The sequence below is a fragment of the Pantherophis guttatus genome, chromosome 3 (genome assembly GCF_059756535.1).
Source record: "Pantherophis guttatus breed Tessera chromosome 3, ASM5975653v1, whole genome shotgun sequence".
Lineage (NCBI taxonomy): Eukaryota > Metazoa > Chordata > Lepidosauria > Squamata > Colubridae > Pantherophis > Pantherophis guttatus.
Genome location: NC_142065.1, coordinates 5,631,897 through 5,702,337, shown reverse-complemented (window position 1 = coordinate 5,702,337; position 70,441 = coordinate 5,631,897). Strand labels below are relative to the sequence as shown.

General features: G+C 46.2%; 3 protein-coding genes across 4 annotated transcripts in view; 1 reads left to right on the top strand and 2 right to left on the bottom strand.

Annotated features, from left to right (window-relative positions):
• The window catches only part of ARFRP1 (ARF related protein 1), a 21,722-nt gene extending 17,966 nt beyond the window's left edge, over window positions 1–3,756 (top strand). The window contains exons 7-8 of the mRNA XM_060684331.2: window positions 1,710–1,810; window positions 2,817–3,756. Coding sequence (XP_060540314.1) covers window positions 1,710–1,810; window positions 2,817–2,904 — 189 coding nt within the window. The 3' untranslated portion in view covers window positions 2,905–3,756. The remainder of the gene's footprint in view (window positions 1–1,709; window positions 1,811–2,816) is intronic.
• Window positions 3,757–24,190: 20,434 nt separating this feature from the next.
• On the bottom strand, window positions 24,191–31,557 carry LOC117655985 (tumor necrosis factor receptor superfamily member 6B). Its single transcript, XM_060684549.2, has 4 exons — window positions 31,437–31,557; window positions 28,883–29,267; window positions 26,809–27,003; window positions 24,191–24,872 (listed from the first exon to the last, which is right to left on the bottom strand). Exons 1-4 carry the CDS (start codon window positions 31,452–31,454, stop codon window positions 24,592–24,594), a joined length of 879 nt encoding a protein of 292 aa, XP_060540532.2. The 5' UTR covers window positions 31,455–31,557; the 3' UTR covers window positions 24,191–24,591.
• On the bottom strand, window positions 31,437–61,365 carry TNFRSF6B (TNF receptor superfamily member 6b). Of its 2 annotated transcripts, XM_087890985.1 has the most exons (7): window positions 58,809–61,365; window positions 56,359–56,476; window positions 51,543–51,663; window positions 50,075–50,450; window positions 48,607–48,801; window positions 46,290–46,561; window positions 31,437–31,557 (listed from the first exon to the last, which is right to left on the bottom strand). In XM_087890985.1, the coding sequence occupies exons 3-7, from the start codon at window positions 51,558–51,560 to the stop codon at window positions 31,471–31,473; spliced, it is 948 nt and encodes a 315-aa protein (XP_087747111.1). In that variant the 5' UTR covers window positions 51,561–51,663; window positions 56,359–56,476; window positions 58,809–61,365; the 3' UTR covers window positions 31,437–31,470. The 2 variants fall into 2 exon arrangements, with proteins under 2 accessions (XP_087747111.1, XP_087747112.1); XM_087890986.1 differs by lacking the exon at window positions 31,437–31,557 and having other exon boundaries at window positions 41,413–46,561.
• Window positions 61,366–70,441: the final 9,076 nt, after the last annotated feature.

The following is a 70,441-nucleotide window of genomic DNA, read 5'->3' as shown; positions in this document are numbered from 1 at the left end:
AGAGAGAGGACTAACGACCAGATGACTGCAAGGAATATAAATCCATCCATCCTTCACCATTCAGTCAGAACTGAAAATGCTCCTTGGATGAGAAGCGAACTGTCACCAAAGAAAAACGAAGTCCAGTTGCCTCTTGAAAAAGCACCTTTGGGACAACAAAGCTCAGAGAATACCAAGGACTCCATAATCCTCCTCCTTCTCCTCTCCACAAACCCCACTCCCTTCTAGCACTGACAATGTCACCTAGTTGGGTAATAAAACATCAGTAAGAGAACAACCAAGCTCAGAGAGACTAAGGACACTAAGTTTCCGAAAGATGCCCTAATTAATTCATGAGCCATGAGCCAAACTTCAAAAGAAATATAGTCATTTATTAGGAGCACCATTTCAGCAATATTCGGATTATTCGGCAATACTCGGATGCAGTTAGAACTAATCCCACGTAGATTTACATTCCCCTATGACCCTGTCTCTCCTCTCCTCTCTGGCCATGTCATAAATCACATTCTCCAATTAACCACTTTGGCTGGCTGTGAAACCCAACACCCTCCTACTGATTGCGGTAAGAAAGCATCTATGGAATGCAGCTTCAGTTATGGAAATCAATCAGCTCTATCAGTTCTCCCTCCCTCCTGCTCATGGCAACTTGAAAGCTTTACAAGTTGACAGTTCAACCCTGAATTACAAAGTCGTCCTCCTCTTCCTTTTCCTCCTCTCCACCAACCCCACACCCTTCTAGCACTGATGATGTTACCTAGTTGGGTCATGAAACATCTGTAAGAAAACCACCAGGCTCAGAGAGCACCAAGAATCCCTCATTTCAACCTTTTGCTACAAATATTCCCCTTTATCGAAGTAAATGTGTAACCAAAAGCTCACAGGCCATATTCTCTGATACTATATGATATTAACCTGGCTAGTGCAGGGGGAAAAAAGGGTGAAACAAAACAGCTTTCTCTTGGAAATGTTTTTATTTAAACTGGCAAAACGGTCCACCTCAAGGAAAATGGCCCCAGGACTTCCCCGATCCTGGAGGCACTCCTTGCTCTGCACATTCATTTAACGACTACATTCAGGAAGAGCAGGAGTGCGGGCATCATTAAATAAGGTTGTCTCACCCAACAGCCATCCCCACTTGGGACTGTACAGGTAGTCTTCGACATTTCGATCACACACTTGAGCCCTGCATTTCGAAACGTTTCTTAAGTGAGTTCTGCCCCATTTTATGACTTTTCTTGCCATCGTTAAGTGAATCACTGAAATTGTTAAGCTACTCACACAGTTGTTAAGTGAATTTGGCTTCCCCACAGACTTTGTTTGTCAGAAGGTCACAAAAGTTGATTACGTGACCCTCCCAGGACACTGCAACCATCATAAAGATGAGTCAGTCGCCAAGCGTCCGAATTTTGATCATATGATTATGCTGCAAAGACCGTAACTGTGAAAAGCATCACAAGTCACTTTTTTCAATCCTGTTGCCACTTCGAAGAGTCGCTGAATGAACTGTTGTAATTCGAGGAGTACCTGCAATGGGTAGGTTCCATTGCAATTGTAGGTCCAGGCCTACCTGATTCCACCCTCCATGTTTCCCAACAGGGAGCAGAGTGTCGGAGGTCTTCCAGGCTACCCATGCTTGAGCTATTCGTTCAGAGATATTTGTTGAATAGATTTGCCAAAACGTGTCTCTTCCATTTCTCTTCTTCCTCCAGAACTGCCTCTCGATCCCTGATATCAAGACGGCGTTCAGCGACTGCATCAACAAAATTGGAAAGAGGGACTGCTTGACCCAAAGTTGCTCGGCCCTCACTGGGTAGGTAGGGAGCCTGTCGGGGAAGGAGAACTGGAAAGGCCTGGTCAAAAGACGGTCAACTCACTCTTAGGACCCCTACTTAAATAGTATTGGCCTGGATTCTGGCGGAACCTAGAATCCAAGAATGCAAGTGTCAGGGCTCCGACGAATGCCCTAATTAACTCATGAGCCTCGAGCCAAGTTTCAAAAGAAATCCAGTTATTTATTAGGAGCAACATGTTGGCAGCTTCCCAAGTGTAATCAACTCTGCTGCATGTAATTTACAGCTCAACTATGACCCTGTTCCCCCCCCCTCCCCTCAGGCTGTGTCATAAATCACATTCTCCAACGAGGCACTTTCCCAGGCTGTGGAAACCACGCCTCACAAACTGGATCACAAATCTGAGATCCAACTTTTGAGGAAGGTATGTTTTGAGATAACTTTTGAGGAAGAATGTGGCTGCTGAATTGCTCCGTCAGTTCTCCCGCTTTTTCTACCCATGGCAACTCGAGCCTGGATAGCTCAGCAGACTAATGCGTTGTAATTTAACTCCAGCTGTCTGCAATTAGTAAGTTCGAATCTCTCCAAGGCTCAAGGTTGACTCAACCTTCCATCCTTTCTAAGGTAAGTTAAATGAGGACCCAGATTGTGGGGGCAATAAGCTGACTTTGTAAAAATATACAAAAGGATGAAGGCTATTGCTTAACGCACTGTAAGCTGCCCTGAGTCTCCGGAGAAGGGCGGCATATAAATCAAATTTAAAAAAAAGAAAAAAGAAAGAAATTGGGGGCTCAATTGTATTTGTAAGCAGAGGACTATCTAAAGTAACTCTGGGCAGCTGACCGGTAATTTGAATGTAGATATATGAAAACTGGACAGTCCCGTCAGGGAAGGCCAAATATCTAGAACCCCCTAAAAAAGGGTATTTTTATGGCGCAGGCCTCTCTTTTAAAAGAACAGGACCATCCCACACATGGTTTGGAAGTCATGCTGGACCCTTCTGTGTCTCTCTCCCCCTTTCCACAGGAAAGGCGTCAACGAAGGCATTGAGTGGATGGTCAGGTCGGTGGTGAGGAACATCCATCGTCCCCCGAGGCAGAAGGACATCACATAGGAGGGACCACCAAGCGATCGCCACGCCGGACACTTTGGCCCCTCCGCAGAGACTCTTGTCCTCCTTCCTCTTCGCCTTCCTTTCTCCTCCCCTCTCTCTGTCCCTCAAGGAGCTTCCTAGGACCCCCCTCCCCTCCCCGAATCAAAGATACGTTTGTCCCCCTCTCGTGGCATCTTGCAAGAGATCTCAACCCCGAGAAGAACTGAGACGGGACTTCCTTTCCTTCCTGCTCTGCTGTCCCTCCTCGTGAGCATGGAGTGGGACGGGGTGATCGATATTCCAAATATGCATAGGATGCATGTCCCCTTCTCTCCTTTTTTTTTCTTTTTTTTTTTTTCTTTTGCAAAGCTACAAATCTGTCGGGAATTGGAAGACTTCTGGGGCTACTTGATCAAACGGGGCCACGGAGCAGAGGGGGAAAACCCCGTTTTCCAGGGATCTTCTGGGCCGTCCCATAAATCTGATTTTGCACTTGTGTGGAAAAGGAGCGATCGGCAGTGAGGGGGCGGACTCTTTTTTTATAGCAAATGTACACCTCACAAATGCTGCAGAGAGAGAGAAAGAGAAAAAAAAAGAGAGAAATCACTGCCGGAGCTCTCTGTCCTTTTTTCATCTCGGTTCCTATATTTGTGCACAGGATTAAAACTGATTTCTAGTCCTTTTCCGCTCCGTTGCTTTTCTCTACGGTGTGAGTAGAAAAAAAAAAATCAAGTGTTCGTGCTAGAGAAGGACTCATTGAGGAAATGTTCCGGCTCTGGTTGCGGAATGAGACAACTCGCTTCGGCCAACTGACCTCCGGACAGTTCAGCGATCCCATTGAATTGTTGAAAATAATTTAAACGACGATTGTAATTGTTGTCACTCCCGTTTCATTTTGGCATTCCTTCGTTTCATGATTCTATCCCCGCCGTTTCTTCGGGATCGGTGTAACTTTTGTCCCGCAGCGAGTTGGCCGGCGATGTGTTAGCAGTGGCCAGTTGGGCCATGGTGAGTCATCCAAGACCTCTCTGGTCTTGCCAGAGTCCAATATCTGAAGAGATTGTAAAAAGATTACGGTCCAGTAAAACGTCATTATCCTTTGGTCCAACATTGACCTGAACAGGGTTTGTGGCTCTCTTCCATTCTGTGCAGTGGAGATGGTCAGCCTGGCATAACGTCCACTGGAAAACGAGGTCATCTTCACAAAACCACATCATCAGTTTTAGAGGGGAGGGGAGTTTGCGGAGTGGAGGAGAAGAAGAAGGGGAGAAGGAAGTGAAGGGGAGGAGGAGAAGAGGGAGGAGAGGAGAGGAGCAGAGGAAGGAGGAGAACTGTGGGGTCCTTGGTTCTCTTTGACACTTGGTTATTTTCTTGCAGACGTTTCATTACCCAGCTAGGTAACATCATCAGTTTTAGGAGGGAGGGGGGTTTGCAGAGAGTAGGAGAAGAAGGGGAGAAGGAGATGGAGGAAGAGAAGAAGAGAGGAGGAGGGGAGGGGCAGAGGGAGGAGGAGGAAGACTGCGGGGTCTTCAGGGCTCTCTAAGCTTGGTTTCCTTGAAGTCATTTCATGACCCAACTAGGTAACATCATCAATGCTAGAGTAGGGAGGAGGACTGTGGGGTCTCTGAACTTGGTGATTTTTTTGCAGACCTTTCATTACCCAACTAGGTAACGTCATCAGTTTTAGAAGGGTCTGAAGTTTGCAGAGTGGAGGAGAAGGAGGTGAAGAGGAGCAGCACCGGGTGGGACCTCGGTACTCTCTGAGCTAAACGAATGGTTATAAATTGAGGACTACTGTACATACAAAGTCAGATTGATTACACCTTGTTTATATGACAGCTTTGTACATTTTTTAAAAAAAATCTCGGGGCCTAATTTTCAGTTTGCCTCTATCTCGCTCAATTACTCTTGAAGGACGGAGGTTCACGGGCCCTTTCCCGTTTCAAAGTTTTACAAGATGAGAGCCAGTCGGGCACCAACAGTAGAGGGCAGGGGTGTTAAACTCAAGGCCTACGGGCCGAATCCGGCCTGCAGGGTGGCCTATGGGGCCACGCCAGATGCAGCGAAGGACTAGCTTGCGGTGCCTCTTCCACTGAAAACAGCTAGGGGGCCATGCCCACCCCCCAAATCTCTATTTTTACTGGCAAAGGGCAAGCAAAACAAACTGAACACAAAACCAAAGGAGAAATGTTTCCCTTTTTGCATTTGAGCATGCAAGAAGGGACAGGAAAGGAGAAAGGGAAAGAGGAAAGACAAAGAAAAAGGGGAGATGGGAAGAGAGCAAGTACAGGTAGCTCTCATCTTAAAACAGTTTCTTTAGTGACCATTCAAAGTTACTACGGCACTGAAAAACAGTGAGTTAAGACGTGTTCACATTTATGACCATCGCAGCATCCGCATGGTCACCAGATCAAAATTTGGACGCTTGGCAACTGCCTCATATTTATGATGGTCGCAGTTTCCCGGGGTCACATGATCCCCTTTTGCGACATTCAGGCAAGCGAAGTCAACGGGGGGAAACCAGATTCACTTAACAACCGTGTTACTAACTTAACCCCTGCTGTGATTCACTGTGACAGGAAAGATAGCAAAATGGGGCAAAACCGACTTCACAGAGGTCTTGCTTAGCAACAGAAAATTGGCGCTCAGTGGTGGTCGTACGTCGGGGACCCCCTGTGGTCCTCACTTAATGACCATTCATTCAGCGTCTGTTCCAAGTTGCGACGGTGCTGAATGCAGGGCAGTTACAGCCAGTCCTCAAAGTTACGGCTGTTTGAGGAAAAAAAAACCCAGTCACGTGTTCATAATTCAGGCTCTTTGCAGCCCACCAGCATTTATGACCAAATTTTGTAAGGTCATCCAGAATCTTTTGGGGCTGATGAGGTGATTTAGAAATGTTGGTCTCACACACGCATGTACATACAGTACATAATGTTATAAAGCAGTGGTTTTCTTCTTTTTTTTTTGAAAAAAGTTTTTTAGTTTTATTTTTCATCAACATGTTTAAATGTACAGTCTTTTATCCATCCTTATACATTGTTCGCTCATCTTCTTCTTTAACTCCCATTAGGCCATTAATTAATTATTTGTTCGGGTCTGCTCTTTTACCATTTTTTTCTTTTGTTTTACTACAACCTTTCCTTTTTCCCCTTCCCTTCTTTCTCCTCCTTTCTTCTTTCCTCATTCCTCCTCTCCTCTCCTTTCCTACTTCCTTTCCTCTTTCCCCTTCTCCTCTCTTCTTCCTCCCCTTCTTACCCTCTCTCCTGCTCTTCTTTCCCCTTCCTTCTTCCTCTCCTTTTCCCATTCTTCTTTTCTCTTCTTCTCACTTCCCAACTCCCCTACTTTCCCCTTTTCCACTCCTCCCCTCTTTTCCATTCCTTTGTTCTTTCCTTTTTTGATTCAATCTGAGATGGTATTCGAGCCGACCTGATTTCTATTTACATACGTCTCCATTTCCAATTTCATTTTTTACTTTACTATTATTCCTCTAGTATTCCTGTACGTTTTTTAATCAATCCATGTATCATCTGGGTATAACATTTGTGCTATCATCTTCAAAGCAGTGGTTTTTCAAGGTTGGAAGAGCAGCGTTCTAAATCTTGATGGGAGCCAGTGGAATTGACATGCGATTTAAAAAGATAAACAGATTTACAGAATTGGAAGAGACCTTAAAGGGTCATCTAGTCCAACCCCCTGCCCCAGCAGGGGACCCTACACCATTTCCGACAAATGGCAGTCCAATCTCTTCATGTCTCCTCTAGTCCTTCTCTTCACTAGACTGGCCATGCCCAGTTCCTGCAACCATTCTTCGTATGTTTTAGCCTCCAGTCCCCTCATCATCTTGGTTGCTCTTCTCTGCACTTTTTCTAGAGTCTCAACATCTTTTTTTATAGTGTGGGGACCAAAACTGGATGCAGGATTCTAGGTGTGGTCTTACTAAGGCTTTATAGGGTGGTATTAGTACCTCCCTTGATCTTGATTGAATCCCTCTGTTAATGCATTTTAGGATTGCATTGGCTTTTTTTGGCTGCCGCTGCACACAGTTAGCTCCTATTTAACTGGTTGTCCACTAAGACTCCAAGATCCCTCTCACAGTCACTGCTATTAAGCCTGGTTTCACCCAGTGGACTTTTGGTTTTTCTTGCCAGTGTCAGAGGTGGTATTCAGCCAGTTCACACCAGTTCGGGCGAACTGATAGCGGCGAATAGTTAATGCCACAAATTCATTGCATATTTTATACATACAAAGGAAGAAAAAGACCATTTTTTTCAGGTAATCACTCAATGTAAAATTCTGTGTTCCAGATTCCAGAGAAGCTCAGTGATGTAGTTCCCAAAAAAAATTCCAAGAGGTTCTGGTAGCTGTTGAGCTAAGGACTTCAGCAGGGCCATAAAAGGAAAATTATTTACGAAGCACATTGGTGCTCTCGTTTACTCCAAATTAGGTTTTTTTCTGATGCTGGATTTTTATTATATTCCGGGAAAATGTACAGCTTCAGAGCAGGCCAAATGACCAACGCAATTATCTCCGGCTGCAGGCTATTCTGCAGTTTTCCAGATGAGTGTTTTCCACCAGATCATAATTACGTATTAATCATGATGTTAGTCATTGTTATTGTATTGCCGCAGGTAATTTAATCCGTGCTTCAATAGGCTTTGTAGAAATAGGCAATTGGAAAAATGTGGCTGTTTCCTGCAAATGTTTTGTGCTCAGGCTAGGGAAGAGTCCAATCCCCCCCCACACACACACTCAAGCAGGAGACCTTATACCCGTGATGGCGAACCTATGGCACGCATGCTCAAAGTGGCATGAGAAGCCATGTCGCCAGGTACATGTGGCCTTGCCTGTTTGTCTTCTGGGTTTCTGGCACGCATGCGCGCGTGACGATCAGCTATCCTTCGTGCGCGCGGCAGTGTTGAAAACTGGCCTGCACATGTGCGCCAGCCAGCTGATCGTTGGGCGCGCATGTGTGCTTGAACCCGGAAATTCGGCTTTTCTGAAGCGCGGCCCTGACAAGCGTGTGCGCCTTTCCGTGCGACCCTTTCGGCACTTGGTGCCGAAAAGGTTCACCATCACTGCCCTATACCATTTCAGAAAAAGCACTGACCAGTCTCCTCTTAAAAACCTGAAGTGGGACTGGAAGTTGGCAAATGGGCCATTTTCAATCTCCGGAGGGCCTCCAAGGTGTGGGGGGGAGGCTGTTTTCGTCCTCCCCAGACTCCTAGAGAGGCGCTGGAGCCTGGGGACAGCAAAAAACAGGCCTTCCGGTCCTACTGGAAGTTGGCAAATGGACACTGGAAATGGAAACAGCAAAAGTTGGCTGTTTCTGGCCTCCGGAGGGCCTCTGGGGGGTGGGGAAGGCTGTTTTCGCCCTCCCCAGACTCCTAGAAAGGCTCTGGGGCCTGGTGAGAGAAAAACGGGCCTACCAGGCCATCACGTGCCAGGAGTGGGGGGAGCAGGGGTAGTCATGCGCGCATGCATGGGGATGGGGCACATAGAATTATTATATTTATATATTATATTAATATTATTATATTATTATATATTATTATAGATTTATATATTATTATAGATTTATTATGTACCACCAAGTCATTTTCAAGTTGTGGCAACCACATAGGGATAATCGTCCATGACTTACGACCACAATTGAGCCCAACATTTCTGTTGTTAAGTGAATTTTGCTCCATTTTGCCACCTTTCTTGCCACAGTGGTTAAGTGAACTACTGAAGTTGTTAAGTTAGTAAAGCGGCTCTTAAGCGAATCTGCCTTCCCCATTGACTTTGCTCATCAGACGGTCGCAAAAAGGGACCCCATGACCCCGGGGACACTGTGACCGTCATAAATACGAGTCAGTTGCAAGCGACTGAGTTTTGATCACTTGACCATGGGGATGCTGCAACGGTCCCAAGATGCCTGTGGCAAGAAAGATCGTAAAACGGGAAAAATTCACTAAACGGTGTCGCTTAGTAACAGACATTTTGGGCTTGGTTGTGGTCATAAGTCGAGGACTACTATAGAAATAAAGCCAGTTAAATTCTTCTCTTTGATGAAACAGGTTTTGCCATCTGTAACTCCTTTACTTTCGATGACTAAACTTTGCATCTACTCTGACTCTTACCCCTAATGTGATTTGTGGTTTGACTGAAAACTTACCATGGATATTATTCACATGTTTTTGATTAATCGTAAGGGGATTTCCCCCCTCTCCCCGTTTTGACCTTGGCTCTCTGTGTTTCAGTGCAAAATTTAGCAATTGCTTATTTGATGAAGTCTGAGTTTACATCAAATAACTGTATAAGCAGCCTCCTTTGCTAGGTGCTCAACGAGCTGTCACGTGACCGGAAAGGGAAGACGGTCAGAACTTCAAATCCCGGTCATAAATACAGGTAATCCTCAATTTATGGCCACAATTGAGCCCAAAAATGCTACCTTTAAGCATCGTAAGTCACTTTTTTTTTTTTTTTAATTTGATTTATATGCCGCCCTTCTCCGGAGACTCAGGGCGGCTTACAATGCGCTAAGCAATAGCCTTCATCCTTTTGTATATTTATACAAAGTCAGCTTATTGCCCCCACAAACTGGGTCCTCAATTTACCTACCTTAGAAAGGGTGGAAGGCTGAGTCAACCTTGAGCCTTGGCGAGATTCGAACCCTGTAGTAATTGCAGGCAGCTGGTCTTAATAACCAGCTTAATAACAGGGTGCCTTAAACCCCTGTACTACCAAGGCTCTTACTTTTTACAGTGACGTTATAATTCGGGACAGAGACTAAACGAATAAGCGTTACTTGAGTATTACCTGTACTCCCAGGGAGATAACTTTGAATAATTGCTAAGCAATCGGTCACTGTTGTGGCCTATTGGCTGCCAGCCCCTCCAGCAACCAAATCAGAGGAGGAGGAGGACGCGTGGGAGTCAGTGCCAGCATCAAGGCAACCTGAGAGCTCCGAGGGGGAAGAGGGAATGGAGCTGGCTGTTCTGTCCCCGTACCACACACGCACCCCCACAGACGGCCCGGAGTTAATAAGCCACACGACAAAACTCTTTGAAGCTAAAGCTGGCAGCAACCCAGTGGCTAGCTGCCAATTCAGACTTTACTCACACAAAACAAAGATTAGACTGCAAGCCTTGGTAGTACAGTGGTCTAAAGCACCCTGTTATTAAGACCAGCTGCCTGCAATTACTGCAGGTTCGAATCTCGCCAGGCTCAAGGTTGACTCGGCCTTCCATCCTTTCTAAGGTAGGTAAAATGAGGACCCGGATTGTGGGGGGCAATAAGCTGACTTTGTATAAATATACAAAAGGATGAAGGCTATTGCTTAACGCATTGTAAGCTGCCCTGAGTCTCCGGAGAAGGGCGGCATATAAATCAAATTAAAAAAAAAATAAGCAGGCGAAGTTTCAACAATACAAGGATTAGTCCAAATGCAGTCCGACAAGGCAGGCAGAAGTCCAGTAACGCAGAGATCATGGATTATTTCTAGTTGTTGCTCGTCACAAACTGAACCAGCCACCACACCCACATTTATACCCTGTGGGATGTGCTCCAGTGACTCAGCTAATCTCTGGCACGCCTTCCCCTCTGCTGCGCACGCTTCTTCCTGTGCCGCTGCCGAGGATCCAGCCAGCACTTATCTACTTCGTCGCTGTCTACCTGTGGCTCCGGGGACATGCTTGGCTCTGGGCCTATCTCTTGGCCTTCGGTGTCCTCCGGAGGCATTGCCAGAGAGGAGGGCCCTGGAGAAGGAGGCCTTGCCAACTCCTCTCCCTCACTCTCAGAGTCTGCATCTGTCGATAGCCCAGGCTCAGGCAACAGAGCCACAACAGTGGCAGAGAGAGAGAGAGAGAGAGAGAGAGAGAGAGAGAGAGAGAGAGAGAGAGAGAGAGAGAGAGAGAGAGAGGCGGAGCCTGGGCCGTCCATCAGCCCTCAGATGGAGAGTCAACACCCCCAGGTCTGGAGGTAGCTGATGAGGAAGAGGAGGAACAGCTGGGCCCAGTGCCTGACGCGCCGATGCGCAGAAGGCAGAGGAGAGGAGAGCAGTGGAAATCTATGGGCCGGTCCTTGGGATGGAAGAGCCACTGCTGCTAGCGAAGTCCCACCCTAGCTCTGGGGATAAAAGGCAGTGGGCGGAGATGAATAGGTATAACAGACAACTATTCATCTTCCGGCCAGACAGACTTGTTAGCCTGCAGTGAGAGAGAAACGTTTTGCAAGGGCTGCCGGCACTCCTAATTAAATAAATCTTTGAATTAACTTCAGAGGGTTTGTCGTGTTTGGGGAGCTTGGTCAGAACAGTTATAAATCAAGGACTACCTATAGAGGCTCGTAAAAAGGAGGCAAAATTCACTTTACAACTGCTTTCCTTAGCAATGGAAATTTTGGGCTCAGTTGTGGTCGTATGTCAAGGACCATGTCAGACCTGCCACCACTTAAACCTCTAAGTAGAAATGATATTTGGTTCCATTTGCGAGCCCTCTCCGTGGGGGCCAATAACTCGCCCCCAATAGCCAGTGATGGCACCAGCTGGCTATATCGGGACGCCAGAAGCCACAGCCACTCGGTCTTGGAAGGGTTGAGTCGAAGCCTGTTACCCCCCATCCAGATCTCCACGGCCTCCAGGCACCGGGACATCACTTCAAGGGCGTCGTTGGGATGGCCTGGGGTGGAGATGTACAGCTGAGTATCATCAGCATACTGATTAATGGCAGACTGTCACTGCATGGTAAGATGGCAGCTGACAGACAACCCATAATGCTCAATAGCCCCTTTTTGACTACCATACCCAAAACATTATTTAACAATCTGTTCATAATCGTTTAAGGATTCTCAGCCCACAGGTTTACAACTACAAGGGATTGTAACCACAAAAGCCAGCTGTGGTCCACCGTGACTCATTTTTCTATGACTCCAGAGATGTACATATTTAAAACACACAAAAATAAAGCTGTTACAGATGATTGGCTGGCTATCCCAATCTTGGTTGGTAAATTACAACTGGATCAGGGGTGAAATGCTCCAGGTTCGGACCAAATTGGGCGATCCGGTAGTGATGGCGGCGGGTAGTTTGGAGAACCAGTAGCAAAAATCCCTGCCCCCCCCCATGCCCATGCCCATTCAATCACCCGGTCCCCAGTTGCCCACTTGGCAGCTTGCTGCTTCTTTCGGGCTTGCTCGCTTTTCCTGCCTTGCTTTGGCTGCTGCAATCCATTGCATCAGCTAGCAACTTAACCTGTCTGCCTGCAATCAATCCAATCGGTAAGCAACTCAATCTGCCTGCCTTGTGCCTTCAATTGGGTAAGTAACTGGGAGCTTTTAAAAAAAATAGTGAATTGCAGTTTTTTTTAGGAGTTTTATTTTTTTTTAGGCAGCAATTTAAAGTTAAGAAAGTTTTAAATTTAGCTGCTTTTTATCTAAAAATATAAATAAAATAAAATAATAAAATAAAATATTTGTGCCGCTTTCTGAGATTTGGTGTGTTTCTGTAGTGTTTCACTTTAACTACACAAACACACCAAATCTCACAAAGCTGTATGTGGCATTTTGTGTAGAAAAAGTGTGAAAGTTGGTTTTTGAGCTTTTTGTGGCTGTGTGAGGTTCCTGCTTGTTTCAGGGGCCATTTTGGGTGAAGTGCAGCTGCTTTTACATTGTGAGTCAGTTGTGTTGTATTGTGTTGTGTTGTGTTATGTGTGTAAAGTGTGAAAGTTGGTTTTTGAGCTTTTTGTGGCTGTGTGAGGTTCCTGCTTGTTGCAGGGGCCATTTTGGGTGAAGTGCAGCTGCTTTTACATTGTGAGTCAGTTGTGTTGTGTTGTGTGTGTGTAAAGTGTGAAAGTTGGTTTTTGAGCTTTTTGTGGCTGTGTGAGGTTCCTGCTTGCTTCAGGGGCCATTTTGGGTGAAGTGCAGCTGCTTTTACATTGTGTGTGAGTCAGTTGTGTTGTGTTGTGTGTGTGTAAAGTGTGAAAGTTGGTTTTTGGGACCTCTTATTGTTTTGTGTACTTTGTTTATTATTGTTATTATTTATTATTATTGGCCATGCCCACCCGGTCACCTGACCGTCAAGCCATGCCCACCCATTCACCTGACCGCCAAGCCACACCCACCAATTAAGCCACGCCCACAGAACCGGTAGGGAAAATTTTTAGATTTCACCCCTGAACTGGATGAATTTATTCTACCCATGAGAATCGTTAAAATAAATAGCTGGAAAAACATCAGTATCCCCACATTTGGAACACATTAGTTCTACATAACCATCGTGATAGAAAGGAGTTAGAAACAAGAAACTACAATGAATGATTAAAATAGAAGTCAGATCTCTTCCGAAACCACATGGCCTGGTTTTAATTAAACCCAGGCGGCTGTTCTTTTTTCATCTTTCATTATTCCTACAGGCTTTCCAAGAAATCTGGTGATTTGTTTTTTTAATGTAGAGGGATTAGAAATGGCTTATCGTACTAGCTATTTTTGGTGAAGTGTGTTTACTTTTGTTTTTAATGGGCTGCACTTTGATGTAGGAGTATTTTTCAAGGGTGGGGAAGGAACATTTAGGAATGAATAATGGCCACAACTTTAATATTAAATGTGGTTTATGCACAAGCATGAACAAAACATTATATGGGTCATGTTTCAGTGGTGGGTACTTCCCGGTTCAGCCCGGTTCTGCCGAACTGGTAGCAGTGACGATATGACGTCACCGAACTGGTTCTGCCCCCCCGCATCCCCTGCACACCCCCGCGTGATTCTTACCTTTTATTTGGCCTCACCCCCAATCTACTGCTGCCTCCCGAGTCCCAGCTGATGGGCTATAAGGAAAAAAACTGTTTAAACTCTTGCCGTGGGGCTTCAAAGGGCCGCCCTACAGCTGATCAGTGTTAAAAGGCAGTATGGTGGTAGACCAGTGCCTGCAAAAACAAATGAGTAGATCGGTGCCTGCAAAAACAAATGGGCAGACCGGTGCCTGCAAAAACAAATGGACAGACCGGTGCCTGCAAAAACAAATGGGCAGACCGGTGCCTGCAAAAACAAATGGGCAGACCGGTGCCTGCAAAAACAAATGAGTAGACCGGTGCCTGCAAAAACAAATGGGCAGACCGGTGCCTGCAAAAACAAATGGGTAGACCGGTGCCTGCAAAAACAAATGGACAGACTGGTGCCTGCAAAAACAAATGAGTAGATCGGTGCCTGCAAAAACAAATGGGCAGACCGGTGCCTGCAAAAACAAATGGGCAGACCGGTGCCTGCAAAAACAAATGGGCAGACCGGTGCCTGCAAAAACAAATGAGTAGATCGGTGCCTGCAAAAACAAATGAGCAGACCGGTGCCTGCAAAAACAAATGGGCAGACCGGTGCCTGCAAAAACAAATGGGCAGACCGGTGCCTGCAAAAACAAATGAGTAGACCGGTGCCTGCAAAAACAAATGGGCAGACCGGTGCCTGCAAAAACAAATGGGTAGACCGGTGCCTGCAAAAACAAATGGACAGACCGGTGCCTGCAAAAACAAATGGGCAGACCGGTGCCTGCAAAAACAAATGAGTAGACCGGTGCCTGCAAAAACAAATGGGTAGACCGGTGCCTGCAAAAACAAATGAGTAGATCGGTGCCTGCAAAAACAAATGGGCAGACCGGTGCCTGCAAAAACAAATGAGTAGATCGGTGCCTGCAAAAACAAATGGGCAGACCGGTGCCTGCAAAAACAAATGGGTAGACCGGTGCCTGCAAAAACAAATGAGTAGACCGGTGCCTGCAAAAACAAATGGGCAGACCGGTGCCTGCAAAAACAAATGGGCAGACCGGTGCCTGCAAAAACAAATGGGCAGACCGGTGCCTGCAAAAACAAATGAGTAGACCGGTGCCTGCAAAAACAAATGAGTAGACCGGTGCCTGCAAAAACAAATGGGCAGACCGGTGCCTGCAAAAACAAATGGGCAGACCGGTGCCTGCAAAAACAAATGGGCAGACCGGTGCCTGCAAAAACAAATGAGTAGATCGGTGCCTGCAAAAACAAATGAGCAGATCGGTGCCTGCAAAAACAAATGGGCAGACCGGTGCCTGCAAAAACAAATGGGCAGACCGGTGCCTGCAAAAACAAATGGGCAGACCGCTGCCTGCAAAAACAAATGGGTAGACCGGTGCCTGCAAAAACAAATGGGCAGACCGGTGCCTGCAAAAACAAATGGGCAGACTGGTGCCTGCAAAAACAAATGAGTAGATCGGTGCCTGCAAAAACAAATGGGCAGACCGCTGCCTGCAAAAACAAATGGGTAGACCGCTGCCTGCAAAAACAAATGGGCAGACCGGTGCCTGCAAAAACAAATGGGCAGACCGGTGCCTGCAAAAACAAATGAGTAGACCGGTGCCTGCAAAAACAAATGGGCAGACCGGTGCCTGCAAAAACAAATGGGTAGACCGGTGCCTGCAAAAACAAATGGACAGACTGGTGCCTGCAAAAACAAATGAGTAGATCGGTGCCTGCAAAAACAAATGGGCAGACCGGTGCCTGCAAAAACAAATGGGCAGACCGGTGCCTGCAAAAACAAATGGGCAGACCGGTGCCTGCAAAAACAAATGAGTAGATCGGTGCCTGCAAAAACAAATGGGCAGACCGGTGCCTGCAAAAACAAATGGGCAGACCGGTGCCTGCAAAAACAAATGAGTAGACCGGTGCCTGCAAAAACAAATGGGTAGACCGGTGCCTGCAAAAACAAATGAGTAGATCGGTGCCTGCAAAAACAAATGGGCAGACCGGTGCCTGCAAAAACAAATGAGTAGATCGGTGCCTGCAAAAACAAATGGGCAGACCGGTGCCTGCAAAAACAAATGGGTAGACCGGTGCCTGCAAAAACAAATGAGTAGACCGGTGCCTGCAAAAACAAATGGGCAGACCGGTGCCTGCAAAAACAAATGGGCAGACCGGTGCCTGCAAAAACAAATGGGCAGACCGGTGCCTGCAAAAACAAATGGGCAGACCGGTGCCTGCAAAAACAAATGAGCAGATCGGTGCCTGCAAAAACAAATGGGCAGACCGGTGCCTGCAAAAACAAATGGGTAGACCGGTGCCTGCAAAAACAAATGAGTAGACCGGTGCCTGCAAAAACAAATGGGCAGACCGGTGCCTGCAAAAACAAATGGGCAGACCGGTGCCTGCAAAAACAAATGGGCAGACCGGTGCCTGCAAAAACAAATGAGTAGATCGGTGCCTGCAAAAACAAATGAGCAGATCGGTGCCTGCAAAAACAAATGGGCAGACCGGTGCCTGCAAAAACAAATGGGCAGACCGGTGCCTGCAAAAACAAATGGGCAGACCGGTGCCTGCAAAAACAAATGGGCAGACCGATGCCTGCAAAAACAAATGGGCAGACCGGTGCCTGCAAAAACAAATGGGCAGACTGGTGCCTGCAAAAACAAATGGGCAGACCGGTGCCTGCAAAAACAAATGGGCAGACCGCTGCCTGCAAAAACAAATGGGCAGACCGGTGCCTGCAAAAACAAATGGGCAGACCGGTGCCTGCAAAAACAAATGGGTAGATCGGTGCCTGCAAAAACAAATGGGCAGACCGATGCCTGCAAAAACAAATGGGTAGACCGGTGCCTGCAAAAACAAATGGGCAGACCGGTGCCTGCAAAAACAAATGGGCAGACCGCTGCCTGCAAAAACAAATGGGCAGACCGGTGCCTGCAAAAACAAATGGGCAGACCGGTGCCTGCAAAAACAAATGGGTAGATCGGTGCCTGCAAAAACAAATGGGCAGACCGATGCCTGCAAAAACAAATGGGCAGACCGGTGCCTGCAAAAACAAATGGACAGACCGGTGCCTGCAAAAACAAATGGGCAGACCGGTGCCTGCAAAAACAAATGGGCAGACCGGTGCCTGCAAAAACAAATGAGTAGATCGGTGCCTGCAAAAACAAATGGGCAGACCGATGCCTGCAAAAACAAATGGGTAGACCGGTGCCTGCAAAAACAAATGGGCAGACCGGTGCCTGCAAAAACAAATGGGCAGACCGGTGCCTGCAAAAACAAATGAGTAGATCGGTGCCTGCAAAAACAAATGAGCAGATCGGTGCCTGCAAAAACAAATGGGCAGACCGGTGCCTGCAAAAACAAATGGGCAGACCGGTGCCTGCAAAAACAAATGGGCAGACCGGTGCCTGCAAAAACAAATGGGCAGACCGATGCCTGCAAAAACAAATGGGCAGACCGGTGCCTGCAAAAACAAATGGGCAGACTGGTGCCTGCAAAAACAAATGGGCAGACCGGTGCCTGCAAAAACAAATGGGCAGACCGCTGCCTGCAAAAACAAATGGGCAGACCGGTGCCTGCAAAAACAAATGGGCAGACCGGTGCCTGCAAAAACAAATGGGTAGATCGGTGCCTGCAAAAACAAATGGGCAGACCGATGCCTGCAAAAACAAATGGGTAGACCGGTGCCTGCAAAAACAAATGGGCAGACCGGTGCCTGCAAAAACAAATGGGCAGACCGCTGCCTGCAAAAACAAATGGGCAGACCGGTGCCTGCAAAAACAAATGGGCAGACCGGTGCCTGCAAAAACAAATGGGTAGATCGGTGCCTGCAAAAACAAATGGGCAGACCGATGCCTGCAAAAACAAATGGGCAGACCGGTGCCTGCAAAAACAAATGGACAGACCGGTGCCTGCAAAAACAAATGGGCAGACCGGTGCCTGCAAAAACAAATGGGCAGACCGGTGCCTGCAAAAACAAATGAGTAGATCGGTGCCTGCAAAAACAAATGGGCAGACCGATGCCTGCAAAAACAAATGGGTAGACCGGTGCCTGCAAAAACAAATGGGCAGACCGGTGCCTGCAAAAACAAATGGGTAGATCGGTGCCTGCAAAAACAAATGGGCAGACCGATGCCTGCAAAAACAAATGGGTAGACCGGTGCCTGCAAAAACAAATGGGTAGACCGGTGCCTGCAAAAACAAATGGGCAGACCGGTGCCTGCAAAAACAAATGGGTAGACCGGTGCCTGCAAAAACAAATGGGCAGACCGGTGCCTGCAAAAACAAATGGACAGACTGGTGCCTGCAAAAACAAATGAGTAGATCGGTGCCTGCAAAAACAAATGAGCAGATCGGTGCCTGCAAAAACAAATGGGTAGACCGGTGCCTGCAAAAACAAATGGGCAGACCGGTGCCTGCAAAAACAAATGGGTAGATCGGTGCCTGCAAAAACAAATGGGCAGACCGATGCCTGCAAAAACAAATGGGTAGACCGGTGCCTGCAAAAACAAATGGGCAGACCGGTGCCTGCAAAAACAAATGGGCAGACCGGTGCCTGCAAAAACAAATGGGCAGACCGCTGCCTGCAAAAACAAATGGGCAGACCGGTGCCTGCAAAAACAAATGGGCAGACCGGTGCCTGCAAAAACAAATGGGCAGACCGCTGCCTGCAAAAACAAATGGGTAGACCGGTGCCTGCAAAAACAAATGGGCAGACCGGTGCCTGCAAAAATAAATGGGCAGACCGGTGCCTGCAAAAACAAATGGGTAGACCGGTGCCTGCAAAAACAAATGAGCAGATCGGTGCCTGCAAAAACAAATGGGTAGATCGGTGCCTGCAAAAACAAATGGGCAGACCGATGCCTGCAAAAACAAATGGGCAGACCGATGCCTGCAAAAACAAATGGGCAGACCGGTGCCTGCAAAAACAAATGAGTAGATCGGTACAGCTCTGCAAGCAGTTAAAAGCCTGGAAGACCAGTACCTCTGCTAAATCCTAAAGAATTGTCACATGACCATCAAGCCACGCCCACAAAATAAGCCACGCCCACAGAACCAGTAGTAAAAAAAATTAGATCCCACCCCTGTCATGTTTGTATGAAAATGTTTGTAGCTCAGGGTTGAACTGTGGGGTCCTTGGTGCTCTCTGAGCTTGGTTGTCTTCTTGCAGACGTTTCATTCACCAATTAGGTAACATCATCAGGGCTAGAAGAGAGTGGGGTTTGCAGAGAGGAGGAGAAGGAGGAAGAGGGAGAGGAGGAGGAGGAGTGTGGGATCCTTGATGCTCTCTGAGCTTGATTCCTTTCTTGCAGACATTTCACTACCAAACTAGTAACATCATCAGTGCTACAAGGGAGGAAGGGTTTGCAAGCAGGAGGAGCCGGAGAAGGACTGTGAGGTGCTTGGTGCTCTCTGATCTTGGTTGCTTTCTTGCAGATGTTTCATTAGCCAACTAGGTAACATCTGGCACTGATAGGTAATTACGTAACACAGCTGGGGGAGGAATTCCGGGAGTTGAAGTCCACCCATCTTCAAGAGGCCAAGGTTGAGAAATAAGTTTTAGTAACTCTGAAAGGTTGTGTGGCTCTTAATAAAGGAACATAGATAATGTCACAGTAAGTAATACCGTGTTTCCCCGAAAATAAGACCCTGTTTTATATTTTTTATATTTTTTTGAACCCTGAAATAAGGGAGATCTTATTATTTTGGGGCGCAGGGAACAAGATGGGGCTTCTCTTGCTGTCTTACCTGATTTTCAGCTCTGTCTCCCTAACCTTAATCAGAGGAAATGGCGGGGACCAGCTGTACATGCGTTTAAATATTTTGGGGGAGGTCTTATTTTTGGGAAGGGCTTATTTTCAGGGGGGCTTATTTTAGCGCATGTGCTCAAAAGCCCGATTGTGCTTATTCTCAGAGGATGTCTTATTTTTTGGGAAACAGGGTAGCATTCAGTGGTGAAATGTAAAATTTGTTACTACCGGTTCTGTGGGTGTGGCTTGGTGGTGGTGGGGTAATATGACTGAGTAGGCATAGCCAACTTTTTTTTTTTTTACTTTTAAAACCATTTTTTCTACAACCTCTTCAGCTGAAGAGGTTGTAAAAAAAATGCTTTTAAAAGCTTCTGACGATCCCAGCTGAGTTGCCTGATCGGCAGAGGCTTTCTTTTTTTAAAAAAAAAAAGCTTCAGATGATCCCAGCTGACTTGCCTGATCGGCAGAGGCTTTTTTTTTTTTAAGCCTCTGATGATCCCAGCTGAGCCACGTGATCATTAGAGGCTTTTTTTTTTTAACTTTTAAAAGCATTTTTTCGGCCAAAGAGGTTGTAGAAAAAATGCTTTTAAAAGCCTCTGATGATCCCAGCTGAACCACGCGATCATTAGAGGCTTTTTTTTTTAACTTTTAAAAGCATTTTTTCGCTCAAAGAGGTTGCAGAAAAAATGCTTTTAAAAATTAAAAAAAAAAGCCTCTGATGATTGCGCGGCTCAGCTGGGCAATGGGGGGGGGGCAGGGATTTTTGCTACCGGTTCTCTGAACCACCCGCCTCCATCGCTACCGAATCGGGCAATCCGGTCCGAACCGGGAGCATTTCACTCCTGGTATCACTCTTCAGTAAGGAGTAAACCAAGGCAAAAAAAAAATTATAACATGCATTTGTTGCCAGGGCAATTAAAAGGGAAGAAAAGTGACGTGCTTAATCATGTGAAACACTAAAAAAAGATTGCTAAAGATCTTTTCTCTAATTAATGGCAACATCAGAGGTGAGTAATTAGCACATGGGAGAAAACTCCCGCCGTACTAAAATCCTGACTCACAGTTGAAATGTCATCCAAGAACTTCAAATAAAAACCCAAACAAAGAAATCGTGACAGCAAGAACCTTTCACGAAATTAAAAAAAGGGTAATTCCCTTCGATCCTGATCCAACTTCCTCATGGTTTGTCTTACACATCAGAGGGGGGAGGTATGTTACACAACTCTGCTGTTGTTGCTGATACTACAGCTGCTTTAAGCAACAGTCATGGAAGGAATGGGAAGAAAAGCAAAGGTTACGATGCTGAGTGGCTGCTTCGGATCAGTGTTTCTCAATCTATGGAGATTCTCCACCATCCAGGTCATGGTTGTCCCAAAGGGGCTTTTTCAAGAGGCAATTGGATTTGTAGATGTTTCACTTCTTGTCCAAGAAGCTTCTTCAGCTCTGACTGGATGGAGGCAGAGATGGGGTCAGGGCTGTCTTGACAGTTATCAGCTGCCTTCGGAGTCGGACATCAGTGAGGCAGAAGAACAGCTGAAGCCTGTTCCCAATGTGCGCATGCGCAGAGCTGCCAGAAGAAAGGAACTGTTGTGGTCCGCCAGCAAGCTGCGGAGCTGGCAGCGCAGTCGGTGTTGTGGCCCATCAGCGGCCTGTGCAGCTAGTAGCTGATTCCGACAACGAGGAGGCTGGTGTGGTACTGCGCCAGCAGCCTGTGCAGCTGGCACTCGAGTCAGACAATGAGGAGGCTGGAGAAGATGTGGTGCCAGAGGCGGAGATTCAGCCAGGGCCTTCAGAACCTCCGGAAGCTCCCATAAGTGAAGAGGAAGAAGAGGAGGAGCCTCTTCTCGATGCACGGGCGCGCAGAGCTGCCAAAAGGCAGGAGTGGCTCCTCAGGAGAAGGTCTCCTCGAGAGTAAAGCTTGGCGCTAATTGGCCACTCCCTTAGCCTATTTAAGGAGGAACGCCAACAGAAGCAATTTGCAGGGAACAACTTCATCCACATAACTTCGTGTCTTGTCTTGCTTATCTTATCAGCTTCCTGCAAATTGTTTCCGGGCATTCTGCTAACCACAGTAAGCTTTGTGTTATTATTCTTTGAATTCTTGGCGGCTGTTAATGCTGGTTTATTTAGTAAACTAAGGTTTGAACGGACTTTGTGTGTGCTGTGTTCTTTGGGGTCCGTAGCTGGGGCAGAACAGATGCTGGGATGTGGGCAGCCATTACCGGAACCTTTGGACAGCTGTACAGGTGCACCAGCTACCCCTTCCTGCTCCTAAATTTAGCCGCTCCTGTAGCACAGCACAGGGTAGCCAGAAAGACCCTTTTTTCCCCCAAATCCTCAATTTAGGACTTTAATTGCAACCAGCATGTCTGTTGTTACACGAGGCAGTTAAGTGAGACGGGCTCAATTTTATGATTTTTTTTATTGCCACAAGTTTTTTAATCGGATCACTGCGGTTGTTAAGTGGGTCACGTGGTCGTTAAGCGAATCCACTTTCTGATACCGTTTGTCGGAAGCACGCTGGGAAGGTCTCAAAGGACAATCGTGCGACCCTGGGAAGCTGCAAGGTTTGTAAGTGTGAAGTCATTTTTTTTCAATGCTGTTGTAATGGACCTAAACAAATGGTTGTAAGTCAAGGATCGCCTGTACTACACAGTGCTGGCCCACCCCACAGGGCTGATGCTGGGCCTGTAGCTGATCTACGGGGCAAGTGATGCACCAGGAGAGTTGGGTTTTCAGCCATCCAACCCTGCAGCCCTGGCAGGATGTGGGTTGGCCCTGCAGCCAAAGTGTGGTGGAATGTGGTCTGGATTCCCAGGAGGGAGAGGCTGCGTTCCTGAGGGCCAAGAGATAATGAATCTTAGATCATTTGGTTGGGAGGAAGAGAGTTGAGAAGGCTCCTGCCTGGCAACTCTCAAAAGATCTCTTTAATCTAGGGACCTTGGTGCTCACTAAGCTGGGTTGTTTTCTTGCAGACGTTTCACTACCAAGCTAGGTAATACCATCAGTGCTAGAAGGCAGTGAGAGCAAGCGCCATTCCCTTCTGATGTTACCTAGTTTGGTAATGAAACATCTGCAAGAGCACCAAGGAGCCCTCATCTCAACCCCAAGCTACAAATATTTTCTACATTTGTAGTGCTGCAAATATTTCCTTTGGTGTAGCACGATTTCTGTCTAGAAGAGAAGGACAAACAAGGAAAAGGCTCCGGTGTCATGGATCTGCCCCCGGGGCCCTCTCCGGACACGAGTTTGGAGGAGGAGGAGGAGGAGAAGGAGTTTGAGTCAGCAGAGGAAACCGCAGAGCTGAGCAATGGCCCCGATTGGGACTCGGAGAGTGCTAGCCTCATGAGGCAGCCTCAGCTGGGTTGATCGGACAAACGACAGGGTGAGGCTGAACAAGATGAGCTGCGGAGAGGTGCCCAGAAGGCGCCAGGCAAAGACAGGGAGCAGCTGTGATGAGGAAGAGATGGAGTCCACACCTCCTCCTCAGGGGTGAAATCCAGCAGGTTCTGACAGGTTCTGGAGAACAAGTAGCGGAAATTTTGAGTAGTTCGGAGAACCGGCAAATACCACCTCTGGCTGGTCCCAGAGTGGGACGGGAATGGGGATTTTGCAGTATCCTTCCCCTGGAGTGAGGTGGGAATGGAGATTTTGCAGCATCCTTCCCCTGCCATTCCCACCAAGCCACACCCACCAAGCCACGCCCTTAGAACCGGTAGTAAACAAAATTGGATTTCACCACTGCTCCTCCTGATCCAAGGACACCTACGGCCTGCCAGTTTGACACCCCCGATCTACAGGGTCAAAACATTTGCTGCATTTCCCCAAAAAATACACAATTGCAAAGAGATAGTTCGCCACTTATGACTGGTCACTTGGTGACTATTCCCAAACGCACAAAAAACGTTATTTATGACCGTGTTTCAAAGTTATGGCTGCTGCAGCAGCCTTGGCATCGTCCACCCTTAAAACCAATCCCAGGGACCTGCAGTGCCCCCTCTCCCCTCCCTATCTCCCTCCCATCCTGTCCCATCGGATCCGCACAATCCTTGGACCTGTTTTCCACCCACTCTCCCCACCCCTTGTCACCCATTGAGGATATATGTTTTGAAGATCTCCAGAAGAGCCTCAGGAAGATCTCCAGATCTTATTTATTTATTTATTCATTTATTTATTTATTTATTCGTTCGATTTATATGCCGCCCTTCTCCGGAGACTCAGGGCAGTTTACAATGCGTTAAGCAATAGCCTTCATACTTTTGTATATACCTGCTAAGTAGGGCTTTTGGCACCCCCCCAAGCGATGTTCTATTTTATACAAAGTCAGCTTATTGCCCCCACAATCCGGGTCCTCATTTTACCTACCTTCGAAAAGATGGAAGTCTGAGTCAACCATGAGCCTGGTGAGATTTGAACTTGCAATAATTGCAGGCAGCTGGTGTTATCTTAACAGTGCTTTAGTCTGCTGCGCCACCAAGGCTCTTTTATCTCGTGTTGGGGAAGGAGGGAAGGCCACTCAGCATCCGTGGACCACCTGGTTGTGTCCCAGAAGTGAACGCCATTTTCTGAGCAGCTGCTGGAAATTGTGCCCCTCCAAAATGGCAGCTCCTCCTGGGACACAGCTGTGTGGTCCAAGGACGGAGGGGGTTTATTGTGCTTTCCCAGTGGGGTCTGCGCAAGGTTGTGGAGACTCCGTTAGAGAAGCCGAATGAACCGGCCACCCTTCCTTTCCATAGCACTTTTTCTTTCATCGAGGATGGGGAGTGTCAAGTTTCCGAAAGATGCCCTAATTAATTCATGAGCCATGATCCAAACTTCAAAGGGATTATAGTCATTTATTAGGAGCAACATTCCGGCAATACTCGGATGCAGTTAGGACTGATCATACGTAGATTTACATTCCCCTATGACCCTGTCTCTCCCCTCCTCTCTGGCCATGTCATAAATCACATTCTCCAATTAACCACTTTGGCTGGCTGTGAAACCTAATACCCTCCTTCTGATTGCGGTCAGAAAGAATGTATGGAATTCACTTCAGTTTTCCCTCCCTTCTGCTCATGGCAACTTGAAAGCTTTGCAAGTTGACAGGGAGACTGATTTTTCTTTTAAACAGCTAGCTTTTTTATAAATACTTTAACTCGATGATCAAAGTCCACAAATCCACGACCAACCATTTTATACCTACGATACAATAAACCCCGTATCGAGTGGCCTCATCAAACCACAGAAAACCTGCTCAGGACGTTCTGCAGAATGCGTTCCAACTTCAGCTTCGTCAGGGCTACCTGGACCATATTCCATGCTTGCTGCCTCCCATGCAGTCTCTTGAGCAGAAACAGGTAGTTATGAAGGTCCACCTGGAGCTCTTCGATGGGCTTCTTCTTCTCCGTCCCAGGAGCAATTTGAGTGAGCTGACGATGCAGTTGCTGTAGCCTTCGTGGGGACTTCAGTTGGAAGGGTACAAAATCAAGGGCTGCCTCGAGACAGACTCCCGTACCTAGGAGAGAAAGAACAGGTGAGAAACACACATCGAATAAGAGGTGCTGGGAGAGCCAGTTTGGTCTAAATGGTTAAGGCACCACTTAAGAAAGCAGGAGACGATGAGTTCTAGTCCTGCCTTAGGCATGAAAGCCGGTTACTTGACTTTGGGCCAATCACCAGGAGACGATGAGTTCTAGTCCCGCCTTAGGCATGAAAGCCAGCTGGGAGACTTTGGGCCAATCAGCAGGAGATGGTGAGTTCTAGTTCCGCATTAGGCATGAAAGCTGATTAGGTGATTTTGGGCCAATCACCAGGAGACTGTGAGTTCTAGACTGGAACTGGCCTGCCCCATTCACAGAAGGGGCATAGAACATAGAGTCACAGGACTGGAAGGCACCTTGGAGGCCATCTAGTCTAACCCCTACTGAAGTCAGGAGAGCCTATACCACTCCAGACAAAATGGCTGTCCCGTCTCTTCTTAAAAGCCTCCAGTGATGGAGCACCCACAACTTCTGGTGGCAAGTCATTCCAAGGGTTAATTGTTCTCCCTGTCAGGAAATTTCTCCTTAGTTCTAAGTTGCTTCTCTCCTTGCTTAGTTTCCATCCGTTGCTTCTTGTCAGGTGTGTTTGAGAATAGCTTGACTCCCTCTTCTTTGTGGCAGCCTTTCAAATATTGGAAGACTGCTATCACATCACCATGCTCTGGACTTGATCAGCCAAGGAATTTCAGCTAGTAGGGCCTAGGAGAAGAATCTTTTCTGCCATGGCCCTTGACCTCTGGAACATCTTGCCACTGGAGGTGTTGTGCTCCGCTAGCAGCTTGCGGAGCTGGCAGCGGAGTCGGACAGTGAGGAGGCTGGGGAGGAACATGGGCCAGTCCTGGAGTCAGGGGAAGGCCCGGACGAGGGCTCTGCGTCGGAGGCAGAGATGGGGCCAGGGCCATCTGGGAGTGATGTGCAGACTTCGGAGCCCCCAGAGTCGGACAGCAAAGAGACAGAGGAACAGGAGGAGCCTGTTCCTAGAGCATGCATGTGCAGAGCGGCCAGAAAGCAAGAGCAGCTAAAGCAAAAGGGACGACTCGGGAGTAAGGCCAGGAGATGATTGGCCCCTCCCATAAGGCTTAAAAGAGAAACAAAGGAACTTGGAGCCTTTTGCAGGAAAGCAACATTGCTAACTCTATTTCCAGTTGGAATCTCTTGTTTGTTTCTGAACTTTGTGGGGCTTTGCCAAGTAAGGCCTTTGGCAGGGTGTCAAAGAAGGTTGGTGATTATTCTGAAGGACGTGTTTTGCTACTAATTGGGACTCAGCTGGGAATGAACGTAATTCTCAGCTGTTACAATAAAATAGGTTTGTTTCGGACTAATTGTGTCTTTTTTTTTTTTTTTAATTTGACTTATATGCCGCCCTTCTCCGGAGACTCAGGGTGGCTTACAATGCACTAAGCAATAGCCTTCATTCTTTTGTATATTTATACAAAGTCAGCTTATTGCCCCCACAACTGGGTCCTCAATTTACCTACCTTAGAAAGGATGGAAGGCTGAGTCAACCTTGAGCCTTGGCGAGATTCGAACCTGCAGTAATTGCAGGCAGCTGTTCTTAATAACAGGGTGCTTTAGACCACTGTACTACCAAGGCTCCTGAAATGAGTCTTGAAATGACTCAGTAAGCCTAGGTCACAACAGGAGGGGAGATCCACCCCTATCCTTTTCGCCTTCCATCTGAGGCCTTCCCAGCTTCGGACAAGCAAAGTCGATGGCAATCATTAAGCAGATTCACTTAATGACCATGTGATTCACTTAACAACTGCAATGATGGGCTTAACCACCATTGCAAAAAGGGTTGTAGCATGGGGCATGTCTCACTTAAGAACTGCCTGCTTAGCAATGGAAACTCTGCTCCCAGTTGGGATTCTAAGTTGAGGGTCTCAGTTGGGGGGCGGGAGGGGGTCTTACCTAAGCCCACCTCCAGGTCTTTTTTAGTTCTGCAGGCGGTGCAATAGGCATCGTGGAAAATGGTGCCAGGCACGTTGACCCGAAGGTCTTCCGCGTCGCAATTCCTGTGGGTCTGGCAGGTCTCTTCAATGGAATGCTTGCTGGAAAAGCTCCCCTCTGGGCAGACACTGCACTGGGTATCTTCTCGGGGGTTGCCTGGAAAAATGGGAGCAGAAGAGAAGGTCTAGCTTTCTCTCCAACCACGTTCCATGGCTGCTGTCTTGCAGGAGTACTTTATCAATGCATGTCAACATAGTAAAATAAAACCTTAAAAAGCGGGGAGAAGTGGAAGGAAGGGAAGGGAGAAGAAGGGAAGGGATGAGGAGGGGAGGGGAGGGGAGAGGAAAGATGAGTGGAGAGGAGAGGAGAGCAGAGGAGAGAAAAGGGAAAGAGGAGAGGAGAGGAAAGGAGTGCAGTGGAGAGGAAAGGAAAGGAAAGGAGAGGAGAGGAGAGCAGAGCAGAGCAGAGCAGAGGAGACAAAAGGGAAGGAAGAGAGGAGGGGAGAGGAGAGAAAAGGGAAGAAGGAGAGGAGAGGAAAGAGAAGTGGAGAGGAGAGAAAAGTGAAAGAGGAGGGGAGGAAAGAGGAAAGGAGTGGAGAGGAGAGGAGTGGAGAGGCGAGAAAAGGGAAGGAGGATGGGAGGAAAGAGGAAAGGAGTGGAGAGGAGAGAAAAGGGAAAGAGGAGAGGAAAGGAGTGCAGTGGAGAGGAAAGGAAAGGAGAGGAGTGGAGAGGAGACAAAAGGGAAGGAAGAGAGGAGGTGAGAGGAGAGAAAAGGGAAAGAGGAGAGGAGAGGAAAGGAGTGCAGTGGAGAGGAAAGGAAAGGAAAGGAGAGGAGAGGAGAGGAGAGGAGAGGAGAGGAGAGGAGAGGAGAGGAGAGCAGAGGAGAGCAGAGGAGACAAAAGGGAAGGAAGAGAGGAGGGGAGAGGAGAGAAAAGGAAAGGAGGAGAGGAGAGGAAAGAGAAGTGGACAGGAGAGAAAAGGGAAGGAGGAGGGGAGGAAAGAGGAAAGGAGTGGAGAGGAGAGGAGAGAAAAGGGGAGGAGGAGGGGAGGAAAGAGGAAAGGAGTGGAGAGGAGAGGAGAGAAAAGGGAAGGAGGAGAGGAGATGAGAGGCGAGAAAAGGGAAAGAGGAGGAGAGGAAAGGAGTGGAGAGGAGAGAAAAGGGAAAGAGGAGAGGAAAGGAAAGGAGAGGAGTGGAGAGGAGTGGAGAGGAGAGCAGAGGAGACAAAAGGGAAGGAAGAGAGGAGGTGAGAGGAAAGAAAAGGGAAAGAGGAGAGGAGAGGAAAGGAGTGGAGAGTAGAGGAAAGGGAAGGAGGAGAGGAGAGGAAAGAGGAGAGGAGTAAGGAGAGGAGAGGAAAGGAAAGGAGATGAATGGAGTGGAGAGGGGAGGGGAGGGGAGGAGAGAAGAGAAGAGAAGAGAAAAGGGAAGGAGGAGAGGAGAGGAGAGAAAATGGAAGTAGGAGGGGAGAGGAAAGAGGAGTGGAGTGGAGAGCAGAGGAGAGGAGAAGAGAGGAGAGGAGAGTGGAGAGGAGAAGAGTGGAGTGGAATGGAATGGAAAGGAGAGGAGAGAAAACGGAAGGAAGAGAGGAAAGAGGAGTGGAGAGGAGTGGAGTGGAGAGGAGAGGAGGAAGGTTGATGTTATGTATATAGTTTTGGCGGGAAGTTTAAAAGACAATGGGTCAATTGTGATTGGTCAGCTCCCGGCCCAGCAAGGTATATAAAGGGAGCTGTGTTACTATATCTTTCACTGAATTCACACCGTACATTAAAGAGCTGTTGTTACTACGGACCAGTGGTGGGTTCCTCCCGGTTTGGCCCAGTTCGGCCGAGCCGGTAGCGGTGACGATATGACATCACCGAACCAGTTCTGCCCCACCCCCACCACCCCCGCGTTATTCTTACCTTTTATTTGGCCCCACCCCCAATCTATTGCTGCCAAACTACTCCCAAGAGATGTTAGCTTGTTCCAGTTTATCCCCCCCAGGTCCCCCACCCACCCAAGGAACAGGTTGCTGTCTGTCTTCCTCCCCGGTACGTACCGTGCTGAACCACTCCACTTCCTGGCGGGCACTTGGTGTGCTTGATGCAAAGGAGCTTCTCGGCGTGGTAGCCCGGCTTGCACTCACACACCCTGTTCTGTGTCAACATGCACGGCGCCACCTCCACCTCCAGGGTGCCACAGGGGAAGTTGCAGTACATGCACCTGTCCAGGGTGTTCCAATACGGGATGTACTTCCCGTAATCACACGTCAGGCACTCGGTGAAGTCGTCCCGGGTACAAGGTTTGACTATGCTCATCCCCGGGGGGCACTTGTGACACAACAGCTTCTCGTGGGTCTGGGGGTCTATCCATTCGAATTTGGGCAGGGAAGCAGAGTATTCCAGAGTCAGGCTACTCCAGAGCAAGACGCTCCACATCGCCCACTAGAGACCGGGGAGAAGGAAAACAGGTTAGCAGAGATTCCCAGACACCGCTAGTCCTCGACTCACGACCACAATGGAGCCCGAAATTCCCACGGCTAAGCAAGACGGTTATTGTGAGTTTTGCCCCGCTTTACGACCATTCTTGCCACAGTTTTACCGCGAATCACTACAGTTGTTATATTAATAACGCGACTGTTAAATGAATCTGGCTTCCCCATTGACTTTGCTCGGCAGAAGGTCGCAAAAGGGGGTCATGTGACCCCGGGGACACAGCGACCGTCATAACTACAAGTCAGTTGTAAAGTCAGCCTTTAATCATCTTAATTGCTCTTCCAAAGTTTAAACATTTTGTATGTAACGTGGTGACCAAAACTGCATGCAATATTTGGCCGTACTAAGGATTTATAAAGCGGTACTAACGGTTCATGTGATTCGGTTTCCAATGATTGGAAACAAAAGCACAGATCAGAAATTCAGACATTTTACACCCAATTAGTTTTTTCTTGACTCCGTAATGGGTGGAGAACAGCAGTGTGGAAACGCTACGTGCGCTTAAGAAGCCCCAAGCAGAACATGGAGACAACAGTGTGGCGTCCTTGGTGCCCCTTAAACTTGGTTGCTTTCTGGAAGATGTTTCATTACCCAACAAGCTAACATCATTAGTATGAAGGCGTGTGGAGTTTGCTCCCTTTTTATATGCAGTTGATTGCCCTGGTAGTGTTGGTGGCAGTGTGATCCCCATCCCTTGGTAGTTCCTTGATTAGGGCATTGTTTTCTACTTGATTGTTTGTCTGGTGTTAATCCCTGCTTATCTGGGTTTCTCTTTCTGTGGAATCCTTAGTGATTTCCAAGCTTTCTTGTTTCCTTGCAGAAGTTCCATTAACCAACTAGGTAATATTGATGTTAGAAGGGAGTAGGGTGTGTGGAGAGGAGGAGGGGGGGAGGGGGAAGGGGAGGGGGAGGGGGAGGAGGAGGAGGAGGAGGAGGGGGAGGAGGACTGTAGGGTTCTTGATGGTCTCTGAGCTTGGTTGTTTTCTTGCAAACATTTTATGATCCAACTGGGAAACATCATCGGCGGTAGAAGGGAGTAGAGTTTGCAGAGAAGAGAAGGATGACGATGACTGGGGGAGAGGGGTGGGTCCTTGGTGCTGTCTTGAGCTTCCTTTTTTGCAGACCTTTTATTACCTAACTAACTAACATCATCAGTGCTGGAAGGGAGTGATGTTTCCCGAGGAGTGGTGGTGGTAGTGATGAGGAGGAGAAGGAGAAGGAGGGCTATGGGGTCCTGGGTGCTCTCTGAGCTTGGGTGTTTGTTTTCTTGCAGATGTTTCATTACCCAACTAGGTAATCTCATCAATGTTAGAAGGGAGTAAGGTTTATATAGAAGTGACTTCATCTATCATAGAACAACAGAGTTGGAAAGGATCTTGGAGGTCTTCTAGTCGTCAAGCAGGAAACACTATACTAACTCAGACAGGTGGCTGTCCAGTTTCTTTAATAGTCACTTTAACAGAATTGGAAGGGACCTTGTGGGTCATCTAGTCCAACCCCCCCCCCAAAAAAGCAGGAGACCCTACACCATTTCTGACAGATGGCAGTTGGGTCTCTTCTTGAAAGCTTCCAGGGATGAAGCTCCCACAACTTTTGAAGGCAACTTCTGTTCCATCGGTTGATGGCTCTCACTGTCAGAAAATTTCTCCTTATTTTCAGGTTGAATCTCTCCTTGATAAGTTTCCATCCATTATTTCTTGTCTGGCCTTTGGGTGCCTTGGAAAATAGCTTGACCCCCTCCTCTCTGTGACAACCCATCTAATGCCAGTGTTTGTGGGAGTTTTCTTGGTGACTCCTCTGTTTGTCTGAGTTAATTCTTGTTTGGGATCTCGATTGCTATTTGCGTTCAGTATCTAATGAGGTAATGAAACGTTTGCAAAAAAACACCCAGCTTAGAGAGCACCAAGGACCTCACAGCTCAACCCTGAACTATAAACATTTTCTTCTATTCCTACAACCCTGCGTGTTGCCATCACTCCCACGATTTCAAGATAAACTTCCACTGAAGATGCCTGCTCAATTTAGCTACAACCGGCGAATGGTACCCCAGACTTAAACATTATACTAAACATCTGCTCATTCGCTCTACATCAGAAATATTATTTTTACATTTATTACCTGGCACAGATTTTGCATTGTCTTGAAAAGGTCATCAAATCGATTCACTTTCCCAGAAATTCAAGGTGGTTTGTAGTTGTGCAAATTCTTCACACAACGGAAACTTCCTCTTGTTACAATTCTAGAGCAGGAAAGCAAGAAAAAGAAAGCGCAATTATTACTACAAGATAATTTTTTCTCAAAGCCGGAAAAGATTTGCAAGGTTTCCTGCTACCTCAAATATTGTCAAACTGCGCTTACAGGCAAACGTCCCGTAGAAAAAGTGACACAACACAAAATGTCTTGTCATCTTACCTCAGATGACGATTGTGGTTGCAACTAAATTCAGTTTCCCTTTTTTTGGAATTTATAAGGAAACTGAGGTTTGCTCTTTCACTCCTCCTCCTGGCTCACATATGTACACAGGTAGTCCTTGACTTACAATCACAATGGAGTCCAAAATTTCTGTTGCTGAGCAAGACAGTTGTCAAGTGAATTTTTCCCCCATTTTACAACCTTTCCTGCCACAGTTGTTAAGTGAATACCTTCAGTTGTTCCGTTAGTAAGTGAATCTGGCTCCCCCATTGAGTTTTCTTGAGAGAAGGTCGCAAAAAAGGATTACTTGACCCTGGGACACCGCAGCTGCCATAAGTATGAGTCAGTTGCCAAGCATCTGAATTTTGATCATGGTCCTATGAGAAGGTTGCAACAGTCGTAAGGGTGAAAAACGGTCCTAAATCACTTTTAACGAACGGTTGTAAATCAAGGACTACCTGTACATATAAATTGAGATGGTTGGCTTTATTACATCTATCCATCCATCCAATAAATAAATAAATGAATGAATGATGCCTTGGGTGCAATCCCACAACATCTGGAGCATCAAATGAATGCCATCGGTGTTGACATAAATCCCCATCGGTCAATTGCCAAAGGCAGCTTGACTTGGAGCTGTTTAAATAAATAAAACGCTAAAAGAGATGCAATTAATCTGGAATTTGAGGGGAAGAGGAAGAGAACAGCCATGCTGGCAACAGAGAAGCTGAATTGGGCCAATTTCTAAACTGGTATTACGGGAAATGCTCCTTCCAGGCTTCCTAAAATCCTGTTGTATTTTGGGGAGGGTCTTTTAAAATTTGTTGAGGCTCTCAGCTTAGACGATATTCCAGAAAAGTCTTCTGCTGTCCCCAGAGTCCTCAAGAACCAGTTGATGGCTTTCCGGCTGCCCAACAGCCTTCAACACCTCTGAACAACCACCTCGGCCTATCCCAGATCTTTGGAAAGAATTCAATAGGTAGAGAAAAACCCCAGATCCAGTCTAAAGCTGAATTTGCCACAAACCACAATCATAGTAAACACTGCGAGAGGAGCAAAATAAAAATAAAAATAAAATAAATCCCCAGGAATTTAGAAGCATTTTCCCCCCCAACTAGAGGTGGTCCTCTACTTACGACCCAGAACTGACCCAACCCCCAAGTTTCTGTTGCTAAGCGAGACAGTTGTTAAATATGTTTTACTGCCAAGCGTCTGAATTTTGATCACGTGACCGCTCCCATGTAACTCCTCTCCTGCGTGAACTGCACTGGCTCCCAGTGGTCTTCCGGGTGCGATTCAAGGTGTTAGTTATCATCTTTAAAGCGCTCCATGGCTTAGGACCTGGGTACCTACGAGACCGTCTTTTGCCACCAACAGCCTCCCACCGACCAGTTCGTTCTCACAGGGAGGGACTACTCAGGGTACCGTCAGTCAAATTATGCCGACTGGCGACTCCCAGGGGGAGGGCCTTCTCTGTGGGGGGCTCCAACCCTTTGGAATGAACTGCCCCCGGAGATACGGAATATCCCTGATCTCCGTGCTTTCCGCCGTGCCCTCAAGACCCTGATGTTCCAACAGGCGGGGCTAAACATATGAACATGTGAATGTTTTTAAAATGTTATCTAATTTTAGGTTCTATTTAATTGGGCCAAACTATGTTCTAATAATAATTTTAATTAGCAATTTTATGATGTTTTGTGTATCTATATTTTTCTTGATTGTACACCGCCTTGAGTCCTACGGGAGAAAGGCGGTATAGAAATATAATAAATAAATAAATAAATAAATAAATAAATAAATAAATAAATGAATGAATGAATGAATGAATGAATGAATGAATGAATGAATGAATAAATAAATAAATAATAAAGGCCAAAGGTTTCATGACCTGCACCTGCAAAACGGCTTGGCTGATATGCAGGATTTAAATCAGGTGGAAGGGAGCCCAAGAGAGAGGGAAGAGGCTGTTCTTTCCACAGGTGAGCACTTTGGACTTTTGCAGCACCATTGAGCAAGAAATGGTGGAATCTGCATTCATCCAAAGGTTTTAGGCTGTCTCGGAAGCTCTCCACAAGAACGGCCTGTTCTGAACATATGAAATGGCTCATGAGGTCATCGGTCTTCCATCAGCAAAACCACTCCGCACTTCCCTCTCTTCCCCCTCACATCGGGTGAGCTACTCTGCCCATCTGAGGAAATGAATGGAGTGGAGTGGATTGGAATGGGGTGGGGTGGAAGGGGAGGGGAGGGGAGGGGAGATGAAGGGAGAGAGGAGAGGAAAGAAGAAAAGGAAAGAAAAGAAAAGAAGGAAAGGAAAGGAAAGGAAAGGAAAGAAGGAAAGTTGGAAAGGAAAGGAAAGGAAAGGAAAGGAAAGGAAAGGAAAGGAAAGGAAAGGAAAGGAAAGGAAAGCCAAAGTGTGGTGGAATGTGGTCTGGATTCCCAGGAGGGAGGGGCTGCATTCCTGAGGGCCAAGAGATAACGAAGCTTAGATCATTTGGTTAGGAGGAAGAGAGTGGAGAAGGCTCCTGCCTGGCAACTCTCAAAAGATCTCTTTAATCTAGGGACCTTGGTGCTCACTAAGATGGATTGTTTTCTTGCAGACGTTTCACTACCAAGCTAGGTAATACCATCAGTGCTAGAAGGGAGTGAGAGCAAGTGACATTCCCTTCTGGCATTAATGATGTTACCTAGTATGGTAATGAAACGTCTGCAAGAGCACCAAGGAGCCCTGATCTCAACCCCGAGCTACAAATATTCTCTACATCTTTAGAGATGCAAATATTTCCTTTGGTCTAGCACGATTTCTGTCTAGAAGAGAAGGACAATCCAGGAAAATGCTCCAGGGTTATGAATCCGCCCGGATCTCTCTCCAAACATGAGTTCGGAGGAGAAGAATGAGTTTTAGTCGTCAGAGGAAAGTAAAGAGCCCAGCGATGGCCCGATTGGGACTCGGAGAGAGCTAGTCTGACGGAGCAGCTTCATCTGGATTGATCGGACGAACAACAGGCTGAGATGAACAAGGTGATGAGGAGGATCCAGGCGAGGACTGTCAGCAGCTGCTGGCTGTTAGTGATGAGGAGAAGATGGAATCCACACATCCTCCCCATCCAAGGATATACGTGTTGGAAGAAATATCCTTCTGGTTCAGTTCCAAGCTGGGAGAAAAGCACTGGAGACAAAATGGAGGCTCGAGGCTGATTAGAAAAAGGGTCCATTTCTTGATGAAGCAGAACCACCAAGAACGTGTGATTCTATACCTTCTCTTGGGCTATGCACCTGAGCTTCCTGTTCCTGTGCAAGAACATGTTTTCTACTGGCTGTTGTCAGCCACTCAAGGGGGCCATGTGCAAATCCTAGGAGTTTGTCTGAGCTAAGCTTGGTTGAAGTTTGGCTGATGCAATGAAGGGCTTGTTGTTGTGGTCCGCCAGCAGCCTGCGGAGCTGGCAGTGGAGTTAAGACAGTGAGGAGGCTGGGGACAAACATGGGAGAGTCCTGGAGTCTGGGGAAGGCCCGGATGAGGGCTCTGCTTTGGAGGGAGAGATGGGACCAGGGACATCTGGGAGTGATCTGTGGACTCTGGAGCCCCCAGAGTCGGACTGCAGAGAGGCAGAGGAACAGGAGGAGCCTGTTTCTAGTGCATGCATGCGCAGAGCTGCCAGAAGGCAAGAGCAGCTAAAGCAAAAGGGACAACTCGGGAGTAAGGCCAGGAGATGATTGGCCCCTCCCATTGTTATGGAATGATGGGACCAAACAACATTCCTGGGTCAGCCAGAGACAGTTTTATTTGCGCAGTTTCAGAACCAGATTTGTATCTGCCATTCTGAACAAGGAAAGAGCCCTGATATGACTGCTTTTATACATATCCAAGACAAAGGACTTTGCTGGCACAGCAGTTTTCCATATATGGTTAACATACATCTGTTACATGATAATTGACACTTTTTAATTAATGAATTCCTACATTAATTTATAGTACATGAGATACTTTTAGTTAAACATCCTCCTTAGTTCGGTATCTGCTGATGTATAGATTTATGGCTTCCTTTGTTAATAATTAACTTTTTGCTTCAGATGGATGTCTCTGCATCCTTGACAGATATCTTCCTTGGAAGACATATATTATACATGGTCCTTGCATCTTTGACAGATAGGTCTCCCAAAAGATATGTTGTCAAGAATGGAATTTCGCTGACTTTAGTGTAATTTCTAAACAAGCATTTTTCTGTCTTATAATAATGTGAATAAAGAGTGTTCATATAGCTGATCTTATACCATTCACATTATTATTTTATTCACATTATCCACTTTACCATAAGGCTTAAAAGACAAACCAAGGCACTTGGGCCTTTTTGCAGGAAAGCAACTTTGTGTTTCCAGTCGGAATCTGTTGTTTGTTTCCGAACTTCGTGGGGCTTTGCCAAGTAAGGCCTTTGGCAGGGTGTCAAAGAAGATAAAGGTTGGTGATTATTCCGAAGGACTTGTTTTGCTACTAATTGGGACTTGGCTCGGAATGAACGTAATTCTCATCTTACAATAAAATAGGTTTGTTTGGGATTAATTGTGTCTTGTAATGAGTAAGCCTAGGTCACAACACTTGTTGGGCAATTCCTATTGTGGCTGAGGGCTAATCCTACCTTTGTTCAGACCTTGCTGCAGGAATTTGCTTATGAATAGAGCTAGCTATCTCTTTATCTCTTAAGTGCTGACATCTGCTGAGGGCTATTAAGAAAGGTAGGGGCTGCTTTCCCAAGAGCATGTTTCTCCATTTCTCACCCAGGGAAATATAATATTCTGCCTTTTTAATATTTCTCAAAATATTTCACTCTTCTAGTTCAGTGTTTCCCAAAGTGTGGTACGCGTACCCCCAGGGGTACGGGAAGAGTTTGGTGGGGGTACGCGTTGCACCGGAGTTTGGTGGGGATCACGTGGGAATATCCACTGCACCGTGCTTAGCTGCGCCCACAGAACAAGGAAAGAAATAGGCGCGTATCGCAGTTTTTACACGGGAACTGGGGCCATCGTACATCGTATCGCAACTCATTATGGCGGGAACTTCTGCGCATCCTTCGCGCAGCTCGGGTTCGGCCATTTTTAAACTGCGGGAACATTAACAGTTGACGTTGAGCCGCGGAGCTGTTTAAACGCCGGAGAATTGCAGTGTTATCTAAGTGTTTCCCAAAGTGTGGTACGCGTACCCCCAGGGGTACCATATGTTTTTTATGAGGGGTACTCAGCGTTACGAAAATTATAGAAGGGGTACACGTATGTCAAAAGTTTGGGAAACAGTGTTCTAGTGGAGGGCTGGGTGCTAACTTTCTCCAAGTGTTTAATGACAAGAAGGACTAGGGGAGACATGAGAGCACTGTTCCAATATCTCAGGAGTCGCCCCAAAGAAGAGAGAAGTCAACCTGTTCTCCAAAGCACCTGAAGGCAGGAGAAGAAGCAATGAGTGGAAACTAATCAAGGAGAGCAAGCAATTTAGAACTGAGGAGAGATTTCCTGACAGTGAGAACAATTAACCAGTGGAACAACTTGCTTTTAAAAGTTGTGAGTGCGCTCCAAACACTGGAAGTTTTTAAGAAGGGATTGGACAACCATTTGTCTGAAATGCAATAGCGTTTCCTGAGCAATGGGACAGCAGGATTCCTGAGCAGGGTGTCGGACTAGAAGACCTCTAAGGTCCCTTCCAATTCTGTTATTCTGTTATAGGGCAGAGAGAATTCAGATGCAATGCTGGTCGGCTAGATTACTCGCAAGGAGGCAACCTCGCCTCTCGTGAAGGACTGCACCGGTGTTGCCTACTTAATCCCATCCTGAGGACTTGAACATTGCTGGAACAATGTGCCCAGTTCCGTGCCTTGTTTGCTTGTGCCGTGTATCCTGGACTGTTTGACCCATGGATTGTTTCCCTGGACTTCATGTAGGCCCATCTCGGTTTACTCAGTGGCTCTTGCTGTGTGAGCTCAGAATCTGAACTTGTGCAATGGGGGTGATTTTGGTGGAGCTGTTGGTGACACCTTGTTGTGGCTCCGTTGCCTGAGCCTGGGCTATCGACAGATGCAGACCCTGAGAGTGAGGGAGAGGAGTTGGCAAGGCCTCCCTCTCCAGGACCCTCCTCTCTGGCAATGCCTCCGGAGGACACCGAAGGCCAAACGATAGGCTCAGAGCCAAGCACGTCCCCACAGCCACAGGTGGACAGCGACGAAGAAGATAAATGCTGGCTGGACCCGTGACAGAGGCGCAGAGAGAAGCGTGCACAGCAGAGGGGAAGGCGTGCCAGAGATTAGCTGAGTCACTGGACCACACCCCACAGGGTATAAATGTGGGTGTGGTGGCCAGTTCAGTTTGTGATGAGCAAAAACTGGAAATACTCAATGATCTCTGCGTTACTGGACTTTGCCTGCTTTATCGGACTGCATTTGGATTAATCCTTGCATTGTTGACACTCTGCCTGTTTTATTGGAATGCTTGCAGTCTAATCTTTGTTTTGTGTGAGTAAAGTCTGAATTGGCAGCTAGCCACTGGGTTGCTGCCAGCTTTATCTTCAAAGAGTTTTGTCGTGTGGCTTATTAACTCCGGGCCATCTATGGGGGTGTGGGGACAGAACACACCTCTAGAAGTCTCGCTCTGCATGCGGGACAGCACAGTCGAAGTAATTCCACGTATCTTTCTTGGTTCGTGGGACCTGACTTAATCTGAAACAGATGACAGTTGGGGAGCACTTGCAGAATAAGCGAGAATGACCCCCCATCTCACTGCACCTGTCTCCTTGCTCTCAGTAGTGCCAGAAGAATAATTTGGGGTTCCAATTTGAGCTGGGGTTGCAGAAGAAGGAATAAAAATGAAATCCAGATAGCTGTGAGGAAAGGAGAATTATTTATTCCCCAAAGCAAAGAGCTACGGAGAAAATGGGGTACGGAGAGATTTCTGGAAAAGGGGGACTGGTCCTTGGTGTGGACTTGAGGGGGGTGCTGGTTTTAGTGTGTGACACTTGAGGGCTGAGGGCAGGGGTGAAATCCAGCAGGTTCTAACAGGTTCTGGAGAACCGGAAGCGGAAATTTTGAGGAGTTCGGAGAACCGGCAAATACCACCTCTGGCTGGCCCCAAAATGGGGCGGGAATGGGGATTTTGCAGTATCCTTCCCCTGCCACACCCACCAAGCCATGCCCATAGAACCGGTAGGGAAAAATTTTGGATTTCACCCCTGGCTGTGGGTGCGAGTACGTGTTGACCCCAGAGAAAGGATTGATTTAAATCCAGTGTTGTGGATTGAGTGCCTTCATTTGAACTGTGAGTGTTATAATTAGGTTTACGTTGTGTTCATTGAGGTTGCTTGTGTGTGTTTACAATTTGAAACAAGTGTTTAGTTAATTCTTATGTTTTCTGTAAGTTTAAAGGATTTGGGGAGGCTCCAATTGTGGAGGTTTGTAAGAAGAGATTGGCAGCCATTTGTATGAAATGGTAGAGGGCCATGATGGCATACTTATGGCACGCATGCCAGAGGTGCCACACAGAGTCCTCTTTGCTGGCACACGCACCATTGCCCCAGGACAGATCTCCCTGGTGTTTCTTTCAGAAGCTTCTTGCAGTTTGAGCACTCAGTGTCTAAAAGGTTTGCCATCACTGGTATAGGGTTTCCTGCCTGAGCAAGGGGTTGGACTAGAGGACCTCAAAGGTCCCTTCAAACCCTGTTATTCTGTTAACCGGTACAGGTAGTCCTTCAACTTGCAACCATAATTGAGCCCAAGATTTTTGTTGCTAAGTGAAACATCTGTTAAGTGAATTCTGTCCCATTTTACTACCTTCCTTTACACAAGTAGTTAAGTGAATTACTCTAGTTGTTAAGTTAGTCACATGGTTGTTAAGTGAATCTGGCTTCGCCGTTGACGTTGCTGGTCAGAAGGTCGCAAAAACATAACCCCTGGACACTGCAACCGTCATAAGGAGCCTTGGTGGTGCAGCGGACTAAAGTGCTGTTAAGTAGCACTTTGCTGCCAGTGGCCTGCAATTACTGCGAGTTCAAATCTCAGCAGGCTCAAGGTTGACTCAGCCTTCCATCCTTCCGAGGTAGGTAAAAATGAGGACCCGGATTGTGGGGGCAATAAGCTGACTTTGTATAAAAAGAACACCGCTTTGGGGGGGGGCGAAAGCCCTACTAAGCAGGTATATACAAAAGAATGAAGGCTATTGCTTAGCGCATTGTAAGCCGCCCTGAGTCTCTGGAGAAGGGCGGCATATAAATCAAATTTAAAAAAAAAAAAAAAAAGCACCTGAAGGCAGGACGAGAAGCAACGGGTGGAAACTCATCAAGGAGAGAAGCAACCTAGAACCAAGGAGGAATTTCCTTGCAGAAGTGCAAATGCGCTCACTGGCCACCAGGTCTTTGGATTTCCGGCCCTCTGGCGTGTGCGAAGACCAAGTGGGTGGCACCAGAAACCTGAAGGTCAAGTGGCCAGCACACATATACGCACCGGCTACCTGGTCTTCAGGTTTCCGGCCGCATGGGCAGGCACGCGTTCCGGTTTGGGCATTCGGTGCCGAAAAGGTTTGTCATCACTGTCCTAGACAAACTTTACCTAGGTGTGGCTTTTCTCTTTGCGTGTTTGTTGTCTATATGCTTATGGAATAAGTCTACCCAGCTCTTCTTTGTACAATTAAAAGCTGTAATGTTCCAAGCCTCTTCTTGAGTCTCATTTTGGCATTCTGGTAACTCAAGTGCAGTTCTTTTTGCTTGTTTGTTTTGAACCTTACAGTGCTTTTCTAGAAGAAGGCTGACCCAGGCAGGGTCATTCTACGATCTGGACTCTGTGCTTTTCCTTAAGTTGTTCATTGTGTTGTTACAACTGTATTATGTTGTCGAGGGTGGCCAAATGCAGTGGTAGGATCGGCACAAGCAAGGGCAGCACGCGTCTCACATGCGAGACATGCTTCTACTAGGGTTCCCAGGTGTCCATTATTTGAGCAGACAGTCCGCTTTTTTCACATTATGTTCACTATTTTTTTTTCACAAAATAGTGGACATTTTTTTTTTTATTCAAAAGCTTTATGATGAAATGGTACGTAATCTAAAGCTGTACAGTCTAAGAGAATAAGGGTAGGAGAATGGCGTTTTGTCTTTTTTTTCCGTAAGTTAGAATGAGACAAAGATCGAATGTCCATGGAACTCGATTCTCCGAAAAAATTAATGATGAGATTAAAATAAAAATCTATTATAAAATTATGTACAGTTCACATTTTAAAAATGTATTGTAGCTTGTGTCGACTGACCTAAAATGGCGTGTTAAAATGTTTGTAAGAAAATATATAATTTAATTGTAATTTTTTTTTTTTTTACTACTTAAACCCCCCCCCCCCGGCTTGTCCGCTATTTTTTGGAAGCAGACCTGGCAACCCTAGCTTCTACCGTGTTTCCCCGAAAATAAGCCCTCCCCGAAAATATTTAAATGTGTGCGCAGCCATTCCTCGCCATTTCCTCTGGTTAGGGTTAGGGAGACAGAGCTGGAAATCAGGTAAGACGGCGAGAGGAGCCCCGTCTTGCTCCATGAGCCCCAAAATAATAAGATGTCCCCGAAAATAAGGCCAAGCGCTTATTTTGGGGTTCAAAAAAATATAAGACAGGGTCTTATTTTTGGGGAAACAGGGTAGTCCTCATGGCGCCACTGTATTCTTATCGACAACGAGGTGAGGGAGTTTTCTTTATTTATTCAATTTATAGGCCGTCCATCGAGAGAGACTAGGCGGCTCACACCACAATAATAATAACAATAGAAAACATCAAATATTGAAACGATAAATATTAACGGGAACAAAGGTAGCTCAGGAAGGAAGCAATATATTTTTCATAAGAATTATGAAGAAGGAATATTCATCAGAATAAATCTTCTCAATATGGTGTCATTCAGAACATTTTGGTAAATGCAGGCAAAGAAAGAGAAGGATTCTTGGCAGTGGCTATTTTGACCCCAGATAGAATGGTCTGGAATAAAGAGGCAATGGTAAGATGTTCGGACTTCAACTCCCAGAATTCCCCAGCCATTTTAAGGGGTTATTTGGGGGGCAGAAGGATGAATTAGGACAAGCAATAGCTAAGACGCTTTACAACAAGAAAAGATTTAAACAGCTGGAGGCAGTGTATTTATTAACATTTCAGTGACGTCTCCTTAAATGTATAAAAGATTTAAAAAAATATAAATCTAAGAAAAATAAAATCAATGTTCTAAAATCTACTCTTTGTAGATCTACATGGGTCTTTGAGGCTGTGAGTACAACTGGTAACAAAGTGAATTTACAAAGTCACTCAAAACAAAGGTAAGGTAGCCCTTGACCAAAGTTGAGCCCAAAATTTCTGTTGCTAAATGAGACAGTTGTTAAAATGAGCATCTCCCCAAGTGCCATTGTCACTTGGAACAGTCGCTAAATGAACGGTTGTAAGTCGAGGACTACCTGTCCTAAATAATTTTACAAACGAAACACACATTAGGCAGAAGGAACAACTTTCAGTGCAGGAAGACATTTTCTTGCAGTCAACGACCAGTACGCTCCCATAGAGAGGGGCTCCTCCGGGTGCCGTCGGCCAAACAATGTCGACTGGCGGCCCCCAGGGGGAGAGCTTTCTCTGTGGGGGCACCTACGATCTGGAACGAGCTCCCCCCGGAGATACGGAGGATTCCGGATCTGCGTACCTTCCGTCGCGCACTTAAGACGTTCCTATTTCATCAAGCCGGCCTGACCTAAATTTTTCCTCTTTTTAAATGGAAATTTTAAATTTGGTTTTAATTTATTGGGGTTTTAAAATTGGTTCAGCCAAATTTACTTAATTAGTTTTATCTCTATTTTAAATTTTGTATCTATCTGTTTTATTTTATGGCTGTTCACCGCCCTGAGTCCTTCGGGAGTAGGGCGGTATACAAATTTAATAAAATGAAAAATGAAAATGAAACGTAGGGAGAACAAGAGTGGCCCTTCACGAATAACCAAGGATAAGGAGCTTTTGGTGAGACCCAGCAACCCCATGAGGTGCCAAGAAGGCCCATCCGTTCTCCTCCACCTCACCCCATCTTCCCTCAAGTCCACCCCGTTGATTCTTCCCTCCTGAATTTGTTGAGTGCTGCTGGGACCCTCCAAAGAAGTGTGATGGAGCCCCCAAGACGGTGATGGTTAACCTTTTCGACACCGAGTGCTGAATCTGGAGCATGTGCCTGAGCACCGGAACCTGGAAGGGAGCAGCTGGCTGGTGCGCATACATGCGGCGGCCAGCTGCTCTCTTCCCGGTTCCGACGTACACATGCATGCCAGCCCGCTGGTCTTTGCGTGAAGACCAGCTGTCCGGCACGCATGCGCATGACGGAACTGGGAAGAGCAGTTGGCGACGGCACATGTGCCCACAGAGAGGGCACTGCGTGCCACCTCTGGCCCCGCGTGCCATAGGTTCGCCATCCCGGCCCTAAGATCAGGGGATGTTACCTAGTTGGTTCATGAAGCGTCTTAATAAAACCACCCAGTTCAGAAATTTATTTATTTATTTATTTGTTTAAATTTCTATACCGCCCTTCTCCAATATAGGACTCAGGGCGGTGAACAGCCGAAAATAAAAACAAGACATACATACAAAACATACAAAATCTAAAAACTGATTAAAATAATTAAATCTTTTGGCCGTGATTAAAACAATTCCAATTTAAAATCAGTTTAAAATTTGACTCAAGCCAGCCCAGCTAGTTGAAATAAATGGGTTTTCAGGACCCGATGAAAAATCCGGAGCACAAGGATCCCACAATTCAACAAATGAGCTACGCAGGCTCTCGTCTAAAGATTGAGAAACTTTACTCGAGTAAATCAGACACCATATTCCCCAAATACTTTCTGCCAATACTTTACCCCAAATCACTTGCTCTGGACTTCAGCCATTGGGAGTGGAGCTTCGGCATAAACTGGAAACCACCAACCACCTTAAACGTGGCTCAGCAACCACTTGCTCCATCCAATCCCCTCCCTTGGTTTCCTACACAACTGTTGTCATCTTTCCCTGAATGTGGAAAAGCAGTTGAGCAGAATAACTTCTCCGAGGCTCCTGCGCGTGAAAGTGGGGAGGCACATACCGTAGTTCAAGTACAGGCACGATCTTTGTGTTCTGCCCCAGCTACGGATCCCAAAGAACACAGCCACACACAAAGTTTGTACAAAACTTAATTTGCTAAAATAACTCAGTCTTTTTCAAAACAAAGGCTGTTAATAAACTTTCTGAACAGCCTACAAGAAACCAAAGATAAAGTAATCACAATCTTACAAAGGTTGGCAGAAACCCGAGAAGTAATGTGCAGAGAATCCAGACGGGAAGTAGAGTGAACTAAAGTTGTTCCCTACAAATTGCTTCAGTCGGCGTTCCTCCTTAAATAGGCTAAGGGAGTGGCCAATTAGCCCCAAGCCTTACTCTCGAGAAGCGCTCCTCCTCTTCATCCTCTTCACTTAAGGGAGCTTCTGGAGGTTCTGAAGGCCCTGGCTGAATCCCTGCCTCTGGCACATCTTCTCCAGCCTCCTCATTGTCTGACTCGAGTGCCAGCTGCACAGGCTGTTGGTGCAACACCACACCAGCCTCCTCGCTGTCAGAATCAGCTACAATCTGCACAGGCCGCTGACCGGCCACAACACTTTGCTTGAAATGTAACAGACCATGATTAGACTAAGAAATGTAATCATGAAGACATGTACACAATGAAGAATGTACAATACAGAAACGCAGACGCACAGTGACGGCTCTGTTTAGCTGCCTGTGACTGCTACCCTTGGAAAGGATCATCATCTCAGAGCTGGGTGCCGTACAGGAAGTCCTCAATTTACGACCAAACTGGGATCACAACGTCTGTCAGTAAGCTATGGGGTCATTAAGTGAGCCGCACCCAATTTTACAAACTTTTTGGGTGCGGTTGTTAAGCGAATCACACAGACGTTATGGGAAGATCACAAATACCAATTGTCTGCCCCCCCGGTTGCTAAGCAAATAGTCGTAACTCGAGGACTACCTGTTCTTGGCTCTCACAGAGATCACCTATGAGGACTGGCCACTCCTGAGAAATTCACATTCTGGAAAAACAAACCTAGAACAGGGGTTCCCAACCTTTTCTATACCCCGTGCCCCTAGAACGCTTCTGATACATTCTCGCACCCCTTACAAAAGTAAATAATTATATGCACATAATTATGTATATACACTACAAGTTTGAAACTTCTGAACCCAAGTTTTTGCACCCCCTGGAATATTGTCTCACACTCCCCGATTGGGAACCCCTGTCCTAGAAGCAAACCAATGAAAAATACTTCATTTCCTAAAAACACAAACAATCACTCCATCTAATCCCTAGATATAGGGCTAAAATCATGACCTCGGAAAGGAGGGTCAGGTTAGCATGTTGACCCAACAGGATCTGGGTTCTTCCCCAACCTTTGACAACCTCCATCCTGATCATAGAGGGGTCCCCAACTCTTGATCCAGGGACCGGTTACCGGTATGCGGCATGGCAGAAACCGGTCTAGGCCAAAAAAGCAAAGTCTCATCCACAGGATGCAGGCAGCACATGAAACCACGCCCCCTCCGGTCCGTGGACAAATCACGGAACTGGTCCCTGGTGCCCAAAAAGGTTGGGGGCCACTGATCTACAGCACGGGTGTCAAACTTGCGGCGTCACGTTGCCGTCACGTGACGTATCGCGACGTTTTCCCCCTTCGCAGAGCTGGGGTGGGCGTGGCCTGCCTGTGACGCATCCGGCCTGCGGCCCGGCAGTTTGACACCCCTGATCTACAGGGTCAAAACATTTGCAGCATTTCCCCAAAAAACACATATTGGCAGAGAGGTAGTTCTCCACTTATGACGGGTCACTTAGTGACCATTCGAAGTTAGGATAGATATCCCCCAAACGCACAAAAAAAGCTATTGGTGACCATGTTTCAAAGTTACAGCAGGCTTGGGATCATTCGCCGTTACGACCGATCCCAGGGATGCTGTAGCACCCATTCCCCCCTCCCTATCTCCCACCCACCCTGTCCCGCTGGGTCCTTGCAGACCTTGGATCTGTTTCCCATCCCAGCGGGCCCCACCCACTCTCCCCACCCCGTCACCCCATCAAGGACATGTCTTTTGAAGATCTCCAGATCTCGTGTTGGGGAAGCAGGGAAGGCCACTCAGCATCCGTAGACGGCCTGGTTGTGTCCCAAAAGTGAACGCCACTTTCTGAGCAGCTGCTAAGAACTGTGCCCCTCCAAAATGGCGGCTCCTTCTGGGACGCAGTTGCATGGTCCAAGGATGGAGGGGGTCTATTCTGCTTCCCCAATGGGGTCTACGCAGGGTTGTGTAGACTCCGTTAGAGAAGCCGAATGAACCGGCCACCCTTCCTTTCCGTAGCCCTTTCTCTTCCAATCAAATGCCAATCAATCAAATGCCGAATCGAGGATGGGGAGACTGATATAAATACCTTAACTCAACGATCCAAGTCCACAAATCCATGACCAACCATTTTATACCTATGATACAATAAACCCCCGTATCGAGTGGCCTCATCAACCCACAGTGAACCTCCTCAGGACGTTCTGCAGAATGCGTTCCAACTTCAGCTTCGTCAGGGCTACCTGGACCTTATCCCACGCTTCCTCCTTCCCATGCAGGTTCTTGAGCTGGAGCAGGTAGCTATGAAGGTCCACCTGCAGCTCTTCGATGGGCTTCTTCTTCTCCGTCCCAGGAGCAGTTTGAGTGAGCTTACGATACAGACGCCGGAGCCTTCGTGGTGACTTCAGTTGGAAGGGTACAAAGTCAAGGGCTGCCTCGAGACAATCTCCCGTACCTAGAAGAGAAAGAACAGGTGAGAAACACACATCGAATAAGAGGTGCTGGGAGAGTCAGTTTGGTCTAATGGTTAAGGCACCACTTATGAAAGCAGGAGACGGTGAGTTCTAGTCCTGCCTTAGGCATGAAAGCCAGTTGGGTGATTTTGGGCCGATCATCAGGAGACAGTGAGTTCTAGTCCAGTTTTAGGCATGAAAGCTGGTTAGGTGACTTTGGGCAAATCACCAGGAGATGGTGAGTTCTAGTCCGCCTTAGGCATGAAAGCCGGTTGGGTGACTTTGGGCCGATCATCAGGAGACGGTGACTTCTAGTCCAGCCTTAGGCATGAAAGCTGGTTAGGTGACTTTGGGCAAATCACCAGGAGAGAAGTGAGTTCTAGTCTCTCCTGAGGCATGAAAGCTGGCTGGGTTATTTAGAGCCAGTCCCACTCTCTCAGCACAACTCATCTCACAGGGTTGTTGTGGGGAAAATAGGAGGAGGAAGATGTATTGGATATGTTCACTGCCTCGAGTTATTTGTAAAACTAAGAAAGGAGGGATGCAAATAAATCATAAGTAAATAAATACCATCTCCTGCACTGTCCCGCTGTAGGGCTTATGACCAGAATCTCTGGATCAGGACCAGATTATCTGAGGAAGTGTCTCACCCCAATGGAACTGGCCTGCCCCAGTTCCATTGCTGTAGCAGAAGGGGCGTAGAGTCACAGGACTGGAAGGGACCTTGGAGGCCTTCTAGTCTAACCCCCTGCTCAAGGCAGCAGAGTCTATATCACTCCTGTTGTGGCCTGCCAGCCACCGGCCTCTCCAACAGCCGATTCAGAGGAGGAGGAGGAGGAGGAGGAGGCGTGGGAGTCAGAGTCAGCATCAAGGCATCCTGAGAGCTCCGAGAGGGAAGAGGGAATGAAGCTGGCAGAGAGAGAGAAAGAGGTGGAGCCTGGGCCGTCCGTCAGCCCTCAGATGGAGAGTCAACAGCCCCCAGGTCTGGAGGTGATGAGGAAGAGGAGGAACAGCTGGGTCCAGTGCCTGACACGCGGATGCACAGAAGGCAGAGGAGAGGAGAGCAGTGGAAATCTAAGGGCCGGTCTGCTGGCGAAGCCCCACCCTAGCTCTGGGGATAAAAGGCAGGGAGCGGAAATGAATAGGTGTGGCAGACAACTATTCATCTCCCTGCTGGACAGAGTTGTTAGCCTATGGTGACAGAGAAACTTTCTGCCAGGGCTGCTGGCGCTCCTAATAAAGGAATCTTTGAGTTCACTTCAGAGGAACTTTGTTGTATTTGGGGAGTTGGGTCAGAACAACTCCAGAGAGTTGTTCCAGCCTCTTCTTGAAAAGCCCCAGTGATGGAGCAACCACACTTTCTAGAGGCAAGTTGTTCCACTAACTGTCAGGAAATTTCTCCTTAGTTCCAGGTTGCTTCTCTCCTTGCTTAGTTTCCACCCATTGCTTCTTGTCCTGCCTTCAGGTGCTTTGGAGAATAGCTTGACTCCCTCTTCTTTGGAGCAGCCTTGCAAATATTGGAAGATTGGTATCATGTCATCACGCTCTGGACTTGATCAGCCAAGGAATTTCAGCAAGCTGGGTTCAGGAGAAGAGCCTTTTCTGCTATGGACCCTGGCCTCTGGAACATCTCGCCACTGGAAGTGAGATCCATCCCTATTCTTTTCGCCTTCCATTTGAGACCTTACCTGCCAGCTTCTGACAAGCAAAGTCGATGGGGGGGGGGGATTAATTTGATTTATATGCCGCCCTTCTCCGGAGACTCAGGGCAGCTTACAATGCGCTAAGCAATAGCCTTCATACTTTTGTATATTTATACAAAGTCAGCTTATTGCCCCCACAAACTGGGTCCTCAAAGATTTGCTTAATGACCATGTGATTCACTTAACAACTGCAATGATGGGCTTAACCACCATGGCAAAAAAGGGTTGTAGTATAGGGCATGTCTCACTTAAGAACTGCCTGCTTAGCAATGGAAACTCTGCTCCCAGTTGTGTTTCTAAGTTGAGGACTACCTGTAAGACTCAGGTGGGGGGGGGTGTCTTACCTGAGCCCTCCTCTGAGCCTTTGTCAGCCCTGCAGGAGGTGCAATAGGCATCGTGGAAAAGGGTGCCAGGCACGTTGACCCGAAGGCCTTGCGCGGAGCAGTTCTGGTGGGTCTGGCAGGGATCCTTGCTGGAATGGTTGCTGGAAAAGCTCCCCTCTGGGCAGACACTGCACTGGGTATCTTCTCGGGGGTTGCCTGGAAAAACGGGAGCAGAAGAAAAGGTCTAGCTTTCTCTCCAACCACGTTCCATGGCTGCTGTCTTGCGGGAGGGGGAGGACTTTATCAATGCATGTCAACATAGTAAACTAAAACCTTAAAAAGGGGGGAGAAGGGGAAGGAAAGGAAGGGACAAGAAGGGAAGGGACAAGGAGAGAAAAGGGAAGTAGGAGAGGAGGCGAGAGGGAAGAGGAGAGGAGTGGAGTGGAAAGAAGAGGAGAGGAGAGAAAAGGGCAGGAGGAAAGGAGGGGAGAGGAAAGAGGAGAGGAGAGAAAAGAGGAAAGGAGTGGAAAGGAGAGGAGAGGAGAAAGATGAGTGGAGTGGAGAGGAGAGAAAAGGGAAGGAGGAGAGGAGGGGAGAGGAAAGAGGAGAGGAGAGAAAAGGGAAAGAGGAGAAGAGAGAAAAGAGGAAAGAGGAAAGGAATGAAGAGGAGAGGAGTGGAGAGGAGAGGAAAGAAAAGGGAAAGAGGAGAGGAGAAGAAAGAGGAGAGGAGTAAGGAAAGGAGAGGTAAGGAAAGGAGATGAGTGGAGAGGAGAGGAGAGGAGAGGAGAGGAAAGAGGAGAGTGGAGAGTAGTGGAGAGGAGTGGAATGGAGAGGAGAGGAGAGAAAACGGAAGGAGGAGAGGAGAGTAGTGGAGAGGAGAGGAGAGGAGAGGAGAGGAAAGAGGAGAGTGGAGAGTAGTGGAGAGGAGTGGAATGGAGAGGAGAGGAGAGAAAACGGAAGGAGGAGAGGAGAGTAGTGGAGAGGAGAGGAGAGGAGAGGAGAGGAAAGAGGAGAGTGGAGAGGAGAGGAAAGGAGTGGAATGGAGAGGAGAGGAGAGAAAACGGAAGGAGGAGAGGAGAGTAGTGGAGAGGAGAGGAGAGGAGAGGAGAGGAGAGGAGAGGAGAGGAGAGGAGGAAGGTTGATGAGGAAGAAAGAGAGGGAGGGAGGGAAGAAAGAAAGAAAGAAAGAAAGAAAGAAAGAAAGAAAGAAAGAAAGAAAGAAAGAAAGAAAGAAAGAAAGAAAGAAAGAAAGAAAGAAAGAAAGAAAGAAAGAAAGAAGGAAGGTGGGAAGGAAGGAGGGAGAACCCATACATCTCAAAATTGCTGAGCTTGAGAAACATCAAACTGAAGGGTCGATCCTTCAGATCCTCTTTAGGATCCTTCCCACCCCTCCAAACTACTCCCAAGAGATGCCAGCCTGCTCCAGTTCATCCCCCACCCTGCACCCCCAAAGGAACAGGTTGCTGTCTGTCTTCCCCCCCGGTACGTACCGGGCTCAACCACTCCGCTTCCTGGCGGGCACTTGGAGTGCTTGATGCAAAAGAGCGACTCGGCGTGGTAGCCCGGCTTGCACTCACACACCCTGTTGTGTGTCCTGTTGCACGGCACCACCTCCACCTCCAGGGTGCTACAGCGGACGCTGCAGTACAAGCACCTGTCCAGGTAGTTCCAATACTGGGTGTAGTGCTCAGTTGCACACGGCTTGCACTCAGTGCGTTTGTCCAGGGTGCAAGGTTTGGCCATGCTCTTCCCCGGGGGGCACTTCTCACACAACAGCTTCTCGTGGGTGTGGGGGTCTTTCCATTCGAAGGTGGGCCGGGAAGCATGGGTCAGGGTACTCCAGAGCAAGACTCTCCAAATCGCCCACTAGAGACCGGGGGGACGGAGAAAGGAAAACAGGTTAGCAGAGATTCCCAGACACAGCTAGTCCTCGACTCACGACCACAACGGAGCCCGAAATTCCCACGGCTAAGCAAGACGGTTATTGACTTCGATAACTTTAAGATCTATGGACTTCAACTCCCAGAATTCCCCTGCTCAATGTTCTTTAATCAAGAGAGGAGGAGGAGGAAGAGGAGGACCGGGAGGGGGAGATGCAGATGCATTCTTGCAGATGTTTCATTACCCTACTAGGTAATCTCATCAGTGTTAGAAGGGAGTAAGGTTTTTATAGAAGTGACTTCAGCTATCATAGAACAACAAGAGTTGGAAGGAACTTTGGAGGTCTTCTAGTCCAACCTGTTACTCAAGCAGGCAACACTATACTATCTCAGACAGGTGGCTGTCCAGTCTCTTTAGTAGTCACATTAATAGAGTTGGAAGGGACCTTGTAGGTCATCTAGTCCAACCCCCCCAAAGCAGGAGACCCTACACCATTTCTGACCGATGGCAGTCCAGTCTCTTCTTGAAAGCTTCCAGGGATGAAGCTCTCTCAACTTCCAAAGGCAACTTCTGTTCCATTGGTGGATTGTTCTCACTATCAGAAAATTTCTCCTTATTTCCAGGTTGAATCTCTCCTTGATCAGTTTCCATCCATCGTTCCTTGTCTGGCTTTGGACAACAGGTTGACCCCCTCCTCTCTGTGGCAGCCCCTCTAATACCAGTGTTTGTGGGAGTTTTCTTGGTGGTTCCTTTGTTTGTCTGAGTTAATAATTCCTTGTTTGGGATCTAGTTTGCTATTTGCATTCAGTATCTAATGAAGTAATGAAATGTCTGCAAAAAAACCCACCCAGCTTAGAGAGCACCAAGGACCTCACAGCTCAACCCTGAACTATAAACATTTTCTTCTATTCCTACAACCCTGCGTGTTGCCGTCACTCCCACGATTTCAAGATAAATTTCCACTGAAGATGCCTGCTCAATTTAGCTACAACCGGCGAATGGTACCCCAGACTTAACATTATCCTAAACATCTGCTCATTCGCTCTACATTGGAAATATTATTTTTACATTTATTACCTGGCACAGATTTTGCATTTTCTTGAAAAGGTCGTCAAATCGATTCACTTTCCCAGAAATTCAAGGTGGTTTGTAGCTGTGCAAATTCTTCACACAACGGAAATTTCCTCTTGTTACAATTCTAGAGCAGGAGAGCAAGAAAAAGAAAGCACAATTATCACTACACAACCTTTTTCTCAAAGCAGGAAAAGATTTGCAAGAAGGTTTCCTGCTACATCAAAAATTTTCAAACTGCGCTTACAGGCAAACATCCCGTAAAAAAAATTGTCACAACCCACATTATGTAAAATGCCTCGTCATCTTATCTCAGACAATTGTGGTTGCAACTAAATTCAGTTTCCCCTTTTGGAATTTATAATAAGGAAACTGAGGTTCGCTCTCTCACCCCTCCTCCTGTTTCACAGGTAGTCTGTGATTTACAATCACAATGGAGCTCAAAATTTCGGTTGCTGAGCGAGACAGTTGTTAAGAAGGTTTCCTCCCATTTTACAACCTTTCCTGCCACAGTTGTTAACTGAATAACATGAACTTGTTGAGTGTTGATGGAGAGTCAACAGCCCCCAGGTCTGGAGGTGGCTGATGAGGAAGAGGAGGAACAGCTGGGTCCAGTGCCTGACGCGCGGATGCACAGAAGGCAGAGGAGAGGAGAGCAATGGAAATCTATGGGCCGATCTTTGGGATGGAAGAGCCACCGCTGCTAGTGAAGCCCCACCCTAGCTCTGGGGATAAAAGGCAGGGGGCAGAGATGAATAGGTGTGGCAGTCAACTATTTATCTCCTGGCCGGCTGGATTTGTTAGCCTGTGGTGAGAGAGAAACTTTGCCGGGGATGCTGGTGCTCATAATAAAGGAATCATTGATTTAAATATAGAGGGTTTGTCGTGTTTGGGGAGCTGGGTCAGAACACAGGTGTTGGTGTTTCCATCTGCCCAACAGCCTGCGACACCTTCAACACCTCTGAACAACCACCTCGGCCTATCCCAGATCTTTGGAAAGAATTCAATAGGTAGAGAAAAACCCCAGATCCAGTCTAAAGCTGAATTTGCCACAAACCACAATCATAGTAAACACTGCGAGAGGAGCAAAAAAAAAAAAAATCCCCAGGAATTTAGAGGCATTTCCCCCCCCAACTATAGGTGGTCCTCTACTTACAACCCAGAATTGACCCACCCTCAAGTTTCTGCTGCTAAGCGAGACAGTTGTTAAATAGGTTTTACCCCGTTTCGCAACCTTCCTTGCCACTGTCGTTTAGCGAATCACTGCGGCTCTTAAGTTAGTAGCACGATTGTTATCTGGCTTCCCCCACTGGATTTGTGGTCAGAAGGTCGCAAAAGGGATCACATGAACCCGGGACACTGCAACTGTCATAAATACGAGGCAGTTGCCAAGTGTCTGAATTTTGATCACCTGACCGTGGGGATGCTGCAAATGTTATAAGTGTGAAAAATGGTCACAAGTCGCTTTTTCCAGTGCCGTTAAGTTTTTGAACCGTCACTAAACGAACGGTTGTAAGTGGAGGACTCCCTGTGGCTCAAAGGCCAAAGGTTTCATGAGCTGCACCTGCAAAACGGCTTGGCTGATATGCAGGATTTAAATCAGGTGGAAGGGAGCCCAAGAGAGAGGGAAGAGGCTGTTCTTTCCATGGGTGAGCACTTTGGACTTTTGCAGCACCATTGAGCGAGAAATGGTGGAATCTGCATTCATCCAAAGGTTTTAGGCTGTCTCGGAAGCTCTCCACAAGAACAGCCTGTTCTGAACATATGAAATGGCTCATGAGGTCATCGGTCTTCCATCAGCAAAACCACTCCGCACTTCCCTCTCTTCCCCCTCACATCGGGTGAGCTACTCTGCCCATCTGAGGAAATGAATAGAGTGGAGTGGGAGGGGAGGGGAGTGGGGTGAGTTGGAAGGGGAGGGGAGGGGAGAGATGTGGAGTAGGGTGGGTGAGGTGAGGTGGAAGGGGAGAGGAGAGGAGAGGAGAAGAGTGGAAAGGAAAGGGAAAGGGAAAGGGAAAGGGAAAGGAAAGGAAAGGAAAGTTAAAAAGGAAAGGAAAGGAAAGAAGGAACAGATCAGGGAATAGAGTATAGAGTATATAGTAGAATAGAATAGAATAGAATAGAATAGAATAGAATAGAATAGAATAGAATAGAATAGAATAGAACAGAATAGAACAGAACAGAAAAGGGAATAGAATAAAACAGAATATGTAGAACAGAGCAGAACTCTTTATTTGGCCAAGTGTGATTAGTATAGCCTTTATTGTCATTGTACATCATGTATACAACGAAATTGGTTAGACACACAAGGCGTTGGTCTCTGGTGCAGAAGCTCTCAGTGTACATGCAAAACAACAGAGTAGTAATAACCACAATAACGGTACCAATAAGACAGGTGGTAGAGAAGATGAGAAGGATAATAGCAATAACACGTAGACTTAGATACCGCTTCGCGGTGCTTCACAGCCCTCTCTAAGCGGTTTAGAGTCAGCCTACGGGCCCCCAACCATCTGGGTCCTTAATTTAACAACTTCAGAAGGATGGAAGCTGGTCAGTCGACAGAATTAGCCTGCAATGCTGCATTCTAACCACTGTCCCACCACGGTTCTAATAGTAATACTGCAGCCATACAACATGGATAAATATACTGAGACATAAAACAATACTGTGAAGATTAGGTGTTCAGCAGAGTGATGGCAGGAGGGAAAAAACTGTCCCTGTGTCTGCTTGTTTTTTGCATGCAATAACAGAATAACAGGGTTGGGAGGGGCCTTGGAGGTCCTCTAGTCCAACCCCCCGCTGAAGACGGAACCCTATACCGTTTCAGACAAATGGCTGTCCAGTCTCTTATTAAAAACCTCCAGTGATGGAGCACCCACAGCTTCTGGAGGCAACTTCCATTCCACTGATTAATTGTTTTAACTGTGAGGAACAGTTTATGTCCAGGATGTGAGAGGTCTGTAGATATTTTCTCAGCCCTCCTTCTGCCCCAAAGCCCTGGTGGCGCAGCACACTAAAGCACTGTTATTAACACCAGCTGCCTGCAATTACTGCAAGTTCAAATCTCACCAGGCTCAAGGTTGACTCAGCCTTCCATCCTTTCTAAGGTAGGTAAAATGAGGACCCGGATTGTGGGGGCAATAAGCTGACTTTGTATAAATATACAAAAGTATGAAGGTTATTGCTTAACGCATTGTAAGCCGCCCTGAGTCTCCGGAGAAGGGCGGCATATAAATCAAATAAAAATAAATAAATAAAGTAAATATACAGGTCTTCAATGGAAGGCAGGAGAAGGTATTCCTGGACTCTTCTGATTTTAATCAGCCTCTCAGTAATACCAGCCTTCTCTATATATCATATACATGTAAATCATATCATTAGTATTGCCACAATGAAAAGAGAGATAATCCAAGAGGTTTATTTAGTTAGAACATTTATTTCCGACAGAAAAGAATATTTGTAGTTCAGGTTGAAATGAGGGCTCCTTGGGGCTCTCTGAGCTTGGCTGTTTTTCTCGGAGACGTTTCATGACCCAACTAGGTAACATTATCAGTGCATGAACCACCAAGCTCAGAGAGCACCAAGGACCCCACATGTATTTCCCCTTTTCTGTTTCTCTTTTCCCTATGCATTTTTTCCTCAAAACAACTCTATGCCAATGAACAAAGGAAGGACTCAGATTCCTGATTTTTCTTGTAGTTGAAAATTCAAGAGGCAGGCAGCAGCCCTCGAGTTTAAAAAAAGCACCCATTTAAACCTTGAATGGTAAGGTCCTTGGTACTCTCTGAGTTTGTTTGTTTTTTCTTGCAGGCGTTTCGTGACCCAACTAGGTAACATTATCTGTGCTAGAAGGGAGTGGGGTGTGCTCTCTGTTTATATTCAAATAGCTTGCCCTGTCGGTTGCTGGGAGTTTCTTGATTAGGCTGTCGTTTACTGTTTGGTTGTTTGTCTGAGTTGGTACTGTAGTTCCTTGACAGTTTCCCTCCAAAATTGACAATTCAAGCCACTGGTATATAAACAAGAGAGCAAACCCTTGGTAGCAGAGCCTTGGTAGTACAGGAGTTTAAGGCACCCTGTTATTAAGCTGGTTATTAAGACCAGCTGGCTGCAATTACTGCAGGGTTCGAATCTCGCCAAGGCTCAAGGTTGACTCAGCCTTCCATCCTTTCTAAGGTAGGTAAATTGAGGACCCAGTTTGTGGGGGCAATAAGCTGACTTTGTATAAAATATACAAAAGGATGAAGGCTATTGCTGAGCACATTGTAAGCCGCCCTGAGTCTTCGGAGAAGGGCGGCATATAAATCAAATTAAAAAAAAAAAAAAAAAAACCCTCTCTCTTGTAGCACTGATGATGTTAGCTAGTTGGGTCATGAAACATCTACAAGAAACAACTAAGCCTAGAGAGCATCAAGGACCCTACAGTCCTCCTCCTCCTCCTCCTCTTTCTCTCTGCAAACCTCCCTCATTTCCAGCACTGATGATATTACCTAGTTGGACCATGAAACATCTGCAAGAAATTAACCAACCCACAAACCTCTTTTTTTTTTCTCCTGGGGGAAACTATTGGATTGAAAATTGGGGTCCATCAAATGTACTTTTCATTGACTGAATTTATTTGGTAAATCTCTACTCTGCTCCTCTCACCTAAGTGGCTCTGGGCAGTTACCAATGACATTAAAAAAAAATCCACATAATGACACACATAAAAGCCTAGCTTAAGAAACAGAATTGAAACAATTTGCAAGTAAGAAATATCAGTTTCTGTTCATAATGATCCTTGTCATCTGACTCCCACATTCATTCAGGTCTGCATCATCCTCACCTCTTCTCCTTCCTTCCTTGTTTAATGAAAAGCAGCACGAGGGGTGACACGATAGCAGCCTTCCAGTATCTCAGGGGCTGCCACAAGGAAGAGGAAGTCAAGCTCTTCTCCAAAGCACCTGAGGGCAAGACAAGAAGCAATGGGTGGAAACTAATCAAGGAGAGAAGCAACTTAGAACTAAGGAGAAGCTTCCTGACAGTGAGAACAATTAACCAGTGGAACAGCTTGCCTCCAGAAGTTGTGGATGCTCCAACACTGGAGGTTTTAAGAAGAGATTGGACAACCATTTGCCTGAAATGGTATAGGGTTTCCTGCCTGAGCAGGGGGTTGGACTAGAAGATCTCCAAGGTCCCTTCCAACTATTCTATTTCTATTTCTATTTCTATTTTTTTTAAAAAATTTGATTTATATGCCACCCTTCTCCAGAGACTCCGGGTGGCTTACAATGCATTAAGCAATAACCTTCATACTTTTGTATATTTATACAAAGTCAGCTTATTGCCCCCACAAACTGGGTCCTCAATTTACCTACCTTAGAAAGGATGGAAGGCTGAGTCAACCTTGAGCCTGGTGAGATTCAAATTTACAGTAATTGCAGACAGCTGGTGTTAATCACAATGCTATCAGTCTGCTGAGCCACCAGCCCCTGGTGGCTCAGTATTTCTATTTCTATTTCTATTTCTATTTCTATTTCTATTTCTATTTCTATTTCTATTTCTCTCCCCCTATCTCATCTCCATTTAAATCCATCATCCTAGCCACCTCATCCATCTCAAGAACTGAAGTGCGTCTGGCTAAATTTTTCAACCATGTTGGTTAGCTGGAAAAGGGCCTTCCTTCTTTCAGATTTCTTCTCCCCTTCTCATCTCTGAGGATCACTTCAACCTTCTAGTGGGCTGCAAATCAAAAGAGTTCCCTGGCAACCTCGGGAGGGTTTGGGGGAGGCATCAAAGTCAAGGCATGGAGGGGAAGGTGGGTGGAATAGAAGAGGGGATCCAGAAGAGGGTAGATCTGGCTGAGATGCCCAAAAGGCATCCGTAGAGAAAACAAAATAACAGATTAACACAGTTGGATGGGACATTGGAGGTCTTCTAGTCCAATCTCCTGATCAGGCAGGAAACCCTATGATTGGTTATTTTGATTATAATTACCCTATTGATGAAAGATTATCAATTATTTTTTAACATTGGAAAGCCCTTTAGGACATTTTGCATGAGGTGGGGAAAAAATGGGATTCTGATTGTGTGTGTATGTATGTATGTATGTATGTATGTATGTATGTATGTATAGATAGATAGATAGATAGATAGATAAGAATGGATGGATGGATAGATATACATTATATAATATATACTGCTCAAAAAAATAAAGGGAACACAAGCAGAAGTCACCCGAGATCTGAATGAATGAAATAGCCTTATTAAATACTTTGTTCTTTACATAACAGTAGTTTATACACTGCTCAAACAACTAAAGGGAACACAAAACTACTGTATGTAACGAACAAAGTATTTAATAAGGCTATTTCATTCATTCAGATCTTGGATGTCTTCTGCTTGTGTTTATTTTTTTGAGCAGTGTATATCATGTATTAGATTCTATATCCTATTATATTACAGATTACAGATTATACACACGCATATACAAACACAATATATACATACATAAATACAAATATATATATATATACACACACACATACACACATACGTATATATATATATATATACACTGCTCAAAAAACTAAAGGGAACACAAGCAAAAGACATCCGAGATCTGAATGAATGAAATAGCCTTATTAAATACTTTGTTCATTACATACAGTAGTTTTGTGTTCCCTTTAGTTGTTTGAGCAGTGTATAAACTACTGTTATGTAAAGAACAAAGTATTTAATAAGGCTATTTCATTCATTCAGATCTCGGGTGTCTTCTGCTTGTGTTCCCTTTAGTTTTTTGAGCAGTATACACACACACACACACACATATATACATTCATACATACATTAAAATAGCAGCTCACAGAAAAAAAATAAAAGTTCAGCTTGTAACCTTAGAAGAAGGGGCTACTTTAAAGTAGAACTAAATTTTGTAGAAGAACCCCAAAACTCGTTTCTTTTCTTCTTCTTCTTCCTTTCTGCACTTGGGGCTTTGTTCTTTCTCTACTTTTTTCTGCCTTTCATCCTTCCCCTCTTAGTTACCCAATTCCTGCTCTATTGGGCGGGGGGGAGGGAATCTCTGACAGGTTACAACCATAACCATCATGTCCTAAAAAGTTATCTTAGAAAACTTTTTGGCGTCCGATGGGGGTGGGTGGGAAGCAGATGGCAGAGTTTTCTCCTCCCCGGGACCCGGATTGGCACAACGCCCGGCCGTCTCCCGTTGCCTCTGGTTTGAGAGCAGCCCCGGGATCCAGCCCTTTGCTACCTTCCCCTCCCCTCTACGGCGGTTACCTTTCAAGCGCCGCCTCGGTTGCTGGTCCTGCTTCATCGCTGCCCGGTCCTGGATCTTATATCGCCGTGCACGCCCACCCCCGCAACGCCCACTGGCCATCATAGAAAGCGCATTGCAGGCTGGTACGAGCTAAGGCTCTGCCTTAGAAGAGTGAGGGGAATACTTAGGGGACTCCCACCCGGATCAGACCAGCTTCATTTTCCTGCCACCGGGAAAGGAACTAGAGAAGCCGCACAAACAACAGGCTGAAGGAGAGTTTTTTTTTTTTTATCCCTGGGCTGTCAGGGAAATGCTGGATGGGAAATCACTTTACCACAATATATAGTACGATTGGGACACGCGGGGACCGACGCCACGTGGGATCAGTTCACACGTGGTGCAATAGGATTGGGGGTTTGTTAGCAGGATTCACTGGGATAGGGATTTTTTTTTTTGGGTGGGGGGTGTCTTTCACTGTGAGTTGTATTGTGTGTATTGGGGTTGGTGGTGCAGGAAGGGAGGCTCAGCCAATCTCATAGTACAGGGTCTCTAACCATGGGAACTGTAAGACTTGTGGACTTCAGCTCCCAGAGTTCCTCAGCCAGCTTTGTATTGTGTGTATGGGGGCAGTGGTGCAGGAAGGGAGGCTCAGCCAATCTCATAGTACAGGGTCTCTAACCATGGGAACTGTAAGACTTGTGGACTTCAGCTCCCAGAGTTCCTCAGCCAGCTTTGTATTGTGTGTTTGGGGGCAGTGGTGCAGGAAGGGAGGCTCAGCCAATCTCATAGTACAGGGTCTCTAACCATGGGAACTGTAAGACTTGTGGACTTCAGCTCCCAGAGTTCCTCAGCCAGCTTTGTATTGTGTGTTTGGGGGCAGTGGTGCAGGAAGGGAGGCTCAGCCAATCTCATAGTACAGGGTCTCTAACCTTGGCAACTTTAAGACTTGTGGACTTCAACTCCCAGAGTTCCACTGGGAGTTGAAGTCCACAAGTCTTACAGTTGCCAAGGTTAGAGACCTCTATCATAGTACACAGGTTTGAATTGAATAGGAATGGACCTCCCCCCCATCACCACCTCCAAGGAGATCGAGTCGAGCCCCTGCTGGATCCAGTCTCCGGCGCAGCCTCGTGGGATCCTCGGAAGCTCAGCAAGCCTCGCCTGGTCGCTTTCCCCGGTGGGCTCCATCCATCCATCCATCCATCCATCCATCCATCCATCCATCCATCCATCCCCGCGCGCTTTCGACCCCTTCCACCGCGCTTCTGATCTTGGATCAGAAGCGATCTCTCTCTCTCTCTCTCTTCCTAACGGTTGGATCTATTGGGTTTTCCTGATCGACCTCGCACGCGTCCGAGGGGCTTGCGCGTAACCCTGCGAGGTCTCATTTTTCTCCCACCCCCTACCCACCTTGGGTAACAACCACCCTGCGAGGTAGGTTAAGCTGAGACGGGCTTACAGGCATTTAAACCAGGTTAATGAAAGGCGGAGGGGGGGGGGGGCTAAAATCATGGCTGGGTTTGGGGTTTAGACTCGCGGGGGGAATCTGAGTGCTTTCTGCAAACTCTGAAGTTCAGTTAATTGTGTAATCCAATTAATTGAAAATGATGCAATTTTAAAAAAAATATTATTTTGATCTCAGGTAGCCCTTTAGGCACTTGGATGGGGTTGCTATCTATCCACTCGCTTTCAGCCAGGTAATATAATACGAGGTTGTCTTGATTTCCAGCCATGGAGGGTCCCCGATATTACTACTTTCCAAAATGCTTTTCTTAACCAAATTGTGGGATTTCGAAATAACCTGCCCCCCCTCCCAGACACAGTTGAGTCTGCGGGATTTATTTTTAATCGTCCCTGCTGCGAATGTGTCATGTGTCACGCATGGGTGGGCGGGAGTTCTTGGATTTAATGTTGAAATGAAATAAAAACAAGCTGGTTTATGTGTAAACGCCCCCTCCCCAACCACAGATCATAAGTGGAACTTCCTGGTTAATGCTTTATGTAAGGCCACCTGGAACTAAGGAGAAATTTCCTGACAGTGAGAATAATTAATCAGTGGAACTACTTGCCTCCAGAAGTTCCGAATGCTCCAACACTGGAAGTTTTTAAGATGATGTTGGATAACCATTTGTCTGAAGTGGTGTAGGGTTTCCTGCCTAAGTAAGGAGTTGGACTAGAAGACCTCCAAGGTCCCTTCCAACTCCTGTTATTCTATTCTATTCTATTCTATTCTATTCTATTCTATTGTTATTTTCTCTTCTCCCCTTCTCCCCTTCTTCTTCTTCCTCCTCCTCTTCTTCCTGATTCTATTCTATTCTGTTCTGTTATTTTCTCTTCTCCCCTTCCCCTTCCCCCCTTCTTCTTCTTTTCTTCTTCTTCTTCCTCCTCCTCTTCTTCTTCCTTATTCTATTCTACTCTATTATTTTCTCTTTTCCCCTTCCCCTTCTTCTTCTTCCTCCTCCTCTTCTTCCTTATTCTATTCTATTCTATTCTATTCTATTCTATTCTATTCTATTCTATTCTATTCTCCCCTTCCCCTTCCCCTTCCCCTTCTTCTTCCTCCTCCTCTTCTTCCTGATTCTATTCTATTCTATTCTATTCTACTCTATTATTTTCTCTTTTCCCCTTCCCCTTCCCCTTCTTCTTCCTCCTCCTCTTCTTCCTGATTCTATTCTATTCTATTCTACTCTATTATTTTCTCTTCTCCCCTTCCCCTTCCCCTTCTTCTTCTTCCTCCTCTTCTTCCTTATTCTATTCTATTCTATTCTATTCTACTCTACTCTATTATTTTCTCTTCTCCCCTTCCCCTTCCCCTTCCCCTTCTTCTTCTTCTTCCTCCTCCTCCTCCTCCTCCTCTTCTTCCTGATTCTATTCTATTCTATTCTATTCTATTCTACTCTATTATTTTCTCTTCTCCCCTTCCCCTTCCCCTTCCCCTTCTTCTTCTTCTTCCTCCTCCTCCTCCTCCTCTTCTTCCTGATTCTATTCTATTCTATTCTATTCTATTCTATTCTATTCTATTCTATTCTATTCTATTCTATTCTATTCTATTCTATTCTAGTCCAGTCCAGTCCAGTCCAGTCCAGTCCAGTTGTGGTGGAGTCAGTAAAAAGGTTACAATAAATCAGGGCTTAAGATAAGAGTAGAGGATATATTTTTTCCTGAGTCAGGAACAAGCCCAACTTATTTTATGACTCTGAAAGAAAATTGTGGTTCACATGTGGTATTATGGAGGCTGAGGAGTTTTTGACACCTATCAGTAAATTTACTGCTTTGTGTTGAAATATGATAGCACGATCTTAAGACCGAGAAAAACAACATTTGGCAGATTGAGGCAGTTTTTGTAAGGGGGTTACCCACTTCTGGGTATGAATTTCATTCATTCATTTCTTCATTCAATCATTCGATCGTTCAATCAATTTATAGAGCCATCTGTCTCAAACCAGCAACTCTGGGCTGCTGCAAACAATTGAATTGAATATTTTATTTGGCCAAGTGGGATTTAGACGGGCAAGGAATAGAATAGAACAGAATAACAGAATCAGAAGGGACCTTGGAGGTCTTCTAGTCCAACCCCCTGCAAAAGCAGGAAACACTATCCCATTTTCAGACAAATGGCTGCCCAATCTCTACTTAAAAACCTCCAGTGATGGAGTACCCAGAACTTCCGGAGGCAAATTGTTCCACTGATTAATTGTTCTAACTATCAGGAGATTTCTCCTTATTTCTAAGTTGCTTCTCTCCTTGATTAGTTTCCATCCATTGCTCCTTGTTCTGCCTTCTGGTGCTTTGGATAATAGTTTGACAGCCCCTCTTCTTCGTGGCAGTCCTTCAAATATTGGAACACAGCTACCATGCCCTAGTCCTTCTTTTCATCAAACTAGACAAACCCAATTCCTGCAACTGTTCTTCATTTGTTTTAATGTCCTAATCATTTTTGTTGCTCTTCTTTACACTCTTTCTAGAGCCTTACATCTTTTTTATAATAGGGTGACCAAAACTGGATGCAGGATTCTAAATGTGGTCTTAGAATACTGAAAATAGACTAAAATAGAATTTGTCCCCAGTACTGAAACACTAGTGTACATGCAAAGCAACGGATAACAACAACAACAACAGTGGAATTGCAAAAAATTGCGCTACTTGGAGCATCGTACATCTTAAAAAGGTACTTGGTTGATACCTAGGATGCTGGCAGCAACCCCTATCAACCATTAGCATCAGTCAATGGTATTTGTGATGCATTTTTGAATGTTCAGTTGACTGAGTTTCCTGTTTAATGAATAAAGTATATAATAATATGATTAATAATAATAATAATAATAATAATAATAATAATAATAATAATAATAATAATAATAGTAGTAGTAGTAGTAGTAGTAGTAGTAGTAGTAGTAGTAGTATAACAAGACCTGGCAATGGCTAAGAGCAGGAAAGTTAAAGAAAGAGACTGAGGGATTAATTCTGGCTGCACAAAACCAAGCCTTAAGGACAAATGTATGTACAAAGCCAGAATTGAGAAGGCAGCAACAGACAGTAAGTGCCGCCCATGCAAAGAAGCTGAAGAAACAGTGGACCACCTGATAAGCTGCTGCAAGAAGATCGCAGAGACCGACTACGAGCAGCGGCATGACAAAGTAGCAACAATGGTGCATTGGAAGATCTGCAAGAAATATCATTTGCCTGTAAGCAAGAACTGGTGGGACCATGAAATAGTAAAAGTCATAGAAAATGAAGAAGTTAAATTGCTCTGGGACTTCAAAATTCAGACAGACAGGCACCTGCTACATAACACCCTGGACTTAACAGTTGTTGATAAGAAAGGCAAAAAAGTCTGGATAGTGGATGTGGCAGCGCCTGGAGACAGCAGAAGAGAAGAGAAAAAAACTGGAGAAGATAACAAAATACAAAGACCTACAAATAGAAATAGAACGACTGTGGCAAAGGCAAGCAAGGATGGTACCAATAATCATAGGTGCCTTGGGTACAAAACAACTGGAGCAGCACTTGAACACCATTGGCATTGACAAAATCCTCATCAGTCAATTGCAGAAGGCGGCTTTCCTTGGAACAGCTTCCATCCTGCAATGGTATCTGTAACACCATCAAACATCCAGATTTGCCTATCTCGGGTCCTCGGTAAGGACTCGATAGGTAGACAAAAATGCCAAACCCAGTCTGAACATCTGGCTGAACTGTGCGATGATCAATAATAATAATAATAGTCGAAGGCTAACCTGTATTGGAAGGCAAAGTCTGCCAATTCCTAACTTGATCTTGGTTATTCCTTGTAGACGTTTCATAGCCAAACTAGGTAACATCATCAGAGGTGCTGATGATGTTACCATCACATTGGGTCATGAAATGCGTGCAAGAAAGCATCCAAGTTCAGAGACCACCAAGGTTCCCACAGTCCTCCTCCTTTTCCCAAACTCCATTCCCTTCTAGCATTGATGACATTACCTTGTTGGGTCTTGAAACGTCTGCAAGAAAACCACCAAGCTCAGAGAGCACCAAGGACTCACATTTCAACCCTAAGCTACAAATATTCCCCTTTATCGGTACCATTCAACCAGCATGTAAGCAAATTCCTTCTAAAGGAGAGTTGGATGCTTCATCCCCCACATGAACATCAGATGACACTGCTGGCAGAAGTGAAAAAACCTTTAACACATCATCCACCCCCTTCCAAAACCTTTGGCCCATATAAAAAAGTGAAGAGCATCCTGAGATGGATGCACTAATAAAGGAGAATATTTGAAGCTCAGGGTTGACATGAGGGGTCCCTGGTGCTCTCTGAGCTTGGTGGTTTTCTTGCAGACGTTTCATTACCAAACTAGATAACATTATCAGTCCAGTTTGGGTAATGCAACGTCTGTAAGAAAAGCACCAAGCTCAGAGAGCAATATTTAATTGTGAATCTTTTAACGGCGGCTAGAATTGTATTTGCTAAAAATTGGAAAGGAGAAAAGACACTTACTGATGAAGAAATTATTGAGAAAATGCTGGACTGTGCTGAAATGAGTAAATTGACATTTCAAATAAGAGACCAGGAAGATAAACAATATTACTTGATATGGGATTTATTTTATCAATGGATGGACAATAAAACATGGAGATAAATATATAATATGTGGATGTTGAGATAAATTAATATTTTTTTTATGAAAATAAACTTTGGATGTATAGTGATATTTTGAAGAGAAGAGGGAGCACAAAAGGATGTTAACCGATCGATACACTGTCTGTAATTATTTGGAATGATGATGTTTTTATGTTTTATTTTTGTTTTAAAATAAAAAAAAGTGATTCGGGGGAAAAAAAAAGAGAGAGCACCAAGGACCCCTCATGAGATGGATGTTTCATCACAGATGTTGGCCATTGTGCCAGCCTCAGGGCCTCGTGACCAGAAAAAACTGGGGGTTCAGCCTGCTGAGACCACATTGTTTGAAACTGGGGGAAAGTGAGGAGAAGGACAAGCTGGAAGACCCAAACCTGTTGCAAGAGGACTTGCAAGGGTCGGTTCCTGTTTTCAGGCTTACTCTTGAGAGGGACTGCCAGTCAGATGTGCTCGAGGAAGTATGGAGGTGGAACATGAGGGCACGGGCCACTTGAAATTAGTCTCCCCCATGATCCCAAGGAATTCCCCTGCCAGTTTAATAACACGAAAGCAATAGAAGAGAATTATTTGTAATGCAGGGTTGAACTGTGGGGTCCTTCGTGCCCTCTGAGCTTGGTTGCTTTCTTGTAGACGTTTCATCACCCAACAAGGTAACATCATCAGTGCTAAAAGGGAGTGGGGTTTGCAGAGAGGAGGAGGAGGAGGAGGAGAACTGTGGGTCCTTCGTGTTTTCCTGCAAAAGTTTCATGACCCAACTAGGTAATATCATCAGTGCTAGAAGGGAGAGGGGTTTGCAGAGAGATGGAGGAGGAGGGGGAGGAAGACGACAACTGTGGGGTCCTTGGTTGGTTGTTTTCTTGCAGAAGTTTCATGACCCAACTAGGTTACATCATCATCATCATCATCATCATCATCATGAACAAAAAAGTCTGATTCTGAAAGCCACCACAAGGTGTGAAGAAACAGAGGGAGGTTGAAGAATGGCAGTCCCAGAAGGTGAAACGGACACAAGGAGATTGTCTGTGGAGGTGAGGGTCTCAGACTGGAGGTCAAACAGTTGTGGGAGAAGCACAGATGTTCCCAAAAACGAGGTTCTGCCAATGACCCTGTCAGGTTTCGAGGTTGTCTCAAATAAATTGCATTTCAAACAAAGTCTTTGATGAAAAAAACTCCCATTTATTAAGCACGACATTCTAACTCCATCGTAGCCAACACTGACTTCCAGACCCAAAACCCTCCCTTTCCATTCCCCACTCCTCTGCACTCATTGGCCATCTTCCAAGTCACTCTACCCCTAATCTACTGCTCCAGCTCAAAGGAATTTCCCCCCTCCCATCCCATCTCCTAGGGGATATTATCTCCAGGGAAAATAAGTAGGTGAAAAGTCAAACATCCCTTTCCAGACGCCTCCGCTTCTCCTTCTTATGTCAGCACTAGAGTAAATGCAGCTTGAAGTGCTGACAGACCCACTGAGATGGGACAATAGGCCGGGCAACCATTTGACTGGGATGGCATAAAGTCTCCTGCCTTGAGCAGAGGGTTGGACTAGAAGACCTCTGAAGTCCCTTCCAGCCCTAGGAGTTTATATTCTATATTTTACAGATAGCCCTCAACTTACAAGCATTCATTTTGTGACGGTTTGAAATGACAACGGTCCTGAAAAATGTGAATGATGACCTACTTCACAATTTCTGACCATTGTCGCCTCCCACCCCGTGGTCAGCGTCATCAACTTTCAGATTCATGGCAACTGACTCATATTTATGTCGGTTGCAGACCTTCTGACAAGCAGGACGGAGGAGCTAGATTCGCTTAATGACCATATTACTAACTTAACTACTGCAGTGATTCATTTAATATCTGTGACAAGAAAGGTTGTAAAATGAGCCATTACGCACGTCACAACTCTCTTTCTTAACAGTGGAAATGTGGTCGTTGAGTCAAAGATTATCTCTTATAACTGAATAACAGAGTTGGAAGGGACTTTGGAGGTCTTCTAGTCCGACCCCTGCTCAAGCAGGAGACCCTATACCAGAGAAATGGTTGTCCAATCTCTTCTTAAAAACCTCCAGTGTTGGTTCTCCCACAACTTCTGGAGGACATTTGTTCCACTGGTTAATTGTTCTCACTATGAGGAAGTTTCTCCTTAGTTCTAGCTTGCTTCTCTCCTTGGTTAGTTAGTTTCCATCCATTGTTTCTTGTCCTATCGTCCCATTTATAATGCTGAATTACTTGGCTATCTGCTGGTGAATGGAGGGTTCAAACTGGAGACTTCCAACTAGAATAGAATAGGACAGAATAGGACAGGACAGGACAGGACAGGATAGGATAGGATAGGATAGGATAGGATAGGGTAACAGAATTGGAAGGGTCTTTGAAGATCTTCTAGCCCAACTCCCTGTTTAGGCAGGATACTCTACACCCAGTAACCGTGTGGAACCTAGCTGGTCAGACAAAGAGACTGCCATTATAGACGGTCCTTTTTCCTCTGCTTAGTTTTGATGGATACGGAAATCACAATTGCTTATTGAAGATTACTAGTGTTAGCATCAGAACTGTAGCTCCTGGGGACTTCCCTGGAGAAGATGCGGCTGTGAAGCAGGACGAAGTAAAATCTGTAATTCTAGAATGCTTCAAACCCAAATCTGGGTAACACTCATATTCATTTCGTTTCTTTCTTTCTTTCTTTTTTTTGGGGGGGGGGCTACATTTCTGCTCTACCTTTTTCTACAGGAGCTCCAGATGGTTTGCAAAATGCCCCCTCTTCCGTTGTTCTCTCCAATAACTATCGGGTAGGTTAGGCTGAAAGTATTATTTTACTATATCATGCCACGCTCTCAAACCCAGCTGGGGTTAATAAATATGCTTTGCCAGGCAACTGAGTAATAAATGCAAAAATAAGTAATTCTGTGGTCATACAAGTATTCTTTTTGTAATTTCTGTGGAGATTCTCAGTCAGCCAGGTCATTCAGGTCACAGTCAAGGACCTTGGAGTACTCATTTCAAACGATCTAAGCGCCAAAGCTCACTGTAACAGCATTGCCAAAAAGGCATTAAGAGTTGTTAACCTAATCTTGCGAAACTTCTTCTCCGGGTAACATTGTACTACAAACTAGGGCATACAAAACCTTTGCCAGACCAATTCTTGAATACAGCTCATCTGTCTGGAACCCGCACTGCATATCGGACATTAATACAATCGAACGAGTCCAGAGATATTTCACAAGAAGAGTCCTCCACTCTATACTCGTAACCGTATTATGCCACCAGACTTGAAATTTTGGGCTTGGACAACTTAGAATTACACCGCGTAGACCTAAGCGTAGTATACAAAATTATCTGCCACAACGTCCTACCTGTCAATGACTACTTCAGCTTCAACTGCAATAATACACGAGCGCACAACAGATACAAACTCAAGGTAAACCACTCCAAACTCGATTGCAGAAAATACGACTTCAGCAACAGAGTAGTCAATGCCTGGAATGCACTACCTGACTCTGTGGTTACATCCTCAAACCCTCATAACTTTAACCTTAAACTGACTATTGTTGACCTCACCCCTTTCTGTAAGGGGCATGCACCAGCGCAGCAGCGTGCCTACCGGACGTCCCTGTCCTACTGTCCCCATTTATTAGTACCCATTTCTTGTATTCATATCCATGTTTATACTTATTCCTGTTATCTCATACATGTTTGACAAACTAAATAAATAAATAAAAAATAAATGGTTGTTCCAAAGCGGCTTTTTCAAAAGGCAACTGGACTTGCTTGGTTTTCCGTTGAAGACATTTCGCTTCTCATCCAAGAAGCTTCTTCAGCTCTGACTTAATGGTGGAGGATAGAAGGATTTATATTCCTTGCAGTCATCTGGTCGTTAGTACTCTCTCTGAGAATCGTTGAGGCCACTTGGAGGTTTATCTTGAGCCTTGGTGGCACAGCAGACTAAAACACTGTTAAGTAACACCAGCTGCCTGCAATTACTGCAAGTTCTAATCTCACCAGGCTCAAGGTTGACTCAGCCTTCCATCCTTCCGAGGTAGGTAAAATGAGGACCCGGATTGTGGGGGCAATAAGCTGACTTTGTATAAAAAAGAACACCGCTTGGGGGGGGCCAAAAGCCCTACTAAGCAGGTATATACAAAAGTATGAACGCTATTGCTTAACGTATTGTAAGCCGCCCTGAGTCTCCGGAGAAGGGCGGCATATAAATCGAACCAATAAACAAACAAACAAATAAATAAATATCTGGGCCCTTGGGGTTAGCTGAAGAGTTGAAATAGAACATCAAATAATAAGAGTTGGAAGGGACCTTGGAGGTCTTTTAGTCTTACCTCCTGATCGAACAGGAAACCCTATACCATTTCAGGTAAATGGCTGTTCAGTCTCTTCTTAAACACTTCCAGTGTTGGAGCACCCACAACTTCTGGAGGCAAGGTGTTCCACTGGTTGATTGTTCTCACTGTTAGGAATTTTTAAAATTCTAGGTTGCTGGTCTTTTTTAAGCCTTATGGGAGGGGCCAATCATCTCTTGGCCTTACTCCCGAGTTGTCTCTTTTGCTTTAGCTGCTCTTGCCTTCTGGCAGCTCTTCTCATGCGTGCATTAGGAACAGGCTCCTTCTGTTCCTTTGCCTCTCTACTGTCAGCCTCTGGAGTCCGCACATCACTCCCCGATGGCCCTGGCCCCATCTCTGCCTCCGACGCAGAGCCCTCATCCGGGCCTTCCCCAGCCTCCAGGACTGGCCCATGTTCTTCCTCAGCCTCATCGCTGTCCGACTCTGCTGCCAGCTCCGCAGGCTACCGGCGGACCACAACAGTTGCTTCTCTCCCTTGGTTAGTTTTCATCCATTGTTTTTTGTCTTGTCTTTTGGTGCTTTGGAAAATAGTTTGACCCCCTTGTCTTAGTAGGAGCCCCTCAAATATTGGAACACTGCTATCATGCCACCTCTAGTCCTTCTTTTCATTGGACAGACTTCAATTAAATGGCTGTGGAGCCTTCTTGGAACTGCTGAAAGGACTGTGTTGTAGACTGGAGATGGATGATGTCGTATCCCTCCACCCTCTGTTGAGGGACAGCTGTTCAGTTTGGACATAGATGGCCTCTTTGGCCTCTCTTTCAAACCAGTGGTCCTCTCTGTCCAAAAGGTGGACTTTGATGTCTTCAAAAAATAGAGTAGAGTAGAATAACAGAGTTGGAAGGGACCCTGTAAGTCATCTAGTCCAACCCCATGCTCAGAGTGGCCTTTGTCTTTCAAATGTTGATGGACTGCTGGGTCTTGTCCTGATGGGTTTGTTCTCCTATGTTCCTTACAAAAGGAATACAAATGGATACAGGTAGTCCTCGACTTACGACCACAATTGAGCCCAAAATTTCTGTTGCTAAGTGAGACATTTGTTCAATGAGTCCTGCCCTGCTTTACGACCTTTCTTGCCACAGTTGTTTTAAGTGAATCATTGCGGCTGTTAAGTTGCACGGTTGTTAAATGAATCGGGCTTCCCCATTGACTTTGCTTGTCAGAAGGTCCCAAAAGG

Bases quoted from the DNA above. Each gene is read 5' to 3' on its own strand.
- TNFRSF6B (XM_087890985.1), bottom strand. The intron at 48,802-50,074 runs GTACGTACCGGG...CCGTTTTTCCAG, and splicing joins AAGCGGAGTGGTTGAGCCCG to GCAACCCCCGAGAAGATACC. The intron at 46,562-48,606 runs GTAAGACACCCC...TTTCTCTTCTAG, and splicing joins AGGCTCAGAGGAGGGCTCAG to GTACGGGAGATTGTCTCGAG.
- LOC117655985 (XM_060684549.2), bottom strand. The intron at 27,004-28,882 runs GTACGTACCGGG...CCATTTTTCCAG, and splicing joins AAGTGGAGTGGTTCAGCACG to GCAACCCCCGAGAAGATACC. The intron at 24,873-26,808 runs GTAAGACCCCCT...TTTCTCTCCTAG, and splicing joins AGACCTGGAGGTGGGCTTAG to GTACGGGAGTCTGTCTCGAG.